This window comes from Pyrus communis, chromosome 15, assembly GCF_963583255.1.
Source record: "Pyrus communis chromosome 15, drPyrComm1.1, whole genome shotgun sequence".
Classification (NCBI taxonomy): domain Eukaryota; kingdom Viridiplantae; phylum Streptophyta; class Magnoliopsida; order Rosales; family Rosaceae; genus Pyrus; species Pyrus communis.
The window spans coordinates 17,518,537-17,589,865 of NC_084817.1; the positions used below are offsets into that span (position 1 = coordinate 17,518,537).

The following is a 71,329-nucleotide window of genomic DNA, read 5'->3' on the forward strand; positions in this document are numbered from 1 at the left end:
TAAACATGCACATAGCATTTCGAACTTAGGACCTCGTTAATTTTAAACAATAAAAATCATTGCTTCTAATTAATTTAGCCAAATTTTATAAATTTATACTGTTATGAAAAGAAATTTGTAAAAATTGGAATGAAGCACACATGATATTTTGAACCTAAGACCTCCTCATTAATTTTAAACAACAAAACCACCAATTCTACTTAAATTTTTTTGGCACTAAACCAAATTTTATAAATTTATACTCTTATAAAAACATATATAAATATACCATCTTAATAATTTTGGTACCCCTAATTCTTTTGGATCCCAAACGATCGCCCTACCTACACTAGGTCTGGGCCGAACCTGTCTATAAAGCAACAAGTGATTCAGGAGCCACATATATCTAGCAAATAAACAAACAAAGAATTCATTGACGTACATACATTAAAAAAATTGTAATTCGCTAGTAGTGCGCATGATTAGAAAAAAGTCTTCCTCTCATGCAACAGCTGGTACAGAGAAACTAGTTATTATAAAGTTTTAGACTCCCTATTTTTAAACCAACAAACTTTGCTAAAGTACTCTTAAAAATAATATTACTCTTCAAACAAAATGATTAAACATCCTCCTTCTTTTTTAGTGTTAATTAATATAAAATATCGTTTATATTGAAAAAATAATAACTCAGATATTAGCAATCATGTTTGTACATGAGATAATAATTCCAAATGAGGTCGAAGGGAAATGCATCGAGCAGGGCACACTTACTAGTGAACATTTTTTAACCTTCCCGACAGAACATTTCGAGTGCTTTCCACCACAAATTTTGAAGAATGAAACAATTCGCTTTTGTTAGGCCGAAATTCATGAGTATGAACTATGAAGCATGTGCCCGCCCTAGTTCATCAGAAATGTTAAAGAGATTTCTTAAAGTAGAGAGTTTTTTTAATGTTTTTGAAACACGGAATGGTACATTACATGTCACACTATATAAGTGGTAAGATATTTTTGTTAAAAAATTAACAACTTAAAAAATAAAACTTCTATCACTTATATAATAACACGTAGTGTACTACTTGTGTTCCGAACACAATAAAAAAACTCTCCATTGATTCTCTGTCGCCTTATAGTTTAACGTCAATTCTCGTGCCAACACTATAAAATATTGTGCTACAAATATGATATGAAAGAGAGTTCATAAAGAGTTTCACTTTTAGTCTCCTCAACATTTTTCTTGATTAAGAACTCTTTTGGCTTCAACATTATGCTAATTAATAGTTTTGTCATATAGTTTACGCTAATTAAATTGCCAACGTCTACAAATAATTAACATGTTATTTTTACTTGTACATTGCGATATGATGTCAACAACTTATAGCTATGGATAGATCGATGGCTTACAAACTCCTCACATCTCTACCGCTAATGATGATTGTATTCATGTTTTATATTGTACCGTTTGGTACGTGGAATGGATCGGAATGTCCTCGTTCCATGTTTGGTGCGCCAAAGACAATGAGATGCACTGTCCCACAGAAGAAGTTTTGGTTGAATTTTCGTTCTACCTCCTCTTCCTGGAACGACTCGTTCCACCCTTGTGAAACACAAAATTATAAAATTTTAAGACAAAAACGGCCCTTATCTTTTTCAATATTTACACCATCCAAATCATAAAATAAACCCTAAAATTCTATCTTCTTCTTTTCATTTTCTCTGCCGCAGCTGCCTTTCTTTTCCCGTAGCCTTCCTCCTCATCCTCATCCCCTCCATCAGTTCAATCCACTTCGGTCACTGGTGCACCACCTTCACCTCCTTCTTAGCCGCCACTGACTTTTCCAGCCTCTCCGACCCGACCGAAACAGATACAGAATCAACCAAATTAGCATCAATTCCACTGTGATTGGTAACTCCCAAGCCTAATTCCGGGTCAATTGGGATTTTTTCGATTCGTGCCAAGCTCTGATTTTCTGGAGGGTCTGATCCTTCGCGGAGCGTTCTTTCTCTATGGCGTCAATTTGGTTGAAGACAAAGCTCAAGCTGGCGGAAGGGGATGAGGGTTTCGGGTCCGGGGAAGAGGTTGGGGTTGGGGAGGTGGAGAATGGTTGGGTCCGTCGATTTGGCCAAAGACTCGCAAAACGGCCTCATAACACTTTCAGCAAGAACTTACACTATAATGCAAAGATTCAAAACCAAATCCTTCAAGGTTTAAGTTATATGCTGCCTTTATCATAATCAAACTGAACTAGACTCCACAAAGCCTTGTGAAACACAAAAAACAATTGACAACAACATCTAAGAACGTTTAAAAAAACAAAAAAGTCTTGTCTCGTCTTACGCGTAAATATTGTACCAAACAACAAACGAAACATGATAAGTTAATCATTTAATCTTTTGGTTCCATTCCGTCATGCGCTTACCAAACGTAGAACGGAACAACCGTCCCGTTCCGTCATGCGTGTACCAAGCATAACCCAAAACTTTTGTTCCATTCCATCTCGTTTGCGTACCAAACGATACCTATATTATCATTGTGGTTGTAGGATTTCTTTTATCTTTGTTAAACAAAAATACACGTTGTTGGTCTCTGGATGCGGATGAGCAACTTATATAGAACTAATTCATCGTCACGAAGCGTTTTAATTCAACAATGCAATATCATGTGAAGGGAAACTTACATGTGACATTGTATTATTCAATCAAGAAGTCATGGTGATGGTGAAGCCATTCTATGTAATCATTCTTTGGTATTATGGTATAGCTCATTGGGTGCAATGGAAAACAACAAGTCTTTCTCGTCTCTCTCGTCTTCCTCTTTACTTGCATGTCACAACCAACGTAGTATAGTGACCCAATTATTTTATTTATGAGCATTCACTGCTGCACTCAAAGTTTGTGTTCGATTCTCTCTAGCTAATATTACTTGTATAGAAAAGAAAAAGAAAATTTAGAGAGATACTTCAATTTTTCCAGAGTTAGGTGTGTGGATGGTATCCTAGCGACTGACAATTCAACGTGGTATCTAAGATTAGATCCAAGCTTGTACAAACACTTCCTTTTAATCAATTGATTAAAACTATCACAATTAGTCAGTCTAACATCCAATTACGACTTAATTCTATTTAATTTGGACAATCAAACTTTCTAGGTCTGACTAAAAAAGGAAGTTTCTTTGAGGTTAGTCTACTTGTTTATTCCATTCAAAGGTCACACCTATAAGCATGGCAACCCAAACTCATCTTTTCCATTATTTTACACTTGACGAAAGATGAGTGGATGGCCCAATATCAACGTCTGTTAGGCTAAAAGTTTGACATTTATGAAAATTAAATTTAAGTCCAAAGAAATTGGGAAATGCATTAATAAACATGTCCATTAACTTATAGATTAGGTGTCACGCCCCAAATTGGGGGTTAGTGAAAAAAATAAACTTGGATTCGGTGCGCAAATAAAATGGAAAAAAAAAAAAAAATTGTTGTTGGCACTTCAAACTTTTCATAATTAAAAAGAAAAATACACTTGTGAGGAATATAAATTGAGATTTTTGGAGTGCTAATAACTGTTCTAAAAAAAATAAAAATACTCAAACAACAGTGAAAAATAAAATCCTTCTTGTATATATAATAAAAAAAAAACATTACAAAAAATGAAATAAAACTCTTAAATCTCTCGTCTAACACAAAATCAGCTCGTCTAGTCTTTGTCTTGTCAAATAACTCATCTGTAGAATGAAGGGTGAGCAACAACCATCGTCGCCTAATGAGTGGAATATGTAATATGCTAGTTGATAGAGTACTTATACAAAATCATATAGCACATAATTCCATATTGCATTATCCCTTAAGTGTTCATTATATACTTCATCAAATATGACTCACCACCTGACCCATAATGACCTTTCTGCCCTAATATTCCCTTGTTTTCATTTATCCCTTAGAATAGTGCAACACTAAAGCTATCATGCTTGACATAAAAATAGATAGAGAATAGTAAATAGAGAAAACCCCATGATAATTCTTTTCATTTATCAAAAAATAAGAAGTTTTGAACAAAATTCATAAACCACACACCTCAATCGATAGCAAACAAGCCCACTAACAATCTCCACACATCAAACCATCTAATCCTAAACTTCCTTCCTTCCTTCCTTCCTTCCTTCCTTCCTTCCTTTTCCTCACATCAAACCTAACAATCTCCACACATCAAACCATCTAATCCTAAACTTCCTTCCTTCCTTCCTTCCTTCCTTCCTTCCTTCCTTCCTTCCTTCCTTCCTTTTACTCACATCAAACCCTCTAACTCCTTTTCCTCACATCAAACCCTCTAACCTCCTTTTCCTCACATCAAACCCTCTAACTCCTTTTCCTCACATCAAACCCTCTAACCTCGGCAAGATAGCTTCTATAAAAATTGTCATAGATAGCTAAAAACATGACCATGCCACGTTAGGATAATAGCTAATAGCTTATTAGGCACTTCTAGCAAACTCTACCAGAATATAGGAATCAGGTAAACTTCCCCCATCCAAGTATATATGTGGTAATAAGTTACCAATGGATGTATGAAAATGATATCACAAAATGACGAAGCTTTTGTGACGACACCTAAAGCTAAATAGATAAAGGTGTTGAACATGTAAATTTATCCAAAAAGTCTATTTGCTAAACCACTGCTAGGTATTAATGTTGAATTCATATCCCTTCCGAATCTCACAGTCTGAAACCGATAGATCTAGAAATTTAAACAGTTCAAGAAAGGGGCAGAGATATTCGGACCCTTAATTTTTGTGAGGCGGGCTAGTACTATGAGCTAAAACAAAACACTTTCCAGTTTTCTTTTCTTGAGTAACTTCGACGTTATGAGAGAGACTTATTTATTCATGAAAATGAAACATGACAAGGATCTGGGCTTAATTATATCCACTATCCAAAAGAGCGTCCTAAATAATATCAAACAACTCATCAAACCGTTCTAAATACATTCCACAAATTTTTTTTTTTAGAAAAACTAATGAAAAAAGTTTGAAAACTTTGAGTTTTAACAATAAGGACAAAATAAAAGGTAAAATAAATAGTACCATGATTGACTTTTTAATGTAAAAATGTGATTTTTCGTTAAAGTGAACAGAATCGGACGCTTTTCGTTAAAGTTCTTTTTTTTTTCTTTTTTTTTTTTGTAACAAATAATATTATCTAAATAAAGAGAGGGGTGAGATACCACTAGACCTAAGATCTCTCACTTAAATAACTAAAGTTTAGTATCATGTGGCAGAAAAAATCGGAAAATGCAACACGACTGCTTCTCAGGAGGTCAGTCATCCCATCCTAATACTACTCATTTGACTAAAGAAAATAATTGTTCATATTTAAAGTTGTCAACTCGGGTGTCCGAAGATTAATTCTGGGTGTACAAGCGATTACTCCTTTTGCAACTTCACTCTAACTTCACCAATTCCAGGCCCAACCCAAATTATTACCGGGCTTAAGCCCTTGAGGGGTTTCCTTAACCCATCTTCTCCTCCAACCCAGTATTCTGGAAAACTCTCGACGCACAGCCGCTGAGAAGTGTAGGGTTTTCGCCATTTCTACCGGGTAAACATTTCACCTCTCCTCTCTCTTTCACATTATTCTGTGTCCTTCTTCCGTTTTGATTCTTCTATCTTTCTTATCGAATTATTAAATCGCTAATTTTCCGTTAAAATTGTCAATGATTGTTGTTTTTCATCGCGTGTGAGTACGCTTGTTCGGATCTCGAAAATTGTATTTCTGGATCAGATTTTATATATTTTTGTTGGAAATTCTTGTAGATCCGTGGTTGTTTATTTTTTGTTATGAACTAAATCTGATTAGATTATCTTCTGTTCTTAAGAATTTGACTAATTAATTCGGAAATCTGTTTGTTGAATTTTTGTTTTTTAATTTTTTTTTTGGTAATTCGAACGAGTTTTGTTTGGTTAAGGTGGTAAGGGGCAAGAGCTTGTTCTTTGTTAGAATCATGAGCATGAACGGAGGGATGCGGACTTGCGCAAAGTTGTTGAGGGCTTCCGAAGCTTCGCTATCGAAATCAGGTTATTTTGATGCCATTTGTTGCTTATTTTGTTTTATGCCACTGCATATTATGTAATATTCAGGTGTATGCACAATGTGATAGACCGATAATATATTTAGATGAATTACACCGAGTCCTGGAGGTAATTTTTGAGTGGCTAATAAGGTTAAAATTGAACGGTTTAAGCTCGGTGGCTTCAAACTTGATGCAAATTAGGAAATGTGTCTGGATTGCTATGTTATTTACCATTTTCTCCTGTCGGGGCTTATGAAAAATGTTGCAATAGCCTGATAGGTGTAAATCATGGCATTCAGGTTTTCTCCATCACAGATGGATTGTTACGGATAAAAACATAAGTTGTAATCTCTTTGATCCTCTCCAGATCCGTTGGTAATAATGATAAAACTAGCACATATCCACTTTTCACCCATGTTGCTTCTAGTTGTAGAGCTTTCCCCTCCTTCATGCTTCTCTTTGTGTATGTTTCCTTCATTGCCTTTTAGAGAACCGGGTGAGCTTCCTCTGATGGCGCTCGTGTTCCCATGCAGGCATAGAGAAACCTCAAAAGTAATTCCTCTCTCTTCTTGATTGCAAGAAGGTAATCCCATTTTCTCTTCTTACTTGAAAGAGAGGTCTTATACATATCTCTATACCACATTGGTTAGGAGTTTCTGAAAATTACTTTTGGCTGTTCCAAATGGGTTCTTTCTTGAGAAATTGTGTGCAAGGGCTCAATTTCACCCAGCCAATAGTGATTATGGGGCAGCCTCAAGGTTTTACATGTTCTCTCATGTTTAAATTCAGGGAACTGCCCAAATATTTATTTTTGCCACCAAGGGCTACTGTACCAACCCCTTCCATTTTGCTGGAGTATAGTTTCTTAAGCACTGGCTCACTTTTTGGCATGACACATGTGAACCAAAGCTTTTTGCAGTTTTTACTTTTAAATGGGAGGGGCAATAGGAGAAACTTTTAAATTGGAGCGGGATACTTGATATGTCGTCAATATGTTATCCAGATTATTGATATCATGTTGATATGGGATGTCAGTATGGATGTCAAGATGGTGTTGATATGGGCCCAATATGGTGTCGATCCTCTTAAGAAGAAGCTCCTAGTTCTATTTTTATGTCTGCACCGAGAGACCTATTGGTAAAAACAATGGTGCCACCTTGTGTTGGGTGGTTTGAAGTGTAAAGGCATATGAATCTTTACATGCTTTACATTCTAAAATGCGAGCTTCTAAACAAAACTTAAAATAACCACCCCTTTGAGACCGCCATTGTCATAGCTGTTTTCTGGTGTTTTCGTGCATCTGCCTTTGGAAATAAGTATTGAGTAATTTTACACAGTGCCACTGAAGCATCGTCCTGTATCTCATTCAGCAATCCATCCATAGTGGAGAAAGACGGGATGTCTTCTAAGTTTATAACTTAGCTGAGGTGTTGATTCGTTTGAGTTTGAGTGCTGGATCTTTTTTATTGTATGTACTAAGTAGATATAGTGGCTTTTGTGCTTTTTTCCAGGGACTAGAGGGTTCCACTCAACTGGAGTGAAAAGAATGGGTGGACACGGCCACAATGAACCAGCCTACATGCATGCCAAACACATGTATAACTTGGACCAGATGAAAAACCAGAAGTTGCAGGTGAGCCTTGGAGTGCTCACCGCTTTCAGCATTGGTGTGGGTGTTCCGATTTGGGCTGTCAATTTCCAACAGAAGAAAACATCCTCTGGTTGAGATGGACTTATGCAGCAATAAGAGACGCAGAACACTGCCGTCGGTACATTCTCTTGGATCCATTTGTCATTTACTTCTCTTGTTGCGGTGCATTTGTTTGATAAATTTTATGTTAACCCATCATCATGGCACATATGAATCATATTTGAGCGTTAACAGTTTCCATTTTCCCTTTTGGTTCAGTTCTTTCACAGCTTTGAGGGATGAGCAGTTAAGTAGACAATAAAATGAAATCCTGAATTTTGGATGCCAAATGATATGACCCGCCATTTGTGTATTTTTCATGTCCTTTCTAATAATCTTTTTACGTGCGTTTTATCTATGTTTTGTAAAAAATAAAATGAAAGTAATTGTTACGAAAACTCAAAAATACTCATTATGCACTACGCAATTGAGAAGGACCTCACATTGATCATTTTTTAGTGTTAATAACTTCCTTAAATGGTGCATTTAATTTTAATTCATTGCGTTTTGAGTTCAAACTGATACGAAGTTGAGATTCTTTTGAAATGCAGAAACGATATGAAGACATTTCAGTTTTGGGGCAACGGCAATCCGGAGAATGAGTTTTCAACTCTCTCTCTCTCTCTCTCTCTCTCATGGTCTTCGTACTTTTTGTAAGTTGGAGTATGCATTCATGCATTAGATAGAAATTTTTGTTTTTGTAATAAAAGTTTGAGTGGACCGAACTTATTAATCAAACGTGTTCCATTCGATTGGGTGTATCAGTGTTGAACAAGTTCCGTATGGTCACAGACTCACAAATTGACTCTAACAATGGTCTGTGGCTCCTCTCCCTTTGCTGTTGTTTTGTTGTTAGGAGCGAAAATAGGTTGCTCATTAGCCTCTATTACTTTGAGAGTTGTTATTACCGCTCTAAAATAATTATACACACTACCTCTTTCCGTACTTCTGACGGTAGGTGGTAGTGCAAATGACTATTTTGAAGTGCCACTAATAACTCTTTCCGACTATTACTTATTTATTTACCTGTATTTTCAAATTACATGGTACTCAAATATTTTTCTTTTAGTAATTATCCATAAAAGTGATTTCATGGAGTTGAAGTATAGCCCACGGGTAAGTTTTTATAGATAATTATTTCTCTTATACAAGTGGACACGGAACATGAGGTGCAAGGGTGAACGAGGTACAAACTCTTTTCATGCAGAAGAAAAAGAAAAGTACGAGAAAATTAGACCAAATAAAACTATTCAAACCATTGTGTCTTCGATTCAAATAATCGGCCTTCCCATTAAAAAATACCGTTTGTGACAAAAATTATGGCTATCAATTACGACAGAACATATATGTTTTGTATTTCAAACTTTGCTGTCACGATAATAATTTTATTAGACACAATAAGTAAAATAAAATTAATTAAATTGATATTTTCGTTTCCATTTCCTCATTTTCGTGGAAATTCTGGTTACGCAATCGTTGTTCCTTGAGTTGATGGTTCTCAAATTTTGACCCGTTGATGGTCAGATACGATTAGAATTATTTCTCCTTCTCTTTCCATCTCCTTGTATCCTCTTTTCTTAAATTCTCTTATTTTGTCTTTCTCTTGTTTAAAAAAATTAATATAAGATGTTGACATGATTTAACCGTGATCGTTCAAATAAGAAAAGAGAAATAAAAAAAGAGGTAAAAAAATCTTACTCCGGCCAGATGAGGGGTGCTAATCTTTGCGATTAGTTACCGTGAGAGAGAGTGTGTGAGTTGTACACAATGCATTATCCTTGTTGGCACCAATTGGTTGGTAGCGAGAAATTAATAATAATAAGAAATAATAATTTACAAAAATAATAAATTAAAGGCGGTGAGTTTGCCCTACTCGTACTTTCTCGCACCCGCACGCCGCATATAAATTCCCTCTGCTTTCTCCATTCCTCTCACGCATCAGACGCCAAGGCATCGCCCCCTACCCTTCCTTTCTCTCTCTAGGGTTCTTTCATCTCTCTCTCTCTCTCTCTCTCTCTCTCTCTCTCTCTTCGTTTCCCACCCAAGGTATAATCTCTCACGATAATCTCTGTGCTCTTTGATTTTCGATTTTCGATTTCGTGAACTAGTTTATCTGTGATTATTGTTTTTGATTGCGTGAGAGTTTGTGTTGCTCGATCCGAGCTGAAGTTTTTACGTTTCCGGATCGATTTGTGTTTTGTATTTGGAATCGGTACTGTTCTCTGGATTCTAGGGTATATTTTTTGTATTAATTTGTTTAATCTGGATAGGATTTATGATTGATTTATGCCGTGTCGGTTGGATTTGGATTTTTCTTTCACTTTGTGGTATGTTTATCTATCATTGACCCATACCTGAAATTTCAAGCTCACAGGAATCGCTACGATATATATATATATATATATGTATATGTATGTATATATATGTATATGTTTAGTATATTATGTAGGTTCTTATAATATGTTTGATTCTCTTGACAGGGAAAGTCGTATTTTTTGTTTATATATGCTGCCAAAATTGTGCCTATCGATGCACAATTACTTGCCATTTATGTTTTTTGAAGTGCTTAGTTACAAAAAATTAATATGTTTAAATTCGTGTTTGTATTGTAAACCTTGTTCATGTTTTTGGGATCACAAATTTGCTTGATTATTTGGAATTAGAAATTTGCTCGGCCTTTTTGGATTGTGATGATGTTGTACTAGCATTAGGTTGTACATAAACATGTCGTTTTACTTTCAAATCTGGTTAGCTCGTAGCAATATAATCACTGCGCTTATTTTTTCGGGGCTTGGAAGTTAATAATTGCTGGACATGATGGGGGGAATTAAGTTGGCTTTTCCCTGGGATGTGGTGCATTGCTAGGCTCATAGGGACTGTTTTGGAATTGTTCCAAGGAACTTGGCTGGGTGAATGATTCTTTTGTTAGGTCTGGTATTTTTGTTTGTCCTGCTGTTGTTAGGAGAAAAGGATGAGTTGAAGTATGAATAATTTTGTTTTGATCTGTTTTCTTTATTTCATATTTTTATCTTACTCTAAACTAGTTCTAAACAGCTATATTATTTGTTTGTAGGAAATTGGCAGTTCAGTCTGCTGTATCTGCAATTCGCTAAAGTGGAGTGTGTGACGTCTAGAACTTATTTTATGTCTGAACGGGCCACTCTCTTTTTGTCGTCAATTGGATTACTCGGTGAATATAGTCCTACATCTAGAAAAAAGAGCAGAGCTGCTTCCATTGAAGTTGAATGCAAACATCTTGGTTTGTCAGAGGGGAATCACACACATTTCTTGGTTGCCAATTTATGCAACCGTGTGGTAAAGGAGGATTTCTGGTTTCAAGAGGCAACACCCTTCTGATATAATCTATCATATCTCTCACACCATGGCTCTACAAAACATTGGTGCTTCAAACCGTGATGATGCCTTCTACAGGTATAAGATGCCAAGGATGATCACTAAGATTGAAGGCAGAGGAAATGGCATCAAGACTAATGTGGTTAACATGGTCGATATTGCAAAGGCCTTGGCTAGACCTGCTTCCTACACTACAAAGTATTTTGGCTGTGAGCTTGGAGCCCAATCAAAATTTGATGAGAAGACTGGAACTTCCCATGTGAATGGTGCTCATGACACTGCTAAGCTTGCTGGACTTCTTGAGAACTTCATCAAGAAATATGTGCAGTGCTATGGTTGCGGAAACCCAGAAACCGAAATTATTATAACCAAGACGCAGATGCTAAATCTGAAATGTGCTGCATGTGGGTTTGTGTCTGATGTTGATATGAGGGACAAGCTCACAACTTTTATCCTTAAGAATCCTCCAGAGCAGAAGAAGGCGGCTAAAGGAAAGAAAGGCTTGAGGAGGGCCGACAAAGAACAACTTAAGGAAGGGGAGGCCGCTGACGAGGAGCAAAAGAAGCTTAAGAAGGAGGCAGCAAAGAAGAAGGGAACTTCGGGTTCAAGAGCATCAAGCAAGAAGAAAAGCAATGGTTCCGATGAGGATCGCTCCCCGGCTCACAGCCAGGGAGATGAGAACGACCAAGCTGCTGAGGAGGATGGGGACGATGATGTCCAGTGGCAGACGGACACTTCCGTGGAGGCTGCTAAGAAGCGAATCCAGGAGCAGTTGAGTGCTGTTACTGCTGATATGGTGATGCTTTCTACCATTGAAGAGAAAAAGTCACCAAAGCAGTCTCCTGATCGTGAAGTGAAGAAGCCTGAGACAAAGAGCCATCAGAACGGAGCTGATTGTTATACCCACGAAAGACTTGTTAATGAGATCAAACAATCCTTGCAAAAGGGGATGTCTGCAGCTCAGCTTAAATCCTTTTTGGGCACTCTTTCTGGCACACCCCAAGAAGTTATGGATGCCCTACTCGAGGCTCTCTTTGAAGGTGTGGGAAAGGGGTTCTCTAAGGAGGTTTCTAAGAAGAAAAACTACCTGGCTGCAGCAACCCAGAAGGAGGGATCTCAGACAGTTCTATTGCAAGCTATCGAGTCTTTCAGTGGGAAGGCAAACCCTGATGCTGCAAAGGAAGTGGCTCTGGTTCTAAAACTGTTGTACGATGTTGACATTCTGGAGGAGGAATACATTATGAAGTGGTACCAACGGGGCGTAGCTGGGAAGAGCAAGAGCTCCCCGATTTGGAAGAATGCCAAGCCGTTCATCGGGTGGCTCCAGAGCGCCGAGTCTGAAACGGAGGAGGAGTGATGGGTATTTCTCTGTCGTTGATTTACTTGTCGACCTGTTTTTTCTTTGTTTGCTTATGCTTTGAGTGTGTTGAAATAATGGGCTGTTGGGGCCTTTGGTGTCACCCTCTGGGCTCCCCGCTGTTGTTGTCTTTGGTTTTGTCGGTTTCGAGTGCAAGTCATTTGGTGGTGGTGTCTGTTTTACCAACTATTATTGTGTTCAGTGACATTGGTTTTCTTATGCATTTGCCTTAATTATGTCTTGTCTTGTTGGCCTTTTTGGTTATGAATTCATTGTTTTAATCGGTTTCGAACGACGTACACACTGCTGCTGTCAATGATACGACGATATGAGAAGAGATCGTGTTTAGAGAAATGTTGTATTGACACTTACAAAGCACACATGGTAATTCGTGCTTTCATCTGGGCTTTGTTTCGTGTTTAGGATTGGATGAGTATTCTCTTTGGATTCTTTTTGCGATGATCTAGAGGATCAATCAATCGTGTTTGTTCATCGTATTGTACGGTCAGTTTTCGTTAGGTATTATTTACATTTAATTTTAAATTTTAAATAATTTTTTACCATACAATATTCGATGAACAGACACTATTTATGTTCAATCAATCGTGTTTGTTCTTATATTGTGCGGTTAGTTGTCGTTCGATATTACTTAGGCTTAATTTTAAATAAAAAAATTTAAAATGATTTCTAACCGCACGATGATATTACTTATGTTTAATTTTAAATAAAAAATTTAAAATGATTTCTAGCCGCACGATATAACGATGTACGATAAACATATACAATTGTGGGATCTGACTAGTTTCCTAATCCTCCAGGATTAGTTTGGATTTGATAGCGCATTAGATTCAATGGATTCGAATGGAAAAGTGGATGTCACTTCTAATTTATGTCGGTGTTATTTTTTGGTCAAATTTGTGTCGTAGTTGAAAAGAAGAATGATTGGCCCATGTCTCTATGCAATTAATCTTCTACTTTGAAATAGAACATAAATTGGAGTATGTCATTCAATTCTTGATTTAGAAATATATTGAACGCTTCTTGTAGCGCATGCGTGTCACAAATTGGCCCCACCCGTCTGTCGATAATATATACGGGTCCTGAATAATTTTGGAAAGAAAATAAATAGGAGTGTGCATAAAATGAGAATGAGTACGAGAATTATTTTTCAAGATTTTTTTTTTTTTTTTTGGTCGAGTAGGATGCTTTATTTAAAACGATGTAAGATCATATTAGAAAGTTAAACACAACCCAACAACTAATTAGTCCACATTAATAATGTAATTTTGTAGGAACAACTATCAGTCATGACCTCTATAGATGAGTAAGAATCGCCTCAAAACTAAAGAAATTAAGTAGGAATGGCAACGATTTGGCTTGAGACGGAAATGATATATTTATCCTCATAACCACGAAAATTAACCATATTCATAACTACAAATTAACCATCCGGAATTATCCATAATCATACCTATCGAGTAACAAAATCCTTATCTGTTAACGGTTATATCCATCTTCGTCAATACAAAAAATATATTCGTTCAGTTAACACAGTATAATTTAATGGATATTAATTTCATCTTGAACATTTGATGTATAAAATAATTCAATGAAAGAACCTTGTAGAGTATTAAAACTAAAGTATTGAATTTAAAACATTAATGATGTTGACTGATCTTTAATATCTCTCATAAGCCCTATTAAATTCTTAATGATTCTTGAACTTTCCTACAAAATGTAACTCAAACAATACAACTTTTGTATTCTCAAGGTAATGCGTTTGGTGAATAATGAACACACACACACACACACACATATATACATATACATACATACATATATATATATATAATACTATTATATTATATATTGTTTGGGTTGAATTCAGATAGGGGTAAGAATCGGGGACCTCTATAACCATTTTCAAAACCATAATCGAGTAATATTCACGGTTTTTTCCCATTCGGGCGGTTATCCACTATTATCATGTTTAACGATTAGAATTGTCATCCTTAAAATTGAGGTCTATCATAAGACTAATTGAAATTTAAAGAGTATTTCAATCTACTTATAAACACATGTAAAATTTCTTCTACTATTAATGCGAGATTCATTCTTAACAAAAACTTTAAAACAGGATAAAAGAGCAATCATTGATCCAATGTCACCCTTCTCTTACAATCCAACTTTACAAGAGCAAGTACCATCCACGAGCTCTTAACATTCGTCACAAGTTCTTATTGTCAAAGTCATCTTTACACAAATGTTAATATTACCAAACTCTCGAGTCCTTGTTAACAAGAAGACAAAGCTTAATCCATTTCTTCTTCGATCCAGTGGTTCCATAAAGTTACGTAAAAAGTTAAGATTTTTTATTTTTTTTTAACAAACGATATTATCTATATTAAAATTAAGATAGTGACCTTAATCTCATAATGGACTAGCAATAATGTGGTTCAAATTTGCTTTTGGCTAAAGTCGAACTTAAGACCTTTCACTTATAAATAAAGAAAAATATCACTAAATCGTAGTGTTAAACGACTAATAAAAAGTTAAGTGAACGCCAAGTATTCAAAACAAAGTTTAATAAATGTGCTTTCTTCCTTCTTCTTCTTTTTTTTTTTTTTTTTTTTGGAATGTTTTATTTTTCTTGTGTTAGGGTCAAAATTTTTGTCCAAAAGTGCAAGATACCAACAATTACACGAGTTATGTCTACGTCATTGACTGTAGATGACAAAACAAATACAACAAATTGTCAAATTGCCACTCATGTCACGATAATACGTCACACGCGATTCCTAACTCACAAAATTAATAAATAATCACATCAAGCTTAGCAATTAATATATTAGCTAAGACAAAATTCGGGTTTCGTGTTGCTATTTTAATACGATTTTTTTTTTCCTTTAGTACCAAGAAATAAAAAATTGTGTCCACATTATAGTCTAGGTCTTCGTTTCATATGGCATTTTGTCTTTTTATTTTTATGTAGTTTTTTTTGTGCGCGAGATTTTAAGTTTAATTTACTTTAATAATGAATTTGATTTTTAATTATTATAGTTAATTTATTGTATGACTTAGCTTAAATTGTCCTCATCTCACATTAGAATATTGTTGTATATATAAAAATGTTGGGAAATTAGTTTTAATATTATTGTTATTTTTACTATTTTTCTTGTGGGATAAAGATTTGAATTCCTTGTTTGTTAAGTTTTTTTGCCTTTTTCGTTAAGTTAGGATTTGCTTTCATTTTCTCCTACGAATAGGATGGTTTATACCGTAGTTGGAAGTAAGTTAGTTAAAATGTATTCTCTCGGGTTTTGTAGCCTACTTGACAATTAGTAGTGTTTCTTAATTTTCAATTAATAAAATATTATTTGTAGTTTTATACTCCGTTTGTTCTTCGCCTACTCTTTCAACCATATGTGACCTCTAACTCTTCATAAAAAAAAAAATTGATAAAAACTTTGATATCTTTTTTTAGGGAATAAAACTTAAATAACAAAGCCTCATACTAACAGTCTAACAGTCACAACATTAAAATTTTAATATTAAATAACTCCTTCTTCATGAAAATGATATTGAAAAATATAATAAAAACAAAAATAAAGCATGATGATTATTTTGAAAATAAAGCATAATGATTATTTTGAATAAACTTGAAATTTGAATAAAATGTTAAGTAAATAAAACACAATCTCTATCCTCACTTAATTTCAAACATTTTTAATTTACTGTAAATAAAAGTTCCAAATATTAGTATTGAAGAAGTATTTTTATGCTTTATCATTACAAAAAGGTGGAAAACTGGAATTCAAAACCCTAATATCTGATGGCGGCCAATTAGTATTACGGTCCAGTCATCTTCACTTATAAGTAAAAGATTTTAAATTTGATTCTTGTCAAACATGAATTTAAACTACGTTATTGATAGTTCATTATGAAGCTTAACTTACTCTCTCATTCTTTAATGTAGATAACTTCGTTTAAAAACAAAAGAACTTATCTGCTTGCCATTGTCATGCTAAATTATTACAACAGAAAGTTAGTTCATAAAAGTAGAAAACTGAAAACGTTTTAAATGACAAAAGAAGTAATGATTAATTAAAACCGAGGGAGTAATAGATGAATGATGACAGTGAGAGTCCTTGTCTCCACGCAACAACAGCTACGCATTAAAATCCGGTCCGTGCCATCGCTGCCACTTTAACACCAACTCCTCCTCTTATCGTCTATACATATAGGGATGTGATATCACATATCATATTTTATTTCTCACATATTTTTCTAATTTTTATCTGTTGGATTAGATGAAATGAAAAAGATCAATGGACAAAAATTATTAAGAAGTGTGTGAGAAATAAAACAAGGTGTGTATAGATAGCATACTCATACATATAAAGCCAACCCCAATTAACAGTGTTTTTTGAGTCACAATGTTTCAAAATACGTGGACAGAAATGCCCCTTAAACAAAAAACTTTAAAAACAATTCAAAATAATGCATCAAATGCGACATGAGTATTTTCTTCATTTTAACAGTATTTTTTAATAAATTTTTTTTTTAGTTTTATTTATTTATTTATAATTGCTAGCAATAATGTAATTCAATCAATTGTTCATTAAATATTATTTTCTCTATTTTTAAACTCGTTCAAAACATCTTACAAGGCGTGTAATGCTGATTATAAAAAAGATTTTTAGAGAACTCGTGCATGAAGACTAGTTTTTTTTTTTTTTGAAGAGAAACGGTAGCAGAATTTATTAGAAAATTAAAGGGGCATATAATATTGGGTAGTTTTATATAAAATTAATAAAAAGTTACAATGTTATTCAATAGATTAATAATATATTTTTAATTATAAATAGATTAATCATGTAATATGATACTTAAATGCACTTAAAATAAAAAACGCAATTAAAATAAACAAAAAATTACAAAATATGTCCACTACAACTGACACCTCCTTTTTTATATTTTAATATTTTGGAATAAGTCAATATGGATTCAGACACTTCAACGCAATGTATGTTTCCTAGTTCTTTTTTTTACATTTGGATTCAGACGCTGCGTTACAGTGTCCATTTCCTGGATATGTTTTCTTCATCACTCACACACCTCCTACGCTTCACACTTCTCGCAACTCTTGTTTTTTTATATTTGAATTCAGACACTTCAACGCGATGTTCATTTCCTGGTTTTGTTTTTTACATATGGATTTAGACGTTGTGTTGTAGTGTCCATTTTTTGGTTCGTTTTCCATCCCTCACACGCCTCCTACACTTCACACCTCGTGCGACTCTTGTTCTTTACATTTGGATTTAGGCACTACGTTGCAGTGTCCATTTTTTGGTTCATTGGAAGCTAATGTACACGTGCGACCACTCCTTCTATAACCTCGTCGCCACCATCTGCTTTATGATCTCATGGAGGTCGTTGATGGTTCTCAGAGGAATCGTGTCAATCATAATGTCATATACGTTGATTGGCTAGGCCGTTGGCGAGGTATGAGCCACCTAAGACCTTTTGTTGTCTCTAACTATATATTCAATTGCTTGATTAACTAGGAGGGAGCCAGTATGAGAGAACAAAAATTTGAATATGTCTAACCATGCCCCACGCTAAAATCAACACAAATATTTCAACTGAACCTTACTACCTGAAAAGGAGATGTACAATGAGGAATGAAAAATTACAAATATAAAAAATACGTCCGCCTGGATATTGTATTCTGCTAAACAGTTTAAATATACTTACATAAATGTTCATTGAGTCATAAGCAATGGCACTAGAAATCTCAGAAGCAGCAGTTCCCACAGCTCCAAAATTTGCAAATGAAATTGAGATAAATATGATGGAGGTATGATTTAGGGACAAGGATTGTCTGCCCTTTCACTTCCGGTGCCCTCTCGTGCCCTCCTGTTTGTGTGGCCACAATTAAGCCACATCAACATTTTATATTACTATTCATTTTTGTCTTATTATCTCTATAAAAAACAATATAAAATGTTGACGTGACTTAACCACACAAAATAGGAGGGCACCGGAAGTGGGAGGGCAGACAATCCTTGTCCATGATTTAGGTTGCATGAAGAGTGAATAATATGATGGAGGTATGATTGGAGAGAGATGGAAAGAAAAGAGGAGAAGGACGGGAGGGAGTTAAGTGAGAGAATTGATAGCGCGTTGACGTAACCGTAATGAAAAAAGGAGGAATTGAATTGAGAAGGAGTTGGAATGAGAAGAAATCAGAATCGGATTCCTGTTGAAACTGTTTACTTAAATGTTCTGGAATCGAAATAGAATTCCATAAAGCTGTTTACTAATTCAGCAGAATCGGAATATAAACCAGTATGATTACTAAAATGCCCTTGTCCCAAATCAAATATTTATTAATGCTAGCCAAGATAGTGTAAGCCACCATGATTTGCGTATATTGTCTATAACCTGTTCTTTGTGCTCGATGTTACTTGAGTTATGCTTAGACGTGCTCATTTTGTTCTTAGGATTGTGTATGTCATGAACAGTTTGAAATTCCACATGGTGGAATGATACAGTTTTATAAATGTGTTAGACAACATAACAACTATTCAACTTGTGTTTTAGAGAGTGAACTAATGAAAATTTTCCATATCTTTGGTGGTATCAGGGCTGTCTCAGCCACCATGCCACATTTCAGTGTTTCTTGAAGTTACTGATTCACGGAATACTTCTAATGACTGGAGTTTTTTTGTGAGACATCGTTTGTCGGTTGTTAACCAGAGGATAGAGGAGAAGTCTGTCACAAATGAGTCTTAGAACAGGTACTCCAAAGCTGCGAAGGATTGGGGCTAGCGTGAATTTTGTATAATAGTAAATAAATGAAGGAAAAACAGCCCTGATAATTCGTAAATAAATGAAGGATCAATAAGTTGAAAACTTTGTTATTGGTTTTAGGAACAAACAAAAAGTAGTGATGCTGCACCTACATATTCCCCTTCTCGCCTTAGATTCCAGAGAATGTCTACTTTTTCCAGCTACATTCTTATGTAATCACTTGTTGGACTGAAATCAGACCCAATTCACAAATCCAAAAACCAATAACAAAGTTTTCAACTTATTGAAATTCGTAAGCAAGAATCAACTCAGCCTCTTTCTCTCTCTCTCTCTCTCTCTCTCTCTCTCTCTCTCTTTCTCTCTCTCTCTAACAAGTGAAGTGAAGTGAAGGAAGCAATGAAAGATTCAGCAAGATGCGAAAAATCTTTCATTTATTTTCTATCAGAGGTCTTAGTCTTCATCTAGAAACTCATTTAGTCGTGTAGTTCAAAGCAAAAAATTCAACATAGAGATAAAAACGCAGAAGAAGTAGGGATTTACCTGTTCGTAATTGTGATGAGAGCTGTGGCTGAGATGAGAGAAAGGTATGCGGCTGAGAGGAGAGAAAGGAGCTGCGTTTTAAGGAAAATGACAGTCTAGGGTTAAAAGGTTAATCTTGAAAATAATGAAAGTAAGTGAGGGCATAAAGGGAACAAAATTAGCATTCTGATTGCACGGAATCCAAATACCTTCCCTAACTTGAGAATCCAATTCAGCCAAATATTGGAATTGAATTCCATAATTTGTGTGGGACCCACTAAATATTGATTCCTCCAAATTTGGTAAACACCGGAGCATGCCGTAATCGAAATTCAATTCCGTTTCTTGATTTCGATTACCCTTACGTAAACGTGCTATGAGGAAAGGCCAAGATAGAATAGACTAGAAAATGATGAAGAAGGGCGAGGAGATAAGGAAATGAATAAGGTGAAGAGAGAAGGTAAACATATTTGGCATGCTTCATTGACATATTTATAATTATTATAAATATTTCATTGATTATGTCCAAAAAAAAAATTGACCAATGATATATAGCTAATTGATAAAGATTTTATTGACCTTTGGCTAAATAACCTTATAATATATATATATATATATATATATATATCAGAGGCTTTTTGAATCAACAAGAAATAAAACTTAAAAATAAGGTCAACATTTTTTTTGTTCCCTAGTCGTCTAAAGCAAAAACCAAAGAAAATCTTCACTTGCTTATTTAATGGGTGATTAGCCCTAGTTTGGTACTGAGGTGATTCTGAAAAAAGTGGCTATAAAAAAAAAGCTGGGAGCTTTTTTATGTTTGGTAAATATTCAGCTTCAGCTTTTTTTCACAGTTTTGGTTGAAAAAAAGCCAAAAACACAAAGCTGCAAAACCCAGCTTTGAAAAGCCAGCTTTTTTTCACATCTGTTTTACATAAAAGTTTATCAAACACTATAATACTGCTTTTTTTTTTTTTTTTTTCAAAAGCATTTTTACAAAAATGTTTACCAAACACTCTGCTGCTTTATTTCACAGCTACTTATTCTCACAGCACAGTAGAAGCAGTTTTTTTTTCAAAGTATAGCAATACCAAACTAGCCTTTAGTCATATCCCTTGTTAATACACAAAATCAGTTAGACTTCGGAACAACGTAAAGTGTCGAGTTTGTGACATTCGCTTAGTTGCTCCGGTCACTTAGTGATGATAATATGTAAAGAGAGAGATAGGGAAGCAAACACAAGATGTACATGGTTCACCCTAAGTTTGGCTACGTCCACAGGGTAGAGGAGTTCTCATTAATAGTGAAGATTTTACACAATACATAGGTTCAAGCATAATCAGTATTAATGGATTCTAACGACGAGTTAAGCAGAGTAATGACATTCATAATTAATTGTAGGAGAATGGTCTTCCTTTATAGTTGAGGAAAGTCGCTGGCTTCCGTTCGCGGTCGATGTGGGATTTTAGGAGCTTTATTTTGATATTGACACGTGTCGTGTTGTGATTGGTCTCATGATTGGAGAGGAACTTGTGTGCTTTGACAGGGATGCCTCAACACGAACCTTTAAGTGAGTCCCTGAAGGTATGGAGTTGACCGGTGCTAGGTAGTTTCTGGATTGGTGAAGTATGGTACAAACATCCCTTAAAATTGTCAAGTTTTTCTTCCATACTAATTGATGCTCCTAAAAGAAGAATGCATGTAGTTGAATACCTTTATAAACCTGTTGGTTGGTCACCCTTACAAAAGTGAAAGATGATATATTTCACCTTTATATGGTACCAAATAAGTTCTCATTTGTGGGTAACTCGCGTCTACCATATAATATTTTCCTGACAAATAGAAAATTTGTTTACAAATATAATAATTACACAAAGTGAGTATGGAAAATGTTAATAACAAGTATAAAGATTCCAAGCCCGTATTCTACACGACATGTCTTGAGTGGTGGATTACACGATGGTGGTCAGGGGGAGACTGAAATACCTTTATGAGTCTTCTCGGTACCCGAAAGGATGAACTGCCATGGCAAAGTCACCAGCTGGTCCTTTTTTTTTTTTTTTTTTTTTTTTTTTTTTTATAAAGTAAGAAAATTACCACTTGGGGGCATAGGAAAACTAAATTGGACTCCGTGGCACCGATAGAAAGCCCATTGTATCATATGGTGTCTTCCTATCTGATACAAGCAAATGTGAATTACATGTCCAATTACATGTGGCCATAACATTGTGTGTCGACCTTCCTTTCCTACCAATGTCTGAAACTTGACCCAGAGGTAGTATTGAAGTATCAACATGTACTCCATCTATGACACCAATATAATCCTAAAAATAATAAGGTAAACGAAAACCGTCAACCAAAACATTATAATTACCAAATAAGATAGAAGAAGAATAAATAAAGTTTACCATAAAATGAGGCATGCATCTAGTATTTTTCTTAAGGGATACTTTGGACGTGGTCCCTAATCCTTAACATTCTTTCATTAAAACTTAATAATATTCAAAGTTTGATCAAAGTCCCTTGACTTTGTACACCTCGTTATATTACTATTAATATTTATATTTTTATAGTTTTGACATTAATTGTTTGATATTTTATGAGATTTATAATCCTATAAATTTAAAATCACTCATTATAATACTATTAGAAACGGTTACAATAAAAAAATTCAAAAATTTTGATTGAAAAAATGGATAAAAACTATGCAAAAATAAGAAATAATAAATGGCAAAAGAATGTATCCATAGTGTTAAAAATATTGGTACATTTCACATATAACAAAGTGGTACATTAATAAAGAAGAATGGGTACATTATAAATAAATTAGGGTACAGATAAAAGATTAAAAAAATTATGAGTACAAATGAATTTTTAAAAAATATAGGCGCTAAAAGAAATTAATACATGGGTACAAAATAAAACTAAAAAGAAAATACTACAAATTAAAAAAAAAATGTTGCAAATTAAAAGTGGGTACAAACTAAAAATATAACTGACACACCCCGACCGAGATCGGAGTGTGCTGGCCGTCACACGAAGACCCATCATGGGAAGTTGCTCGTGAGTTCCCAAAAACAAAACCGTGAGGGAATGGTAAGCCCAAAGCGGACAATATCGTGCTAAGGTGGTGGAGCGGGCCCGGGAAGTGATCCGTCCCGGGCCGGGATGTGACAATAAATATATGATACAAAGTTTAGGCATAAAACAGAAATATACCATATGTAATTTTTCTATCATTGATTAAATATACAATGTCAAGTGATGGTATATATATGGGTACAAACACAAATAAAACTTTAAAAAATATGGGCACAAAAAGAAACTAATATATGGGTACAAATTAAAAATGAAAAGAAAATTGGTACAAATTAAAAAGTATTTGCAAATTAAAAATAGGTACAAACTAAAAATAAAAATATATGATAAAAAATTTAGCCATAAATATAAATATACTAATTGTAACATTTTTAACACTAAAGGAATATATTTTAAAAATAAAAATATTTTATTATTCAAATAATTAATGATGTTATTAATACCCAAGGACCTTGATCAAAAATTGAAAATGAATAGGATTTTAATCAATGAAGTAACAAAAAGAAGGATGTGAATCTAATTTCTCATTTTCTTAATTTTTTGTGAAGTGCCACTAAACTTGGAATCCATCGATGCCATAATATCTATTGTCATTTGACATACAATATCCAATATAGCACCAAAATATCTACTAACAATGTGACTACAATGTTGAAATCTCACTTGTGGTAATCTATTTTTCACATCATGTCCCAAAATATTATATTTTAGTTGCATTCATTCTCATTGAACCTCTCATTCCATAATTAGTTTGAACCATTTCAAGCAAATTAATCTTAGCAGTTAGTAACAGCAAACTAATAATTTTTTTGTTTTTAGTACAACAACATATTTTACACTAAGGGGAAGGGGAGAGTTTGGTTAAACCACATAATGGACAATCTAATTTGGTATCGAATTCGCCATCTACGAAATTCGAACCTAAGACTGCTAACTTACAAGTAGAAAGGAATACCACCAGACCATACGGAAACAAACTAATAACTTTCAACACACAAAAATAGTGTATGGGAAATTATCCCATTAAACTAGAGTTGTGCAAGGCACCTACTTGGAATGTTTTGAATAGGTAATCCAACATATGGAAATACAATTATCCTTTCTTTTATTTTTCATTTATCCCAAACTTTCCCGAAATACAATTAACAAAAAAAAAAAAAAAAAAAAAAAAAAAGCAGAAAATAGAAGCCGTTCATTCATAACGAAAACAGATGGACAAATTTAAGGCATATTCGGATATTCCTTTATTAACGTATAACACGGAGTCGGGTATTAATCCCTGTAACCTAATTAAGAACAAACTTTACCATTGTTGGGACGGTAAATTCACAAAATTATCTCATTGGCCAATGGTAAAAAACACGTAACAAACACTGAGGAGAGTGAGAGACAACGTGGTAAAAAATATGTAACAAACAGGGGGCGGTTACGTTTTGGTGGGCTGGGCAACACTGTAATATCGCCAGGACCAGCAATTGGCAGTTTTTTTTTCTTCTAATTAATTGTAATTTTTTTATATTAAAAATGTAAAAGGGAAAAATAATAAAATTAACCACCCTAAAACGAGGAGATTCTTCAATTATCAACTTGAAAGTTAAAGGCTTATTTTAGGTATGCTTCGTGGAATTTTATTTTATTCTTACTTTGTTTATTGTAAATAAAAAATCATTACTTTATTCATTAAAACTTAAAATTCGTTTCATTTTAACTTGTGAACTTGCTTTTCTCATTGAAACTTATAAATCTCCTCCTAAAATATACGTGAAATCTAACATCCAATAAGACTATGTCACATGTGCAATAAATTGGATTATAAATCTCCATTATGCATTAATATTTAACAATAAGAAAATATTAAGTTTAAAAGAAATTGAAGAAATGTAAAAAAAAAATATATATGAAATACTCATGTAAGAAATTAACAGATCTAAGTCAATGTGGAGCAAATTTTGAGTTCATATAGATGACTTTCAAGTTTCAGGGGCAAAATAAAATCACAATCGAGTTCCAAAGGGTAAAGTGAAGTAAACTTTGAGTTTTATAGAGTAAAATAATTTTTGAATTATAAAGAACAAGGTAAAATTAAAAATTTAGTTACAAGAGTTAGCTAAAAATAAGCTAATGTTAAATTATTATTTTATCTTTTAAATTAAATTATTGTCTTTTAACATTTTAGTTAAAAATAATAACCTTTTCTATAAGTTCAAAATTTTAATATCGCCATCATTATTGCACTGCGCTTGGGTTTTGGTGGCGTGCCCGTTCTCCGACCCAAGCTTCCCCACCCCCCCACCCCCCCCCCCCCCCCCCCCCCCCCTCTCTGTCCTCGATCACTCTCTCTCTCTCTCTCTCTCTCTCTCTCTCCCCCCGTCCTGTCACACACTCTGAGGCAACGACCACCAAATCAGACACACTCCCTCTCTCTCTCATCCGTAGCTCCAAAAATCCAATATGCCTCCGCCCCATCAGCCTCACTCGAACTCTCACCGCCGTTCGATCGACCCCAAAATCTGGAGGGCCTGCGCCGGAAACTCCGTCCAAATCCCCTCCCTCCACTCTAGGGTTTACTACTTCCCCCAGGGACACCTTGAGCAATCCTCCTCCTCCAACTCCTCCTCCTCCGCCGCCCTCCTATCCCCTCTCCTCCTCACCAAGCCTCTCATTCTCTGCCGGATCTCCGCCCTCCACTTCCTCGCCGTCCCCACCACCGACGAGGTCTTCGCCAAGCTACTTCTCGTACCTATTCCCCAGGAGTTCCCCAACCTCGAGCAGCCGAACGGCGAGGAGTTCGACGCCGATGATGGCGGGGACTCGGAACGACAGGACGACAAAGTCGTTTCGTTCTCGAAGATACTGACGCCTTCGGATGCTAACAATGGGGGTGGATTCTCTGTTCCAAGGTTCTGTGCCGACTCTATATTCCCTCCGCTTAACTACCAGGCCGACCCGCCGGTCCAGATGCTTTCCGTCACCGACCTCCACGGTGTCGTTTGGGAATTCCGGCACATATACAGGGGGACTCCGAGACGGCACTTGCTTACCACCGGCTGGAGCAAGTTCGTCAACCACAAGATGCTCGTCGCTGGCGACTCTGTCGTTTTCATGAGGAACGGGAGAGGCGAGATGTTCATCGGCGTCCGCCACGCCGTTAGGTCCACTGCCAGCTCCGACTGCGCTAGGTTGAGCTCTCATATAGGAGGCGGAGTGACGTACTCGACGAGGCCGAATACAGAGGATCAGGACTGTTCTGGAAGGAAGGTAATGTCAGCGGAGGCGGTGGCCGAAGTGGCGGAAATGGCGGCGGAGGGGAGGCCGTTTGAGGTGGTGTATTATCCAAAAGCGGGGTGGTCGGACTTTGTGGTGAAGGCTGAGGTGGTGGAGAAGGCCTTGAAGGTGTTTTGGACAGCTGGGATGAGAGTGAAGTTGGCCATGGAGACGGAGGACTCGTCCCGGATGACTTGGTTTCAGGGCACTTTGTCAACGACCTCGGTGCCGGAAAATGGGCCTTGGCAGGGCTCACCCTGGCGCATGCTTCAGGTATTGGTTCTTGAGGTTTTAGTCTTACTTGATTTAAGTTTATTTCAGCTGTTATTATCTTCTAATTGATGCAAAATTAAGAAACTCATATATTTTACTGGAGCCAATTCGTTTCCGAAAACCGCATAAACCCTGGGATTTTCATAAAAGAGGGACCTGAGTGACTCGCCCTAATCAAAAAGCGGGAGAGGGGCGAAGAAACTCGATTGGTTACTAGGGACGAGCAAGGGCCAGGCTCCTCTTTGAATTAGGGAACTGGGAACATATCGTGGTAGTTTATATTTGTTGAAATGCATCAGGAAGCAGATATGCACATAATTTTGAAGAACCATTCAATATTTGATTTGGTTTTGACCTGATCGGATGGCCCTTACGCTAAGCAGACAGTTTTTGTTTTGTTTTAGTTTATCCCCGAAGATGCAACCATGGCGACATTCTAACATGGCTATGTTTGGCTGATATTTCTGTTGAATTATAGTCCTGTTCAATTACTGGCATTTATTGATGAGAATTTTTGCTTCTTTTAAATGGTGTATAACAGGATAGGCCAATTTATGTTGCGTTTTAGTTTTTGGAGTAGAAGTTGACAAGAAAGAGCAGTTGATAGTTCCGTAGAGGTGGACGTGTAATTAATTAATTTGTATTGTATGACACCGACTTGCCGGTAGAGTTATTTTGTTTTTGGTTCAAATATTTGATATCAATTAAGTTAAAATTCCTTAACTTATACATCTCTTACGGCAGAGAAAAAATGGAAAAATTAAAATAAGCTTTTGGTTGTCGCCAAACTTACTGTAAGAAAAGAAACACAACGTCAGAGTAATCTGAGTCGAGTTGTGGGATTTTCTTTCGAAAAGTTTGCCTGGTTTGAATCCCTACTTAGCGAGGGTTGTACCTGCCTATGGCTAGTTATCATAAGTTGTGTGATCTTTTCTTGTCCTTTTAAGTTTGCGGTTTAGCAAGGCACAATTTCTCTGTGTCACACCAAAATTGAGCAACCTGTTAGATCAGGCACGGAGGGACAGGGAGAGAGGGGTGTTATTATGAATATTAGTTTTAGATGCGGAAGTACATGCACAAATATTGTAATTTTCTACAATTGGTTACATTCTGAATAATTGTTCTTTTCTCTCTATTACTGACTGATGCTAAATTACATACTTCTTGATAAGCAATTCAAGTAATTAATTAGCTTTACATTATAGGTTACATGGGATGAACCTGAAGTTCTGCAGAACGCTAAGAGGGTGAGCCCGTGGGAAGTCGAATTTGTTGGATCAGCACCTTCAATTCATACTACCTTTTCCCCCACAAAGAGATTCAGAGCTCCTCTGAGTCATGGGCTGTTGACCAATGCAGAGGGAGAATTCTTTTTTCCTATGACGGGAGCAGCTAATTCAGCAATGGTGCCTTTTAGTGCATCCTTGTTGAACTATAACAATTTTCCTGCGGGCATGCAGGGAGCCAGGCAAGATACATTCTGTGTATCTAATCTATCCCACTTGTTAAGTGAAAACACTCCTCAGATGTGCACTTTCAATTCCATTGGCAAAAATGAGGGGCCAAAGTTGAAGAGGGTGTGTACTGAGTTGAACATTGGTAGTTCACAATCTGATGAATTGTCACCAGATAGCCAGAGTAGTGTGCAATCCTTTGGCATGGAACTTGATGGAAACCGGTCGCAGACAAAGGTTGGCAGAAGTTCGTTTCAGCTGTTTGGTAAGATCATTTATATGAACCAGCCTGGTGAAGGTTGTTTTGATGATGTTGGTTGCACCGAGGACAGTGGCAACAAAGGGTACAATGAAACTGAAGAAGGGCACAACCAACTGGATCTTTCTTTTACCAAACTTCTTGATAGGATTGATGTTCAATGTCAGAGAGCATCAGCTGTTGAAGCTTGTACTTTGTGAACTGCTGGTGGCTGCGGTGCCATATGTTGCTGTACAGGTAATCTCTTCTCACCGAATTCAATTGAGTTGTCAAGTATACAACATGTACCTTACGATCAATTTTGGATTGGACATGCTTAAGTCGTACGGTTGAGGGTTTTGCATCTTCATTCCTCTTCATTCCTTTGTTAGACTTGCACAAATCCTGTTTTGCCACTCCCTTCAACAACCTCATGTACCTGAGATATTCTTTATGTAGCTTTAAAGCTATTTACATCATTACACCATGCCGAACAATGTTCTTTCCATAGTTCAATTGCATTTCCCTGGGTTTAGGACAATGACATCGTTTTCATCAATTTCATCAACCATTTTATTAATTCAGAGATTTGCTGGTTTGTTAGATTTTCTTGAATCCAGTATACAGGATTGGAATTATGGTAAAATGTTTTGTTTTGAACTGCCTACATCTCTTTTTGCAACTGGAGGTACAATGTAGGATCTTTCCTGGCCTTGTCTTTTGTCCTATACATAGCTAGTAATGATATATTTCTTGTACTTTAAAGGATGATGAATCACATACAGGGAAGAAAAGAGGGACTGCTTTTTCGATCTCGGGTTATCACAACGATATGTAGACCCTGTAAATTAAGTATTATGTGCATCATGTGTATCCCTTGGCATTTGAATCTTCAGCCGCATTGAACTGTCAGTTAAGCTTCTCTGAAGAAACAAAATATTATCCGACTGAACTGGTTCGAGCATCTTGTTTTTGGTTCGTGCAACCTGAATTTCTTTACCGGTGAGCTTTGCCTAACACTCGTCGTTCTGTATCTATTTGCAGGCGCTCAAGGCCGGCAGGAAGCTGACTACTAGTCTTGAGTGTTGCAGTAGTGAAGTGTTTATTGTTGGTGTTTGTTTAGTTTGTTGTGTTGGACGGTTGAACGATCAGTGGACTTGGTTTCCTATGCTCCATCCAGACCAAGTTATTTGACGATGTTAATGCTAGAACGTGACATTATTATTGCTGTAGGAATTGGTGGCGCTCTTTGTTTCTTTGATGGGTTAATTTGATTGTTATTATTATTACTAGCATAAATTTGAGATGTTAAACTGACGTGCGTGATGCTTTCTTAAAAAAAAATAACAGCAGAATTTGTGTCTTGTAATTACTAAATTGCTCATAGGTTTTATTTCTGGCCAGTTTTAATTAGAGGGGTAGGAGGATAATTTCATTGAGTTTTGGTCGACAACTAGTTTAGATTATGTAATTCTTATGGTTTCTCATTGAATCCTATTCCGGATTTTGTGTTAAGAAGCGGTGACGAAAGGTTTACAGCATGAATACACCGTCATTATAGCATTCAGTGTCATTAAAGTTGGTCTCCTTAAACGTTGCCATGAATTCTTGATTTTTTAAATCAAATTTATGTCGTCTCTTGTAAAAAAATAAAAAATAAAAATGAAGACGTGTTGCAACTTACAATTGGGTGTCTAAAGATCTTTTTCGGATGTTGATAGAATCCCCTAGAAAGGTCATGGGTTCTTGAGCCCAAATGACAAAACAGTGATGGGTCCTGAAGCCCATATATCGTCCGGTTCTCTGCAAACCAAAAGAAACCAAAATTACAATTTCATCCCTGCCATTTACCACACACCATCGTCCTCGTTGTCTGGAGCCTGAACCAGGAGCGGCAGCTGCCTAAACAACAAGAAACATCGGCGCGGCGGCTTAAAGGCCTCGAGGGAAAGGTCGCCGCATCTCTATCTCACCGACCGTCTGTCTTAATTTTAATTTTGCTTAGTTTTTAATGGCGAATTCGTTGTTTCTCCCAAATCACACTTTGATAGCTCCGCCTCCTCGTCGCCTCTCCGCCTCCGTCTCCTCGAAACCCAACAAACCCCAACCCCCTCTTCTTCCTTGTCCTCCTCCTCCTCTAGGGTTTATCAACTTCTCTCTCACCTCCAACTCGTCCTCCTCCATTATTAATCCCAGCAGCGGCGGCACCAGCAGCAGCAGGAGGCGAGCCGCCTCTTCCTTCAAGTCTCGTCTCGCTCCTCAGGACTCGGTTCCCCCAGTAAGTACGCCCTCTTCATCCTCTCATTTCTAATTGGACTTTCTCAATCATTTTTTTTTAAATAAAAAGGGGGAAATTTGCTAAATTGTTTTCTGTTACTTGAGATTAATGGTCATGGATGCAGAGGATTTTCGTTCAAGTTTAAGTCGAGTATTTAGTTTGCTGCCATTTTATACCTGAGCATTATTGCATCGTCGTTGCTGGATGTTTTGGTCAAAATTGAAGCAGCGATTCTAGTTACTTTGTTTCCAGTCAAACTAAACAACCAAGCATTTCGCTTTCGTAGATTCTGATACACTTATTTTAATGAGCTTTACGCTCAGGCCGAATGCCGAATGCCGAATGCCTACTCTGAGATTCATGTTTCGAAATCTTCCTTGTTATGCTCTTTTGTCTTGCTTTGATCCTTTCTGTAGATGGTTATCTTCTTTGTTTTTTGTTTATAATTTATATTTTCGCTTATTTTTCTTTATATTTTTATGTCTAGACGAATTCCAGAAAGGAAAGTAGTAAGAGCAATGCAGGACCTTCTGGAAGCGGAGGAGATGAAGAGCAGTTGCCCTCCTTGAAAACCCTCCTTAAAGTTTACAAGGAAGCTATTTTTAACGGGGATGGAAAAACTGTATCCGAAGTTGAGGCTATTATACGAGTGATAGAAAATGAGAAGAAAGAGTTAGTCGAGAAAGTATCTTCTGCATCAGCAGAGATAACGTCTGGGAAGGAGAAATTGATCCGCTTGCAAGCAGATTTTGATAATTGTAGAAAAAGATTTGAGAAGGAGAGGCTGACCGTAAGGACGGACGCCCAAGGGGAAGTGATTGAGAGTCTTTTGCCCATGGTTGACAATTTTGAGAGAGCCAGGCAATACCTTAAACCCGAGACTGAAAAGGAAAAAAAGATTGATGCAAGTTACCAAGGTATATACAAGCAATTCGTTGAGATTATGAGGAGCTTGCATGTGGCTGTCGTTCCAACCGTGGGAAAGCCTTTCGATCCTTCGGTAAGTGAAGGCCTTTAAGATTTACTTCCTTCAACTTGTGCTCCAAAAATTAAATTATGCCTTTTTTGGTCAACTTAAATTCTTGTGCCTGTTTGCTTGTTGGCTTTTCATGCTTATTTTTTCTGCTCAACCAAATAAAGTGATCTTAGAATGCAACCTTGACTATGTGTACCTTTTGAAGGATTTAGTATGATATATTTTCTTGGGTGCAAATGATGAAAAAAAGTAACTCCGTTTTTGGAAGGGTTTTTGAGGTAGGATGCCGATAAGGGAATGATACGGAAAGGAATGGACGAAATTGTTTCCCCCTTTGCAAATTTTGTAATATTCTTTATGGTTATTAGACCCTTGCATTTCCTCTACCCTATCCCTTCTACCAATTGAAGAAGTTATCTTGCATTCTACCTTTTCCTACCCTCTTCCTTCCAAACATACTGTCCGTAGATTATTGTTTGTTTTACTGAGGTGTGAGACATTCTAGGAATAGAATTACAGTGTATATGGGTCAGTATAAATCAGGGACCTATGCATTCGAATCTTTTTACTCGGAAAAGATTGGGATAACCTTAATATGCACTAAGTCCCCAGTACATGCTCAAAGCATTTTGCGGTTTCCAGTCACCGTACCTCCACTATTGCCCAAGGGCTTATCTACAATCAAACTTCTAGTACCTTCAGTGAAAATTGGTCGTCTGTGTGTCTACTATATACATCTCCCTGCTCTGCCAAGCAGCATTTTCTTGAATTCTTTTAAAGCTATTTGTTATTGACGTTAAGGTTAAGATGTGGAAGATAGAAGAAATTCCTGGATACCAGTCAAGGGGTATGTAGAGTGATTATTTTCCCACTTCGCATACCATTCTTATGTGTTTTGCTTCTTATTGATTTAGGCTTCGATGGGTCGAAATTTTCTTTGGTATGTATAGTAGATATTTTTTTGGCTCTTGAACCTCGGCGATGACTGATGAAAATCTTTTTCTTCCTACCACTAGTTGATCTGCACCTCCATAAACTTTCCCATGCCTTACAAGTTTTCAACTTTCTATTACAGTTGCATGAAGCTATTGCACGCGAAGAATCTCAAGAGTTAAAGGAAGGGATTATAATCCAAGAAATCCGCCGCGGGTTTTTACTCGGAGGTCGGCTTCTGAGACCAGCTACGGTTAAAGTCTCATCAGGGCCCGGCAGTAAGAAATCCCCAGTCGCCACTGAGAAAACAACTGCAGGAGTGGAGAAATGATAAGCTTTCTCACGGTAGCTGAATTCGAAGATAAGATACATCTGCTTTCATCAGCCAATCCGGCACTTCCAAGGTATATTAGTTAAAATTAAATTGTCACATTCGCATTGTGTATGTGGTACATAATTTTCTTGAGGGGATATATAAATTTGTTAAACTTCGTTATTTGTTGGAAGAGATCCCAAGTGTGAATCGCCGGTCATGAATCTAATAAAAAGGTCCCAATGCTGACTGGTATTACACTGACGGGGCCATTTGGAATTGTTTGGTAGAAAGAAGGCTCATTAACATAACAAACGCCCAAGTTTTCTCATAAAACCCGTCCTAACCTTTTTAATTTCAATATTACAAGTACTGAAATATCTATTAGCATTATAAGTTAGCGGTATTTATCTTTACTTGTAAGTGAAATATCTCATGTTCGGCTAAATCTCCCATTTAAACGAAATATGATTAAATAAAAAAAACGTCTTTGAGTATGAGGTCGAGTTTGGGGTTCTTATTCGTGTGGAGTCATAAGTTTTCAACTCAACGACTATAGTCCAAGAGATTCGAATTGGGGATCTCCTTCAACAAAATGGAGTCTAAATGCCATGAGACAAATCCGTCATTGATAAAAACAAATTCAATGATTATCGTCCATGAGATCTAAATTCAAAATCTCCTTCAATAAATGGAGTCCAAATGTCACGAGACTAATGTGTGACTGATAATACCTGAAGGCCTCCTTTGATACAGAGGATTAAATGAAGAAATGAAAAAAATTAATGAACTCATTATGAAATATCATTCATTCCAATCTCCCGAAAAAGTATAACTAGAAGGAAGAAGTTTTCTTCATGTCTAATCCCCTTATGTTCTTCTACAATAGCAACAACAAAGTCTTATCCCATTAGGTTGGGTCGGCTATATGAATCCTAGAACGACACTGCGTTTGGTCTTGTGCCATGTCTTCTGTTAAACCAAGTAGTCCAAGTCTGTTCTTAGGATCTCTTTCTAAGTTTTCCTAAGTCTTCTGCTACCCCTTCGACCTGAGCCCCTGTCTCATAATCATATCTTCTAACCGGCATGTCTGTAGGTCTCCCTTCTATTCTTCTAAATATGAAAATCATTCTCCTCTACCTCCAATTCAATCCCAGAGAGACGAAACTAACTATTGCATGGTACGCATGGACAAAGCTTATGACTTGGCAAACAAGTTCTCTAAGGGATATTCTTTGCTTCAATGAATGGAGATACCAACTGGCCAAGTGGAAAGGACTCAAACTTCTTGCACATTTATTCCGTTCACTTTTAAATACCAATTAATGATATGAATGACAGTATGTATACATATACAATGTCCAAACGTCCTCCTCCCTCCTATCTAAGGCTGCACAACAAGTGGTTTTGAGACTTCAAATTTGAATAGTGGGTAGCATGAAAGTCTGGTTACGTATATTTCTGCCTTCGCTTTTCTTTTCGGGGCAATGAAGCCCGTGTTCCTTGCTCGTTCTCAAATAACGGTAGCTGACAACAATAGAGTGCTAAACAAGTGTTGAAGGCTAGCACTGAAAGATGGGTTGGAACGTACTTTGAGTCCAAGCGAAGGAGCCCTGGCGGATTTGATCCACGACATTACTAGTTCTTGGCCATACTCTTCGGAGCTTCTGATCAGCTGAATGCAAATAGTACTGGGCTGTAAGACATAATGTATATAGTCCCCGGAAGCACAACCTGCAACAGGTGTGCAACTTATGTTCGGTGAGTAATATAATTCTTGTAATATGTGTTGTGTGTTCATGTGCACCATGATTAGTTAATGAAGTTTCGATGTGATTTTGAGAAGCAAAATTGTTTAGTTAGTTCACTTAGAACATGGTTTCATAAACATTGATCAGAGCATCAGCCTGTAAAGGGATAAGGTCACCCCTTGATCTTATAAAACACAATTAATATTAACAATGTCATCGGCTTCGTTTATTTAATATGCTAAAATACACCCAAAACATAAGCAGAATAAACGAATAAACATTAACAAGGCAAACTACCTTCTCTGTGTTCTTGCTTCTTGCGGGATACGAACACCTGGAAGAATGTCACGCCGAGAGTCTCCTCGAGTGGAAATCTGCACTGATCTTACAAATATCTTCTTAAGAGCAAACTTGGAAGGTCACATATCCGCAACAACTTAGGAATAGAAAGAGCCAAAACCTCTTTAACAAGGAAGATAACTCTGTTGCTTTTGCAGCTTCCAACTGGTAAGCTCTACGGCATGACCAATGCAGGAACCAACTTTCTAAACTTATATTTTCTGGATGCTTGTGATACATGCTGCACAAGCATTCTCCCTCGATCAAACAACATCGAAGTTCAATCCAAATTTTCTTGTTTCCCCAAATGTTTTTCGTAAGCTCTTTTGACTCCAGCACAGATGTCACCATAGGAAGTAGCTTCCAAAACTTACAACTTGGTTCTACTTTGTGACTATACATTCGGGCATCTATGTATCCCGTCCTTCATGTGGTGATAGGAGCATAAAGATCCCCCTCTCATCAATCTTATGCAACTTTGTTCGATCTCTGGCAGTCAATAAATATTAAATTCTTAGACACGTCGATTGAAGGATTAGCATCTGAAAACTTTTTCATCTGTTCATTTTTGTTCTCCAAAACATGATTACGGAGAAATCAAAACTGGCACTACCGAAATAATTAGCCATCCATGTGCCTGAAGGAGAAACTCAAAAAAGCACAAAGTTCGTTCTTCAATGATTTTGTGACATTTTCATCCTTCTTCTGCTACGCTATCATGATCACAAGCTCAACGAGTAAAGTAAAGGTTATACCTCAGGCTCAACCCCGAGTAACTGCATCTTCCGAAATAAGGCAATGGCCTTATTGGCCGTTCCGTTAGTTAAATTAGCAGAAAGCATGGAGTTCCATACAGAAACATCCCCTTTAACTTCAAAGTCAAAGACTGATTTAGCATCCTTGATACTACCGCACTTAGCATACATGCCTACTAAGGCACTCGCAAGGCTAAAATTAGACTGATCGAGATGACTCTTTATGATATGTCCATGTAATTCTCTTCCAAACCTGAGAGCTTCCAAATCACCACAAGTGAGAAGAAGTGTCATAAGCGTAACAGAGCTTGGTCCAAGACCTTCTTCCAGCATTTCACCGAAAAGTTCAAGAGCTCGGTCCAGCTGCTTGTTGTTGACATGGCCTGCAATCAAAGCGTTCCAACAGATTGTGTTTTTATCATCAGTTCTCCTAAATACTTTTGCTGCTGAGGCAATATCATGACATTTTGAATACATGTCGATCAATGCACTTGAGATATAGATATTAGGCTCGACGCTAGTCTTCAACGTGTATCCATGGATTTCCTTCCCCTGGCATAGTAGATTAAGATCAGCACATGCTGCAAGAGCACCGGCAATGGTAATGGAGTTTGGTTGAACTGACTTATGGAGCACATCATTACCAAAGTAACCACTCGATGGGGATTGCATGGTCTGGAACACTTTCAAAGCTTCAAAACTAAGCCCAAATTGTTGAAATCCGGAAATTAAAACGTTGAACGAAATAATATTTGGCTTCAAATCCATTCGGACCATCTCATAAAGCAACTCATATGCCTCATTGATTTGCCCATTTCTTGCGTGGCCAGCCAATATTGTGTTATAAGATACCACATCAGGTTTTATGCCATGACTATGCATTACTCTAAGAAGTTCTATTCCCTTATTTGCTTCTCCTGCATTTACATATGCTGCAACCATCTCATTCCACATAGAAATGCTTTTGCTCTCGGCTTTGGAAAAAATCCTCTCTGCGTAATCATTCATCCCACATTTTGAATACATATCAATTAACGAACCTTCCACGTAAACGTTCTCACACAGCTGACGCTTCAGAGCAAATCCATGAACAGCCCTGCCTAAGTTTAAATCTTTCAGGCCTGCACAAGATGGTAATATGCTTGCAATTGTAACAGAGTTTGGATCCTCAGGGAAACATAACATATTATTGAATGCATCCAAGGCATCCACAAAAAAGCTATTCTGAACACAACCGGAAATGATTCCGTTCCAAGTACTAACCCTAGGCTTCAACCCTTCTTCCTGCATCGCTTCCAAATACTGAAGAGCTAAATCAGTCTCTCCATTCCACGCAAACCCTGATACAAGCGCATTCCAAGAGATCAAATCCGGTTGGACACCATTCACCTGCATGGACTTGAAAACCTCCATTGCCTCTTCAAAAAGACCTTCATTCATGAAAGCAGAAACAAGGGTAGTCCATGAAACTACATCTGTTTCCCTCATTGCATCAAACACAGTCATTGCAAATCCAAAGTCCCCACAATTGGCATAAAAATCAATAAGCGCATTCCCCACGAAAACATCGGAATCAAAAGCATTCCTTATCACAAGCCCATGAATCATTTTACCAGTCCTCAACATCCGCACCTGAGCACACGCTTTCAGAACCGTAGGCACAACGTATTTATCCGGCATCATGCCCTCATCAATCATCAACTCAAACACCAAAAACAAATCTTCCCACTGCTCTGACCGACAATATGCGCTTATCAACGCCCCATAAGTGGGTACAGTTCTCTGGGGAATATCGTTGAACATCTTACGTGCATGGTCCAAAAACCCATCACTCTTCGAGCAAAGCATAGCAAGCTTGTTTCTTACCCAACCATTAGCCTCAAAAGCTTCCAACTTCAGAGCTCGGGCATGAATTTGTCTACAGTCAGACAAAGGGTTGCTCTTCAGTAATGAAAGGAAACGACCAGTTTCAGAACTGGGTTGGGCAGCTATTGGATTGTTGCTGATTTTGGCGGAAAGGGAGATATGGGTTTGTTGGTTTGCTGGGTTTGATAGTGTGGCGGTGGTGGAAACGCCGGTTGTGGCCGTGGAAGCTTGAAATTTGAACTTGGGTTTGTGGGAATTGCTGGGTTTTTGTGAGAGGGAGGATTGGGCGAGTAGGGGATTACTGGGGAGCAAACAAGTCCAAAGAGTTACCATTTCCAAAACGAAAGAAATGGATAATGAAAGGACAACTCCGCCAAGTAAGAAGAAGAGCAAAGGGATGAGGAGGACGAGGACTCAGCAACCGAGCTCTAGGGCGGCGCGCGAAGAGACAGAAAGAAGAGGCGGAGAAATGGAAAATATTCAGAGGTATCTGTCGAAATGTCCCCAAACTTGTCGCCCACTGCTAATTTAGCATCCGTTTTACCATCAGATGCTAATTCAAAAAAGGCAAAAAATATTTGGACCAAAATGACGATACTGCCCTCTGAACTAACGGATACATGGATGAAATGTGTGAGATTCAACGGAAGATGGAAATTTGACTATAAATAAAAGTTTAGTAAAGTAATTGGCTGAAATTAAATTCAAAGAGTAAATTGGCAGTACTAGGCTACAAGTTTACGAGAGATTTCGGCAAATAGGCTAATTATGTAATGGGCTTGTTTTTCTCTTCTACTTTTTAGTAAAAAATTTAATATCAATTTTACGCTCTTGTAAATCGACATCTAAGACCAAAACTTATTCTGTATGGTAACATGGTTTTGCAGAAGACCGCTATTTTTGGGGCTGTAGCTCGTTGTCTGTATCGCTCTTCCTACTAACCAAGGCTTTCTCCTCCGAATTTCCGAAGAGAAAAGGTTGGTTGGCGGTGGAAAGGGGTTGCCGTCGAGTTGGGTTGGGTGGGCATAGATCATCGGAGCCATTCCAGTATCTTTTGCAGCCTCCCATGTCTAAATTTTTTCAATTTTTTAGATCGAATTCCTTGAACCATCTCTAAAGGATATGCCAAAAAGTGTCAAATACGTTTTATCTGATGTGGACTCGACGCCTCCCATCCAGGCGTTTGTTTTGACAGCAACGTCAAATCCTTTCCATTTGCATTATTTAATAAATGCCTTTCAGAATCCACCAATCACATGATGTACCCAGACCAATTTACACAATTTTTTCTTTACAAATTTTACAACAGTAGGACCCAAAATATATAATTAAAAAATAATTTTACTCATCCTTTGGAAAAATGAAAACTTAGCATCTAACTTCAAAGTGCCATTTCTCAATTGAAATTAGACGACCCAAATTCAACATCTCTATTGGAAATACTCTTATGCGAGCAAAACTTAATTTTGCATATTGGTGATAAGTACACAGTATTGAACAATATCATCAACATATAGACAACATATCCCAAATATATTGATAATTATAACAACTCATATTAACCATCTATTAGTATTATAGACAAAATTGCGAGCTAGCATACAAAATTGTGAGCGTATAAACGATATACTCATGTTATCTACACTATGCATCAAATATCCGTGATATCTACACCGTATCAATAAGGTATCTACGTAGGGTTTTTTAGACATTTCACCCTTTCAATAATATGCCATTTGTGCAGTTCATGTCAATATTAGCGTTTTTAATCTTTCTATAACATCTAACTCCCCAAATATATTTGCCATCCTTTTTTTGACTTCATGAAACTATTGGATTTGGACACCACTAAAATTGAAAGGAAATATTGATAATTCTTGATAATTTAGGTGTGAGACCACTAAAATTACATTCAACCAAACTATATCATCTTAAGGTTAACTGCTCACTTGGAAACCTACTCAGAAATTACATTGCAATTAACAAACTTGTTGCATCACAGAATGAAGAAATCAAATAAATCTATATACAAGCAACATAATCTCGTGGCGTTCAAGGACCTGAATTTCCAATGCCAATTTGTTTTGTTGCATCAAACAAGCAAAATTTGGTGTCCGCGGTCCCTCACCCTTCAAACACACATGAAACTACCAAGTCTACTATGATCGGATCCCGTGATTAGATTTCTTGAGTCAGATATCACTATTTATCGCAAGAAGCATTTCAACGACATTGTATTTAAAGTACGACGAAATAGGATTTTTAACACGTCATTGTACAATCCCTTGTACATACATTTATCAAAGATAATTAATATATGAAGCTGCCTAACAGATGTTTCCTAAAGAACCATCTTTTCTATATTTGGAAAGAATCCCAAATGTTCTTGATTTGTAGGCAAAACAAAAAAACATATGACTAGTTTGCAAAAACATATGATTAGTTAGCAACAACCAAGGTTCTAAAAAACGTTAGGCGTTAGTCGGGTGGCAGGCAATGGCCTAAGTGGGCACCTAGGCAGCTAGGTGGGGCCTAGGTGGATTTATGTAAATTTATTATATATCTTGTAAATAAGTGCCTATTTACACTTAGTACATCCATCCAACAAAAAAACCTATACTTGTATGGATAATAGAAGAATGATAAAATGCAAAAATAGAAGTAGAAGAATACACGAAGTACATCCATCCAACAAGTTCAATATTTAAAAAACAGTAAGTATATAATCATAATGAAGAGTATTCTTGAATGATATACTAAATTCTTCTTGTTCATGATCCTTGCATTGGATTGGACATAGACTAAACTATTTAACATTGTTATATCTAGTTTATTTTATTTTATTTTATTTTTTGTATGTATCCCTTCAAATGTTCTCCAATTCATTTCACAATTAGATGAACTTGTAGTCAATCCATCATTTGCTAATTAGGTACACCATTTCCATAAGTATACCACCATGAAACTAAAAAATAAAAAAGCACACAACTAATTAAAAAAAATCAAATCCGCCTAGGACTTCCTAAGACCGCCTAGGTGCCGCCTAACCGGCCACCTAGGACCGCCTAGGTGGCCGCCTAGCTCCAGATCAATTTTTGAAAACGATTTGCCTTAAATCGGGGCGGGTCGTCACCGCCTAGGCCGATTTTTAGAATACTAGCAACAACATATGACTGTTAGCAAGTTAAACTGCTGCAAAACACAGATTATATTCAAATCCTTGAATTAAATATGAAATTACTAGCAGAAGAAACTCAATGGACCCAAATACTCAATTCTAGACTTGCAGAAGTAGAAATTAAAAAAAAAAAAAAAAAAAAAAAATATATATATATATATATATATATATATATATATAAAGAGCTTGAAAATGAAAATAAGAACTTACTATTTAGAAGTTGAATTGTGGGCTTCAATGGTGTTGTGAATTTTAGAAATACGACAAGTTTGGGGTTTGGGATGGACTGGCTTCTTTTTTATCCCGAAAATCTCTTGAACCAAAGGAACATGTGTAACAACCCATCCTGAATAATTTTACGGATTTTAGAATGGAGGGGTATTTTGGTAATTTCATTGGGATTGGGATAGATATTTTAAATTGTTGCTTTTGGGGTCTTAATTTGTGTGCTTGGTGGGGCCCACTAGTTTTAGTTTGTCTCCCCCCAACCCAACCTCTTTTCCTTTCTTTATGTTCCATTTTTGTCTCTCTCCCTCTCAGACCTCTTTCCTTCAATTCTCTCGTCCTCTCTTCTTTATAACGCAGAGAAAGTCACCAAACCTTGACGAATCAATGCTCCAACCACCACCACTTCCACCCTCTAGACATCACGAGCTAGAACTCGAGCTCTGTTACGTAGGAAAACCGAGCCTAGAGACTCCAACTCGAAGCTCTGACGAAAACAAACTTCCCCGACGTAACTTCAACGGATTTTGTAATTTTTCCGACTTGGGTAAGCCTCAAAACACTCCAAATGTTTTTCTTTTCATCCTTGTAGTACATTTTTGACCGTGTTGGTGTACGTTGGACGTCGAAACTACAATGAAACCACCTTGGAAGGTTTTTCCCAAATTCTGGCAAGAACCCGTGAGTTTTAAACTGTTTTCCAGCCAACTCCGGCCATCACTCGCCATGAAATTGGTACGAATCTCTTCCTTGTTCCTTAGGCTTCATTTTGGTATTTTGCATGATAGGTTTTACTTAGGTTTTAGGGTTGATCGAAACTAGGATAGCTCCGATTTTCCTTTTCATCGAAATAAGTGAACCCAGCTTGGAATGGGTCAAACCCGACCCGCAGAACCCAGCCCAATCTCTTAGTCCGCCCCAAACTTTGGGGCTATGTAACCAAGCCCAATTCGCTTAGCCCAGGTCCAACCCACCTAAACCTAACCCAAGCCCAAATTAGAATTGGCCCAAAACCCCTCAACCCAACCTAGAACCAATCCCAGAATGCTGACCACGCGTGGGTGCAAGTCTTGGCTGGCGCGTGAAGCACATGTGCCTCCACCAGAGCTAATATGCTTCGCTGCCATCCACAGTGACATCGACGACTTTTCCGGCCAACTTTCCAGCAACCCAAATAGGCGCATGCGGTGGCGCGTGGTGGTACTCAAGGTCCCCCGTTATGTTTTTCAACGTCCTGAATCCGTTTATGACATCCATTTCCTGAAATTCAATCATTATGATAAAGTTTTATTAATTGGACCCTTTATGTGCTTAGGTGCAATTATTTGTGAATGGACCTCTTCTAAAATGTATGATTTTACTATGAGAAATGCATGCATGAAAAGTATGAATTTATGGATACATTTTATGAAATGTTTATGAGTAAATTGGTTTCACGCTTTATGAACATGCTTTATTGACTTTACGTTCCTTGTGGTATATATGATTGATGACTATATACATACTTGTGAACGTGGTTTTACAATATGACGTTTTAGCTACTAAGCTCTGTTTGAGATAGTATTTATATATTAGAAATATTATGTTAATGTTTTTATGTACTTACTTAGTGGTTATCCATACAAACTGCCTACGGGCGAATGATACTTATATATTGGCTTCAGTTGGGTGCTATAGGAGCCTACGCGAGATTGATATCTATATATTGGCTTCGGTCAAGTGTTGTAGGAGCCTACAGGCGATTGATATTTATATATGGCTTCGGTCGGGTGTTGTAGAAGCCAACGGGCTAATGAAGGCCTTCGGGCGAATGAAGTGTTCTATATGCCTTCGGGCGATATTGATACCACTATTTAGCACCACTATATATGATATGTGTTTTATGAAAGGTTCTATGGCATGCTAGGGTTTTCGGAAAACCTATTACATATTACGCTATTGAGTTTTCATAAACTTTGGGGGATAGTACATTGTTGAATAACTATTTTAGTATTACTTATATATCAACTTGGTCCACTCATGTTTTGTTTTGCGCCCCCTCAGGACTTAGAATCGAGGCATACAATCCTGGCGTCAAGGTACTCCCGCATCGCCATCTTTGAGTCCTCTCGGTGTAGGACCCATCTCTTTGTTCATTCAATTTTATATTATTCCTATTTTATGTCTCATATTAGTTGTATGCTCTAAATACGATCCACAATTGCATATTCATTATAATTAAATTTACAAGTTTTATTTATGTCAATTATTTATTTTTAGTTCTCATGCATCTTAATATGGCTTCGTCACCTTTGGGTGTCGGCCATCACATGCCTACCCTGGTGTTTGGTGAATATCAGGATCGAGCATGTCAACGTGAACCAGAACTAGTTTCCACGCCAACCACCAACCTGAAAAATTCGATCGTATACAAGAATTGTCAATAACCCAGATTCTCAATTCACATTCAATTACCACCAAAATTTCAAAAAAAAAAATTAATTAATTAAAAAGTGGGGAATTTAGAGGAACGGTAACTACCAATGGAGATCAACGAGACGACGACTGTGATGGCGAAGATAAGACGCAATAGGAGGAGGCTGAGGTAGTCCCAAGAGGAAAGCAACATCTTGAAGGAAGACGATGACTCCTTCGACGAGCTCAACAAGTTTCTGATGGGTTTTAGTTCCGGTTTTGTGTACTGGGTTTTGACTTTAAGTTAAACAATAGGCATGCTTCATATGCCACTTTGTGGCACCACGATCTTGAGAATTGGTACCCAGATTTCGCCTAAAGAATGAGAACCTCCTCAAAATGAATTTTAAATATTTTTAATTTTCTCCAATATCTTAACACAACTATTTCACCAAATAATATTGCTTGGAACAAAGTTGAATAGTTAGAGATCGTTCAAACTAACCTTGATGGCGGGCATCGGAGTCGTCCAATTACCGTCAGAAAGCTTGAATCTGAACAAAGCTCCTAGGTTATAAGGAGATGCTGTTGATGTGAAATTCAACATGCAAAGGGTAAAGGAGAGGAGTTTCAATTTGAAAGATAGCAAAGTGGCTGCTTGGTGAGGAGAAGTCGCAGAAGATTTTCAACTGGAAAAGAAGACGATTAGGCAGGAATGAATTAGGAGGAAAGACATATGTGCGAGGTATTTTTGTCTGTGTCAAACATGCAATAATGCAAACGAGCAGGGTTAAAATAGGAAGCACACTATGCTTATAAACATGGTTTCAAATTGTTTTGGGTTTCGCCTAATTGAATTATTAATCCCATGGTGTTGGGATAATTGGAAGATAGTCCTTGTAGTAAAAAAATTAGTGTTTATGCCTTCTGGTGAACTCTGTAAGGATTTGGGCCCAAAATTGAAACTGAACTCTCTGTTGATTGTTAGCACGTGAGGCATGTATCTATCTTCCAACTACCCAATCACCGTGGGGACTATTAATCCAATTAAGCCTTTGGGTTTTAGTATAGATTAAATATAATTTGGGTTTAGGCTGATGAGATTACGATTGCAAGCCCAATTTAATCTAACAAGATCTTTACTGGGTTGGGTTGGTTAGCTTTCTTATAGTTTTTGGTCCACTTTGATTTGTAGAAAGGCCCAACCCAATTTTCATAAGTAGAAATTTGACTTCAATTCGTATTACGTCTAATAATGTTAGAGCATCTCTTTATTGGAGACTCTAAATTTCACTCTTTAAATTTTATTTTGTTAAACTATGTGGCAATTTATAAGTAAAATTTATTAACTGAAACAAACTCTCAAATTTAATTATTTTATTTTTTCTTAATTTATTAATTATTTTTATAATCTTTTGTTTGTTAATACTGGGCACTTTTGGGCTCACGAAGAGGTGCCAAACTGGAGAAGAGGCCCTAAGAGGCCCAAGAGACTTAGAAGCCCAAGGTTGAGAAGATGGGAAAGAATGCGAATGAGAACATTAAACACCGAACAATGTGAGCACCAACCAACTTGAGCATGTAGGCAGACTAACAACTTTGTGACACAGGTTTTTAGGGAAATGTCAATTGATGACTTGGAGTCGACAACGAAGACCCATGATGGGACACAAAGTGACTCGAAGCAGTGCTCAGGCAAACTATGTTGAGTAACAAAGGTTGATTGAGAAAATGGATTACTTTATTCTAGGCCGACGTGTATTCGCCTAGAAATCAGTCACGTCATTGTTGAATATCGAGTTGGCAAGTGAAAAAGGTGTCAGTAAGCTAGCCCATGTAGAGTGACACATTAAATGCTCACTTGGAAGTACACAAGGAGCAGGGGGTTCATTGGAGGCCTATATAAAGGGTGAGAAACCCCAATATTGGGGCGAGACAATTTGAGAGAGCGAAATTGATGTACTAGTTGAGCACTATTTTCAGTGTTATAAATTATAATCAATAGAATTCGAGCAACATAGTGGACATAGCCCAGGTTTTGTGGGATGATCCACTTACATCTTTGTCTATTTCATCTTCAGTCCATATCCAAAAGCCCAATAAGAGTTATATATATTTGATTGTTAGGTTTAAAGTTGGGTAGTGTCCACCTAAATTTGTCTGGGTTTGACCTGGAAATTTTTTAGCGTTAACATTGACTTCTTCTAATGTAGCTACTATTTAATTTTTTTTTTAATAGAAAAGAATTAAGTTGAAGAGTGAGAGTGAGGTCTCTAAATTTGTAGAGAGAGGAGGAGGTCCTAAATTTGAAGATCCGTCTTGTATAGTAGTCTCTTGAAGCATGTTTTGATGATGTGGCTCTACATATTTAGGTAGTTTGGTATTTGTTGTGCAATGAAAATAATCACTTTGGGAAGTGACGTATGAGAAATCAGCTGGAAAAAAAAAAAAAAAAAAACACTTTGGCGTGTGGTAAACTAAATTTTAAAATTGATGTGAGTACAATAAGCAGTTTTTTAGTGTTAATAAATTTTGTATAAAAAATATTGTGAGATGTGTATAATGGCTAAGAAGTTCATTATTTTGAAATAATTTTTCAAAAGAAGTATTTGGTAGCTACAAAAGCACTTAACGACCCCTTTTTATAGAGGATTTCAATACCATTTATACAATTATTATTTTATGGTAGAATGAGGCATACCAATGTTGAAATTATTGTTTTGCTTAGATTTCATGTGCAGAGGTCTTAATAATGTGGGTAACATTTCATGGATGATCAATTCAAGTGACGAGACATCACTGCAAGTGCAAAAGTACCGAATACATACAAAATGTATCAATTTTTAACAGGTATTATGATATTAACCATCCCAACAGTCACAGAATGGATTATGAAGTTTTATGTATTGGTAGAGCAAATGCGCAGTTTACCTGTTGAGTTTCATGATGGTTTTTAGCATCACATCTAGTTTAAGCATGTCATGATAAACTTTTATAAGTAAAAGATTGAAGAAAGGAAATATGTCTTCTCATAGTTGTAGGGGTGGGCATATTGAGGCTCAACTCAAACCGAACCACGCAATGCCCACCCCTAATTAGTAGTGAAATTTTGGTCAGTGGTAGTGTTGGACGAGAAAAACAGAAGTTACAGGGATGGAAAGTTGGAAACACCAACCTGGCAGCTTAGGCCTTTAAGAAAATAGGGCAAGTCATTTGATCAATTGCTGACCTGCATTTGCTGTACATATCTGATTATTGTAAGTGATGGCTTTAGAAGGAGCAAAGGTGTAGCTAATTTGTTCCCAATAGTGAATGATGGTTGGAGGTCTTATCGTTTCAGTAGTTCAATAAGCATCTTCCATTTGCACATATCCAAGTGTGCGACTGTTCCTCTATAACCCCTTTCCCGTTCACAATCTTATTGATACAGGGAGGAATTACGAAAGGGTATGTGAGATGTGCCACATACTCTTAAGAAAACTGCTATATTTGGTGATAATGGTGCTTTTTCTCCTGGAGGAGTGAGAATCGGTGAGTTGTCTTTGGCATTTGAATTTTATCTTCAGTATTCTGAAATTGCATTCGATGGTTTCTTCTTCTTTCTGCCTTCCTCGCAATGTATTGTTAAAAGTATTCTAATTCTTTTTAAATTTCATGGTGGCATGATTCCGTAACGCAGCTTTGCTATTTTGAAACAATTGCAGACTTTCTTCTCAGGGCTGCTCAGATCACTGTTTCCATACAGAGGGAATATGGAAAATTCCAGAAAGATTTTATCGAAGGTCTCAAGAACAACAAAGATATTTACGAGCTCAGAAAGCGGGTCGAAACATTTGCATCCCAGTTTGAAATGCCAGGATATGATTGATATATTAACGTGTGGCTTACCATCTTGATTTCTTGGTAAACCCTACAATTCTTATTTCTTTGCCTCCAATTGATCTCTTGTAAATTAGAGAAATATGTTTGCCAAGTTTTCACAACTAGTCGCTGCCACATTGACATTCCTGCCCTCACTATGTCTTGGTTGTTTTGTATATAATTACAGGAAGTAAAATTATTACGAAGTTTTAACGAAAAGTTGACGGTAATATTCACTTTAACGAAAAATCACATTTTTATATTAAAAAGTCAAATCTGATACTATTCACTTTATATTTTATTTCGTTCTTATCGTTAAAACTTAAAGTTTTCAAATATTTTTTATTAGTTTTTCTAAATTATTAACCTTTTACTTCTTTTGATGAAGGTGTAATTAACTAAATTTATTGGGTTGGTCTATGAACTGGTTTGGTACTGAGTACTTTTATAAAAATGAATATAAAAAAAAGTTGAGTTTAAAAATGTGTTTGGTAAACACTTTAAAACAGTTTACTTTTATAGTTTTGGATAAAAAAAAGTTAAAAACATAAAGCAGCAAAAATAAGCTTATTCTCATAGAACAATAGAAGTAGTCTTTTTTGGGTAAAGTACAAAAAACTACCTCAACTATTGGGGTCACGACAGTTTCATACCTCATCTTTTAAAATTGACAATGTCATACCGTATCTTACGAATTTGTGACAATGTCATACCTCCGTCAATTTTTTTGTTAGTTTTTCTGTTAAATGCTGACGTGGCAAGAGACGGGGACCACTTTCTATTAAAAAATTAATAAAATATTATTAAAAACTAAAAAAAATATTTAATATTTTTTAAATATTAAAATAATAAATAAAAGTAAAATAAAAATAAAAAATGGGTAAAGTACAAAAAATTACCTCCACTATTGGGGTCACGATAGTTTCATACCTCGTCTTTTAAAATTGACAATGTCATACCGCATCTTACGATTTTGTGACAATGTCATACCTCTGTCAATTTTTCTGTTAAGTGCTAACGTGGCTTGATTCGGGACCTACTTTCTATTAAAAAATTATTAAAAACTAAAAAATAATTATTTAATATTTTTTAAATATTAAAATAATAATAAAAAGCAGAAGAAAAAAAAAACCCTCATTTCGTCCCTCCCCTCCCCCCTCCTCCTTCCTCTCTCATCTCCCCATCTTCATCTTCTTCGCCCACTTGCAAATCCCAACAAAACAAAAAAAAAAAAAAAAAAAAAAAATCCAATTTGTCTTCCCCCCACACCCACACTCAATTTCCCCACACCCACACCCACACTCTTCTCCCTCCAGCAACCCAGAAAAAGAAAAAAAAAAAAAAAAAAAAAAAAAACCTAGATCCCGTCGGCGGGAAGATGGGTGAGCAGAGAAGGTGGATGATGGATGCGGAAGAGGATGTGGAGAATAGATGAAAGTGGTGGATTAGGGGTTTGATGGGTTTTCAAATGTTTTTTTTTCCCCTTCTTTTCTTCTTCTTCTTCTTCTTCTTCTTCCGCAGGGGAGTTGATGGTTTAAAAAAAAAAAATAAAAAAAATAATTTCCTTCCGCCTTTTTTTCCTCTTCTTCTTCTTCTTCCTCCTTCTCCTTCTCCTTCTCCTTCTCCTTCTTCCGCAGGGGGTGTTGATGGGTTTTCAAATTTTTTTTTAATTTTTTCTTCCTCTTCTTCTTCTTCCTCCTTCTTCTTCTCCCTTCTTCTTCTTCCGGCCGATAGGGGGGAATTTTTTTTTTTTTTTTCCTTCCTCCTTTTTTCCTCTTCTTCTTCTTCCTCCTCCTCCTCCTCCTCCTTCTCCTTCTTGTTCTTCCACAGGGGGGTTGTTGGGTTTTCAAATTTTTTTTATTTTTTTTAGTTTTTTGGGTTTGCAGGTGGGGGGAAGAAAATGAAGATGGGGAGAAGAGAGAGGAGGGGGGAGGGGAGGGACGAACTGATGGTTTTTTTTTTTTCCTCTGCTTTTTATTATTATTTTAATATTTAAAAAATATTAAAAAATTGTTTTTTAGTTTTTAATAATTTTTTAATAGAAAGTATGTCCCGAATCAAGCCACGTGAGCACTTAACAAAAAAACTAACAGAAAAATTGACGGAGGTATGACATTGTCACAAATTTGTAAGATGCGGTATGACATTGTCAATTTTAAAAGATGAGGTATGAAACTGTCGTGACCCTAATAGTTGAGGTAGTTTTTTGTACTTTACCCTTTTTTTTTTAATTTTACTTTTATTTATTATTTTAATATTTAAAAAATATTAAATAATTTTTTTAGTTTTTAATAATTTTTTAATAGAAAGTGGTCCCCGTCTCTTGCCACGTCAGCATTTAACAGAAAAACTAATAGAAAAATTGACAGATGTATGACATTGTCAGAAATTTGTAAGATGCGCTATGCCATTGTCAATTTTAAAAGATGAGGTATGAAACTGTTGTGACCCCAATAATTGAGGTAGTTTTTTGTATTTTACCTTTTTTTTTTTTTAGTTCAAAGCAGAACATTACCAAACCTCTCTCTCTCTAGCCTGTGATGTTGATCTGGATTCTAGATAAAGCCGGAATCATGAAAACTGCAATGAACAGAGTTATACCTGTTTCTTTTGGCCATCTGTCATCAGATACACTTCATCTGGGTGGTTGTCAATTCCACTTTTGGACCTGGCCTTTTCTTCTGTGTTAACTATTTAGAAGAGGAGAATGGCTTGCATTGAATGAATTCAGTCACCATCACGTGATTTTTGATTTAAAATGTGTTGTATTATTAGACTGAGATACTGTGAGTTTATTTTATATGCTACGTACGTTGCTCTCAGTGGTGTTCATGACTGATGCTACAATGTCACACTTTGTAATGATACAGGGCTCTATTGTGGCGGTGTACTCTTACCATCCAAGTTCCTCTCTTAACAAATGAAGCTTTAGCTATTGCAGCAGTTGATGGATGCAACAAAAAGCTCTAGTGCATTTACTCTATAGTGCAGCAGGGCCAGAGACTCTACATTTGTCGGAATTTATTCAACATTCTGCAGATTTTTATATGATACCTCCACTGTGAAAGAAGCTGAAAAATCTCTCACGCTGCACTTTTTTCTTCCTTTTTTTTTTTCCCTTCTTTTATTTAGAAAAAGAAGGAATCATAATAATTGATGGTGTGGTTTTTTGTTTGGTGGTGGTTATGAATGTAAGCCGCTGTTTGCTGCTTTAAGGATGATAATGTCTTGTTGGGTCAGAGAAACTCTGAGGTGCTTGCTTCTGCGTCTGCCAAAAGTGCTTCTTTATGTTGTTTTCGGCATTGGTGTTCTGCTTTTTTCTCTCTTCTAATATTACTATTTTTTCTATTTATTAAAATAAGAGAAATATTAAGGAGACACACTTAAAAGTGAGGTTTTTCATGAATTTTATATCATCTTATATTTTTTGCACAATAAAAATAGGGACTAAGGTGGTCCCAGGACCTCTCGGATTCAAAAAATATGCATGTGAAGGTCTTTTGAGGACCCTCCAAATTTTAGTACACGTCCTTTTTGTTTCTTCTAAATGCTTGATGTTAGTTATATCTCAAAATGTTGGGCCAATACTTGAAAAGTTCTTTATATCACTCATTATATTGCTTAGGCATATATCAATATATATATTGACATGTGTATAACAAGACCTCAAAGTGAATAAACTGATTTTTTTTCTTACGCATTTCGCGTGTTGTTCCTATCTAAAACATTTGTATTTAACATTTAGATTCCAAAGTTCAAATCTTGAATCCACAACTGGTACAAAATTCATAAATAGTTCCACTGAGAACAGTTCCTTTAACATTTCTCTTAAATTAATATGTTTTGTTGTCTTATAGTTCTTGGATTTGAGGAATATTATATTAGTTTTGCTTATGTTGGACGCTGCTATGGATCCCTTGGAGGGAGGCAAGGCATGAATTTCCGGCAGGGATAATAACTAAAAAGCATGGGATACGGTTGACAAGCAAAGCAAGTGACCCTAAATTTTCTCCCCCCTCCTTACTTTAATAATATTTTCTTCTAAAAACCCAAATCCAAAATCCCCAAAGAAGGGGGAAGAAAGAACAAAATTATCTGCGTGACAGCAAGAGAAAACAAGTTATACATGACCGGTTTTGATGATTATACATCTACCTCTGAATTTGGTAGTCTGACTATTTAAACAACCTTACGATTTAATTTCTTGCCATCAATCTTTACTGTTCATTTTTCGAGTTACTTAGTCATCCGGACTACTAAAGAAAAATTACTATGTCTCTCGTAAGATGACTAATGGATTCCTTATGTGACTAATTGATAACTAGAAAATTTTTATGGTGTTTAGAAGATATGTGATAAGATTTTCTCCAAAACCTAAAGAAGGGAGAAGAAAAGCCGATTTTATATAACGAAGTCTCTATCGCTCTCATTACGTGATTGACCGAAACACATGTGAGGGAGGAAGAGATAGGGTTTGGTAATGATCAAGACCATTGCTTTGAAAGGGAAGGGAAAAATCAGACAAAAGCTTCCTTCTAAGATGAAAAGAAGTTGGCTTTTTTTGACATAAAAGCAAATCCAGGAATCTTCATTCATGAGTGGTGCTTCTTCTTCCCTACATAGAAGAGACTGCTACAGTCTCAACCCTCACCCTTTTCATCATTCTTTCACAACTAGAATCATGACTCATTTACTATAACAACTCAACTCAACTCACTCTCTCTCTCTCTCTCTCTCTCTCTCTCTCTCTCTCCTACAAGAGATTCACCATGAAAAACCCCAATTAGAGGCAAGAGGAAAACCTTTTCAAAATAAGAATAATCATAACCAACACTTTGGTAGCGTAGAGTTGGTCGTAATCAAATTGTACTTGATGGTAACTATAGTCGTATCCAAACTAAGCAAAGCAGTTGTTAGTGCAGATGTGTGAATTTTTGTTTCCATAATTTGGATTAGATTATTGCTTAAATAAAATAAAAAATTATCCAAATTCAAGATAATTAAATATTAGTTCATTAATAAATTAAATATTTTGAAGAAGATAATAAATTAATGGAGGATTTTGATTGTGCCACCAAGTCTTAAAGATAGAGTAACAAGAAGCTTCCATTCCATTTTTTCCCTATCTTTGTTCACCCAACCCTTTTTTAACTTTTACTTTTTCTTCTACTTTTGTGTTTTTTTTAAAAAATCAACTTGGAAGATCTTGCACCCACAATTGCATTATTATTATTATTATTATTATTTTAACTGTTTTATGGTTTAAAAATAAAAAATGAAAATTCTTCATGTATTCAACCATGATAACCAATAACTACCTGTGAATGAGTTTACGCTACGTCAAATCTAAATTACAAGAACGAAAATTCAAACTTGATGGTAGGCGGAGAACTAGTAACTACTAGAACAAAGTTGGAGAATGCGCGAGAGAAAAGAATGGTAATAAAAAAAGAAAAAATAGAAAATACAAACAGAAGTAAGAAGATGGGTTAAAAAGGTACAAATAAAACCCAATAACTAATTACTTCTCTCTCTACCCTGTAATACTTTTTTACTTCTTTATTTTTTACCTATGACTGCAAAAGTCCAAAAGCTTCTTCCTCCCCTCAACAATTTCATCAAAGAAATCATCAAGTTGGCTCGCAATATTCTCCGCACCAGATCTCAGCACCCCAAAACTCGCTTTCAAGTTGTCCACTCCCTCCCTAATCCCGCCGCCGTCAACCTCCCACTCCACCACCCCCTGCTGGCCCCCCCTCTCCAGCTTCCCCCTCAGCTCCTCCATCGCCGCCTTCGACCTCCTGAACTCCCACATCAGAACCCCCGGCCTCTCTCTGATCTGCCCGATCTCCGCCGCCACCCTCTGCTGCAGCCTCGCCGTCGATATCATGAACGATGATCCGAAGATCATGCACCCCTCGTTGTACCCTCCCCTGCAGAAGCTCGACTCCTCCTCCGGCAAGCAGAACACCAGTCCGTACAGCAAGATCATGAGTAGCAGCGAGCTCACGTTCCTCATTGCGTACAGGACTCCCCTGAACCCATTGAACCCGTTGAGCTTCGATTCGATGGAGACCCCTTCGTCGAATTTGAGCGACAGCGGCTGGATTCTCGTTTCCATCAGCCCCCTGTTCTCCTCTTCCAATCCGAAAGCCTCTCGCCGACACCCAGAAATCGCGCGCACCACCTGTTCGACGAAATACCACAACGAATCAGTCAAACGTATAAAGCAAGTTAAAGATTGTGAATTTGTGATCAAATTGAAAAACCCACCTGGCGAGAGAGCTGGGGAGTGAGATGGCGGTGGGAGTCGAAGGTGGAGGTGATGTTGAGGCCGGAAGTGTAGTAATTCTCCATAGCGGAGACGGCGGACTTGAGGACATGGCAGGCTTCCCAAAGCTTGGAGCTTTCGTCCATGTACTCGTCGAGCCACTTGTCCCCGACGGGCAAATGGAGCTTCTGGACGAGAAGGGCCAGCTGGGAGTGGAAAGATCGAAGAAGGGAAAGAGCCCTTTGGAGGAATTGGATTGACATGAAGTTGTTCGAAAGATAGACCCTTTCGAGATCGTCGATCCCTCGAGTCAGAAACGAATAGAAGCCATTGACAGAGTTGGTGGACGAAGGATCCATTTTTAATCTTACTCTCCTTTTCAATTTCTTTTCAAATATCTTTTGTTTTGCTTGTGTAGAAAGCTTGATATTTTGTGTGGGATTAAAAAAAAAGAGGGTGCTATTTAAATGGATGAGAGAGAGAGAGAGGAGAGAGAGAGGAATGGAATTATGAGGAGGGAATATCTTTAGGAGGAGGAGAAGCAGCTCAGGTTTCTAAGGTTGAAAACGATTGTTGGGAGCAATGATGGGTGTTTCCTATAGAGGGGAAAGGATGAATGGTAATATGCCATTTTCATTGTTTTAATGGGATGGGATGAAACGATGTGTGAAAAATAATTGGAAAGACATAAGATTTATGAAACAAAACAAAATAGAAGCCTCAAAAAATACCCAAAAAGGAAACAGACTCTCTGTGTGTGCTTCTTCTGAATTCAAGAGAGAGAGAGAGAGAGAGAGAGAGAGAGAGAGAGAGGTTTTGGGTCATTAGCTAATTAGCAGAGGAGAGGTATACTTATACAAGAAACAGAGCATGAAATTTTCATGAGCCAGCTCCCTTCCAATTTCTTACTTTTCTCTCTTCCAATTTTATACATGTAGGGTGGGGGGTAGAGAGAGAGAGAGAGGTACAAATGCAAGTGGGTATGATTACAAAATTTTAGTCGGAATTGTATGATATATATATTTTTTAATGTTTTGGATTTGAGGTTATTGGTTTGTAAAGTGTTTGACTGGATTGACTGAGTTTCTACTTGTTCTTGTTCCTCTTCTAATTCTCTTTTGGTTTCAATATTATTCTTTTGATTTGAGTGCTCTTTGGCTTCTTCTTTCCTCATTTCCTTCCTCGAGCTACTGACTTGGCTCCTTATTTCCCCCTCTACTCTATTGAAATTTGTGGGTTTTGTATTTCCTAGATTTATTTTTCTTGTTTTGTTTATTTTTTTCAATAAATGGAATGATGAGGTTCCTTGTATGTGTAATTTGTCTTGTAATTTGTAAACATTCTTACCAATACCAACCATGCAATAATCCCTCTTTTTAGGCCACATTTGCCTTTTAATATCTTGTCTTCAAAGTCTCTCCTTCTCTTAGTCACTTCGGGCCTATTTGGTGGGCTAATTGGGATAAATCTTAGATCTGATTATTAAGATAAATTTGAGTCCAGTCTTTTGTTTATCGTGCCAAATGTGAGATAGACATGATTATATATGATGAGTTATGAATCGACAATAGAGTGTGTTATTTAACCTATAATTAAACATGGGTTACAAGTCTTGTCTTACATGACCATGTCAATCCAATCTCAAATTTAAGGCTCAATCTCATCTAGCTCACCAAATGACTCCTAATGACTAATGATTTATGGTTATTTAGATTTGAATATAATATCGAGAATTGAAATTGAAAAATAAAAAATGCATCTATTTATTCTTCAATCTTGATATCAAACTAACAGTAAGTGAGTATGTATCACTTGATCATTGGGCGGCTGAGAGAACATTTCTTTTATTAAATAGTTTATATTGTTAATTAATTTTTCCTTTGGGGGTCCAAAATGGATGATGCCTCTTCATGAATTATGCCTGCAACTTGAATTGAATATCAATACATGACCCAATAATTTAATCCTAGCCGTTTAATGGTACTCCTTAGGACCCATCTAACGGCGGAGAAAGTAAATAAAAGTGCGAAATGATCAACTCCATGGGTCCCAAAATTTTGCTGCGGTCCACTCAATGAGGTTATGAATGATTAAGTTGGTTTTAAGACAATAATCTAAGGCTATAAACATGTTTAAAGGTAAGAGAGGTTTATGTGTATGTTTGTTTATTGCTTGACAAGCATTATCAATTATTTAATTATCTTTGGTTTAATAAATTATCAATTGTTTATTTATTTATTTTATTTATTTATTTATGGGGGTCTTAGTTTCTTGATGTGAGGTGGAAGGGGGGACCAGGAAATCTAATTTATGTTGGGGTATGTGACATTTTAGTGTTGATTTTATTTTAGTCTCGTTGGGTGCTCGTGGTTTTTTGGAAAATATGACATGATCTTAAGAGGATGTTGGTCTTTTGAGATTTCATTGGAAAGTGAGTAGGAAGAAGAAGAAAAAGAAGCTTATTTAGGAGTTAGGACCAGTTTTTTAAGTGGTGGTGGTCATATCTTACCCATCCAATTTTCTTACCCTAACTTTTTTATACAATAAGTGCGGAATTAAACTACGCTGCATGATGGATGAGTCATAATTTGCCATTGGTATATTCTAACATTTGATATTTAGTTGAGATTGTTCATTAGAATTGTAATCAAAGTTGTATCGGAGATTGTCCCTTTGAATCGTAACCAAAGATGTCTCAGTTTTTTTTTAAAATTATTTTTTAAAATAATCTTAGTAAAAAAAGATGATGGTTTGACATCCTAATTTTGTTCAGAGCAATACACATTAGTCCCCAATATTTTGTTTTGGAAAAATACTATAGATACTGAAAAACCAACAAGCATTTACAATTTTAGCACCAATTGGCATGACATTGTTTTAATTGTTTTCATTTGGTTTGAAATTGTTTCAAGCGTTGATAACGATTTTATTATAATTTTAAGAATGGATACAAGCATTGCAGAAGACATTCTAAATGAAATTCAAGAGTGTTCCTCAATTCAAAATTGATTTGGTTAATGAATCACAGTATGAACTTTGAGTTTGGCTAACAAACTCAACCAGTTAAAACTTTAATTATCCTAGCACACATGTAAGATCTCATTCAGTACTTTACTTCGGGATAAGGAGCCCCAGCCTGTGACCGACCACCAAAAATTTGATTGTCCAAATTTATTTTACTCTCAGAATCTCTCAGTTTGATGGTTAAAATATTCAATGAAAAGTTGATCCTTTTTTATTTTTTACTTCTTTTCTTGGTGAACTGTAATAATTGAGCTGTCCACCTACTGAATCTCATCCCATATACAGAGATATTTTTCATGTGCATAGAATGGTATATCATTTGTCATTTTATATAATGACATGTAGTGTATCATTCTGTATTCTTGGTACATTAAAAAATCTCTCTATGTAGGCTTGTATTGGCAACTGAACCAGTTGTTCTACTAGGGAGTGCATAAAGAAAGAAGATAACTAGCCCTCTTTCTTTTGCAAAAAAATTCAGACTCATATTTTGAATCCAACAAGAACACCAAGGAAGAAGAGCAATTTTCGTTGGACAGTTATTGTGATGTCTCATGTCAAAAATATAGTGGTATGGAGCAACATAGTGACGGTATACCACTGGCATTGGCACGAGACAATAACCCTAATTCTTTGGTTTGGAATTTTGTTCAATGTTGGATGTAAGGAGTTCCCATTTTTGCCAAGCAAACAAAAGGACTTCCAAGAATCCAAATTTTGCCAAGTGAAATTGGGTAGCTGTGGATTTAGGATCCGGTGGGTGGGTGAAGGGTTGTTTGATTTTTAATGGTGAAAGATAAACTCTCGCTTGGAAAGTACAACAAAAATTGTAAGTTGTAAATTGTCCTGGTTAAGATCTTTTACTACAACCAACTTTATTTCGGGTTGGTTGGTACCATACTGCACTAATTCTGAAACTACCGAGTACTTATCAACTTCATACATTCAAGAACCCACTTAATGATTCGTGTTGAGGCAACCAGGAGGCCAATCACAACGCCAACGCGTGTCAACATTAAAATAAAACTCCTAAAGTCCCCCATCGACTGTGAACGGAAGCCGCATACTCCCCTCAACTATAAAAAGAGATCATTCTCCTACAATTAATCTCTAATGCCATTATTGTACTTAAACTCGTCATTAGAACTCACTGATGATGATTATGCTTGAACGTTTGTATTGTGTAAACTTTTCATTATTAATGAGAACTTCTCCACCCCCATGGATGTAGCCCAACATAGATTGAACCATGTATATCTTATGTTTGCTTTTTTATCTCTCTCTTTACATATATCCTTACTAGGTGATCGGAGCAATCTTGCAAATGTCACAAATTGATGCTTTACGTTGTTCCAAAGTCCTATTAATTTTGTGCATCAATAGGATTCAAACGAACTAGATCAATATATATATATATATATATATATATATATATATTTTTTTTTTTTTTTTAACAGTAAATGAAAGAGGTTTGACACCTCATGTAGGTCCATCATTTGAGGTGAAAGTAAAGCAATTGATGGCTAGATTTGTCCAACATCCCTTTCATCCCCATCATGATAATTACCAATAAAAGTCTCTGTTGAAGAATGTTTCATTTTCTTCTTAAATGAGCTTTAGATGGACACAACTTGATGATGGTCCACAGCCTCCTCTCTCAACCATGAACGATACAAAGGAATGAGTCTAATGATTGTTTTATTTTAATTCAAATTAGGCCACAATAGAAACCCTAAACAGGGAAAGAAAAATAGTTGGCATCAGAAAAGTTGTATCGAAAGAGTTTTGACAATGTTTTGTTGTCGAACTTTGCATTGAAATTATTGATTACGTAAATTTTGGTTGAAGAACAAAGTATTCAAGCAAATCTATACTTTACTATCTCCAAGTGTCCTCTAATGATCCAATCTCCACTTTTTGGAACCCACCATCAACATTTAGCATAGCGATTTGGACATCCATCCTCCTATTGATTATTATGGACTTAGCTAGCTAAGAATTTTCCTTCAATGTCATATACCAATAATTATTTATTCAGCCTCTTGAACAATTTATATCTTAAGGGTGACGATTTTCACAATCTTGTTTTACCAAATTGAAACCTAAATCTTCACTGAAGTTTCGAAGATGTTCGAGAAATGATAATCTTTGCATCCCTTGATGGAGAATGCACATATCCCTTCATAATATTATCCTTCGAGAAAAAAAACTTTGTGAGTGCGCATGCGTGACGAAACAGTGTACAAGATGTCAATCGAAGAAGAGTTTTTTTCTTCATTGAAAATGAAAGTTATTTAGAAAAATTCTGTGTTCTTCGAAATCATTAGGTTTAAAAGGAAAGATTGACATTGTTATCATTGAAGAACTATCGTGGTGCATTTCAGTAGGAATTGACGTTGAAGTTTTGAAGATTTTGCTTGATGATGTTAGACTTAAACGTTCATGCAAGTAAAACACCAATGTACCAACCTTGCAAAGACATCACCCAAGCACAGCAAGCACTAAAAACTTCAGCAAGTACTCTCGAACACCTTGATCTGTAAGGAGGGCCTTCTGCACACTCACCACGACCATATTACTCGAACCTATTGGGAGTTCTCTAAGTATATGTTTCGGTGGTGTATGCAGGGACCTTTCCTTGGTATTTATACTACTACAACCCTAGTGCGCATTCCCATAACCATACACTAGGATCCCTTATTGTACAAGGACATAATCTACCAAATCTCAATCCAAATAGGATAGTATCAAGAGCCCTTATTCTCCAATTATAATTGGATTATATACCTTACTTGGAGTCCATGTTATAGCTTATAACTAAAACTTAATTGCACTTACATTCCATAACAATCTTTATTAAGTATATTGACCTATTAGCCATTGGATTAGAGTCTAACATCCAACATTCTCCCATTAGGTCAATTAGTTAATTCAAGAAAGAACCTTAATGAATCTGTAAGCATGATTCTTTATTGGCCAATGGATTTAGTTAAGCTATTAAGCTTCTTGCATACTTCTGTCAAGCAAAGATTACTCATTCAGAACTATCGGAGACTATGTACTTAGATAAGTGTTCATGAGCTCTTATAATCAATGAATAAGGTCACTTACATGAAGTAATCAATCACAGACTTGGTACAGAAGTGAGTTACAAAACCATGAGTCAAAAACATCGACTCCATCACTTCCAAGTCCACTTAATCAGTTTTATATCTGATTGTTTAATGCTTTTGATGAAGCTTTCAAGCTACAAGAATAGCTCACACATAATTTTGTGAAAAAAACTCAGTTCACATGCCAAGCAATCTCACGACACAACCAACTACAACTAATAACCTTTTGCTGCTACATTGTTTCATCGAAAAACACATCAGTTGTTTATAACCTTTCAGCAACCTATTTCCAACAGAAAACATGAACTAAAACTATATTGAAACAATGTATGAATTACTGAAACAACATCTTTTTATTAAGCCTTCAATTTAACCAAGTGCATCTACTAGCTAAACATAAAACCAAACTCAATACTAATTGTCACAATAATAACTACCATGCATAATTAAACTACATATTATCATTACTCCCACTAGTTCAACAAATATAGGGTTGCAATCACTCTCATATTGAGTGCATGTTTATGAAAAGTTGCATTTGGTATTACCTTAGTGAGTGGATTATCAAGCATTGCATGAGTGTTAATGTAATCAACCATGATCTCTCCAGACTTTACTTTCTTCCTTGTCAACGCATACTTGGGTTCAAGTGCTTAGTTTCAGGGGACCTTTTATTATTCTTAGAATAAAAGACAGCAGCTTTATTATCACACCAAATTAGAACATGCTTTGCTATTAAATCCATAATCTCGAGACTATTGGTGAAATTTCTCAGCCATATAGCTTGTGATGTAGCTTCATAGCAAGCTACAAACTCAGCTTGCATGGTAGAAGTGGCAATAGTATCTTGTTTCACACACACTGCCCCATTTGCCAATGTGAATATATAACCTGAAGTTGACTTAAGTTAATCAAGGCAGCCTGCAAAATCTAAGTCACTATAGCTTACTAGTTTGAGTCTTGAATCCTTTTTCTATGCTAGCTGATACTCTTTCGTTCTCTGCAAGTATCTTAAAACTTTCTTGGCAGCTATCCAGTGTGCATTACCATGGTTAGACTGAAACCTTCCCAATATGCTAATGGCATAAGCAATATCAGGTCTGGTACATACTTGTGCTTACATGAGACTTCCAACAAGAGAAGCATAAGGTTTGCTAGCCATTTCTTTCCTTTCAAACTCAGTCTTAGGGCACTGATCCTTACTGAGCTTTTCTCTTTTTGTCATGGGAACATCAAAGCCATTCGAGTCTTCCATATTGAACATTTTCAATGTATGCTCTTTGTGATAAACCTAGTAGACCTTTACTTTGATCCCTTATGATCTAAATACCAAGAACAAAAGCTGCCTCTCCCATATCTTTCATCTCAGAGTGTTTGGACAGAAATTTCTTGGTGTCACTCGACAATGATGCATTATTGCATGCTAATAATATGTCATCTACGTAAAGAATGAGAAAAATAAAGCAGTTTACATTCCTTTTCATGCAAACACACTTATCACTAGGGTTTTCTTTGAAACCATGTGATGAAACAACCTCATCAAACTTCAAATACCACTGTCTCGAGGCCTGTTTCAATCCATAAATGGACTTGTTAAGTTTACAGACCAAATTCTATTTTCATTCTCGAATGAAACCCTCTGGTTGCTTCATGTAGATCTCTTCTTCAGGATTTCCATTCAAGAATGCAGTCTTAACATCCATTTGATAAAGAAGTAGATCAAAGTGAGCCACTAGTACCATGCTCACTCTAAAAGAGCCTTTTGTAGAGACTGGAGACAATGTTTCATTATAATCAACTCCTTCTTGCTAAGTATAACCTTTTGCTACAAGTCTAGTTTTGTATCTTTCGATATCACCCTTTGAGCATTTCTTGGCCTTGTAAACCCACTTGCAACCTATTGGTTTACATCTTTGTGGAAGCTCAACCAATTCCCACACTTTGTTCTTATTCATGGAATCCAATTCTAATTGCATATCTTTTTGCCAATGTGCATTATTGAGACTTTCAATTGTTGTCTTGAAGTTTAATGGATCTTCTTCTTGACTACTAAACTCAGCTTCTTGCAGATACACAAGGAAATCATCTGAGATTGCAGGCTTTCTTGCACGAGTGGATCTTCTAGTTTCCATTTGCACATGTTCAATATGCTCCTCTTGAATGGTTGGTGTGTTCTTCAACTGGACAGGTTCTTCTGCAATCAGTTCTTCTTGTTGAGTAACTTGTGTTGGTTTTGCAACTTGCGCATTTTGCATTGGAATTAGTACAACTTCATTTGTCACAGCATTAACTAGGGTTTCTTTTTGCATTGCTGTGATCTCTTCATTCCAGTCAAGATTCTTTTCCCATTGATCATCATTAACTTCTTCAATCAACTTGGCTCTCCTAGTTTCAATGAGTCTCGAAGTATGATTGGGGCAATAAAACCTGTAACCCTTAGTTCTTTCTGGATACCCTACAAAAAAAACATGTGATTGTTATAAGGTCCAGCTTCTTCTCCATTGGATTGTATGCTCTTGCTTCTACGGTGTATCCCCAAATTCTCAAGTGATTCAGCACTAGTTTTCTGTTGGTCCATAACTTGAGGGGTGTCTTGGGGACTAACTTGCTAGAGGCCCTATTTGGCAAGTAATTTGCAGTTTTGATTACTTCTCCCCAAAGAAAAGTAGGTAGGTTCAATTACTTATTAATATCAAACTTAAACTTAGATTTAACAAGCCTATTAACTGAGACTAAATTCATTCTCATGGAAGGTATATAAGCAACATCAACCAAATCTAGCAAAAAAAAAAAAAAAAAAGAAAGGAGAAAGAAAGAAAGAAATAAAGAAAATAATTCAAGCCTAACTACTCCAATGAACTCCATTGCCCACGAACACTGACACCTCATCCTTGTTTGGCACCCTCTTACCAATGTACCCCTACAATGAGTTTGTTACATGAATTGTAGCATCAGTATCAAGCGACCAGGTATCATAAGACATCTCAACCAATTTCGATTCAAAACAAACTGAAATTTTATGCATCATACCTTTGTTTTTCTTACTTTCTTTGTTTTCCTTCCAACGTTTATAACTAGTGCACTCATTTTTTTGATGTCCCACCTTTTTGTAGAAGAAACATTTTATTCTAACACCCTTATGAACTTTCAGGTGGTTATTGCCCTTATTGACCCTTTTCGCAACCATTTTATCGTTTTTCTGTGGAGGATTGTCTTTCTCATTGGGAGAATTTGCAGGATTAACATTTTGCACTGCATTGACTTGTTTCTTCCCCTTATCTTATCGAATATTTTGCTCTTCATGCACACAGATGGCAATTAGCTCGTTCAAGTCCCATTTTTCTTTCTGAGCTATGTAAGTACTCTTCAACTGAGAGTACTTAGGGGGTAAGGAATTCAGGGTGAGATGAACTAGAAAAGGATCATCTAACTTAATGTTAAGTGGATTAAGATTTGCAGCTGCATTAACCATTGAGAGAATGTGCTATCTCACAACACCACCAAGGTACTTAGTGGTTATAAGGGTATTCATTAGTGATCCAGTTTCAACCTTCTTAGATTCCTTGAACTTTGTTTCTATGGAGTCAAGGTATGCCTTAGCATTGTCTGACTTAGTGATTGTCCCTCGAACCAAATTAGTCATTGATCTTTTGATTACCATCAACACCATTCTGTTAGCCTTAACCCATCTTTCATATTCATTCTTCTTTTTTGCAGTTACATCATCAGCAGGCTTGGCTGGTTCATTCTCTCTCAGAGCTAAATCGAAATCCATGAGCCCTAGTGCCATTTCAATATATTACCTCCACTTCTTATAATTGGTTCCATTGAGTGTTTGAATTGAATCCAGGGAGCTAATTACTAAAAGATTTTCAAACAAAATAAGTATTCAAGACTTTATATTCTGCATAACTAAAACAACTCAACCTTTGTTTGGTTTTTCAAGTTTAATCAGTAGCAGTGCAAAACATATAAGTTGCATAAGTAATGGTACAACATGAAAGCCATCCACCTTCATTTGGCAGTTAACTTTTGCAGCTTATACATCTTGTATGTTTTCATTGAGCTATCAGTAACCGAACCAATGTAGATTAGTCACACCTTTATTTGGGGATATACCCTCATTGTTATGGCTACTGATACAAGTTGATCAATTAAACCTTGAATTTTTAGCAGTTCTGTAATGATTTAAACAAGTTTGTTTATGTTTCATTCATTCAATTACATCTCAAAAAACATTGATCATTTTATAACTTTCAACATGCTTTGAACCTTAAAACTTTCGATCATTAGACATGCTTAACAATCAAGACTTCTGAAGCAAACAATTTCTGAGTTTTAATAGGCCAAAATTAGTTCTTACATCAGTTATGCATGGTAGACAGTTTTAGGGTTTTTGTGAATACAAGCATAATACAAGAAGCGGTCATGGCACTTGTTTGCAGTCTTATATGCATATATTACTTAATTTTATATTAAGTCGAGATTTGTATACATGTGCAGGGATAATATCTCTCAAACTTTGTACATATACGTATGCATGCAAGCATTAAATATAGCAACGGGAAAGAAAGCAAAATCAAAACTTGAAGAAATTTTAGTTCATTCGTATTGCATGCATGATTTCATGTATGTTAGTTCTCTTATGGATTTTAACTACATAAACGTTGGCTTTTATACCAACTGTTAGACTTAAACGTTCATGCAAGTAAAACACAATGTACTAACCTTGCAAAGACATCACCCTAGCACAACAAGCACTGAAAACTGCAACAAGTACTCTCGAACACCTTGATCTGTAAGGAGGGCCTTCTGCACACTCACCATGACCGTATTACTCAAACCTATGGGGAGGTCTCTAAGTATATGTTTCAGTGGTGTATGCAGGGACCTTCCTTCGGTATTTATACTACTACTACAACCCTAGTGCACATTCCCATAATCATACACTAGGATCCCTTATTGTACAAGGATATAATCTACTAAATCTCAATCCCAACAGGATAGTATCAAGAGCCCTTATTCTCCAATTATAACCGGATTATATACCTTACTTGGAGTCCAAGTTATAGCGTATAACTAAACCCTAATCACACTTACATTCCACAACAATCCTTATTAAGTATATTGACCTATTAGCCGTTGGATTTGAGTCTAACAACCAACAGATGAACCCTAGCTAGAGCTATTAGGTGCACAATTAGTTTGCTTCCATTTTTAGGATGGTAGGATCCATTTTTCTTTCTTCTAAAAAGATACATTGTCATTTTAAAGCATCTTAATTAGATGTGTAGAGTCGACAATCAAATCCTACGAATAATTTACAATTAAGAAAGTATGAAGATATACATAACACATGCTATCAAAATTGACATTGCGAGTAATGAGCTCGGTGATTAGGAATTTTCTTTTCAATTTTGCATCTTCAATCTATAGAGTCTCAGGTTTAAACCCTCTTCCTCCCCTTAATAAATGTAGCTTAAAAAAATAGTTTTAACTATGGAATCTATAAGTATGAAAACATTTTTATTTTATTTTTTTTGTTTCCATCGACTTACGCCAAAATATAAAATTATTTTCAACTATTGAATTACGATATTTACTGATAAGGGTATAGTTTAGGGTATATGAGTCATATGACACAGTAGGTTATGTAATTTCCATCCAAACCCTAACCTCATTTACCATTTCATTTTGTCAAACCTTAACCTCCATTTACCATTTTATTTGCGCTTTTGTCCCCCTAAGAAATTTTTCATTGCACCCATAACATGGGTGGTACAACATGTGTTATTACATAAGTGAATGAAAGCTTTGTTTTTCAAATTATTAATTTTTTAACACAACTATTCTGTAACTTGTATAATAACACGCGGTGTATTATTTCGTGTTTTGAGCACGTCGAAAAATCTCTCCTTCTTGTGGTGCATAGTTATAACCAACTGAGATTAAACTTGAAGCTTAAACAGTTCAAGCAAAAAAAAGGTTGGGAAGGGCATTAAGTACGATCTTTGAGCAGCAAAGATGCTCCACTTGTCGCAGACACGGGCAAATCACTGCCTCATTTGGTAAAAAGGGGCAAAGTTAATTAGCTAAAGCTAGGTTAAAGCATCAGCTGTGTTTGCGTGACACACATGGCAGTGAGTGCCCAAATAGAACCGAATGACTCCAGATTCTTTTCCGTGATTGTTTTATACTGTATATTATGTAATTAATTAATTACAATTAGTGTAAGTTTCCTATCTCAATAGGGACTGTTAACCGGAATATACATATTGTACTATTTTCTATACATCAATACAAGAAGTCACGTTTTTTATATGGTGTGGTTGACAATAATCATAAGCTGCTTGATTGTGGGAGGTCTTGAGTTCGATGCTTCGAGTTGGTGAGTCTGCTTGATTGTGGCCACAGGTAAGGTGAAATTTTTCTGAGCCTCTTCGGATCTGGAAATGATGAATAATCTCACTTATAACCAGTTGTCCTTCATTTTAAAGAAAGAAAGAAAAATCATACATGGTTAAAGGAATCCTTGTTTATTAATCGATTATTTTAAGTGAAGTTAATCGGATCGCTTATCATTGTTGTTATTGTTTCAAGCATATTTGTACCCAATGCAATGCATTATTGTTCTTGAAGATCTTGGAGTAGCTACATTATCTATCCATATATTTTAATATTGAGCACCAAATCTTTCTTTTCAATCGACTTAGGTGCTAGGATTCAGAAAATTCTCAATCATGTGGATGAAATCAACCGAAAAAATCATGTTGATGGAATCTTACGATATATATGGGTTTCTTTTTTGTTGAGAATTCAAGTCGATCTTGAACCAGCGACATTGGTTGGTTTCCTTATTTTCTTTACTTTAATAAAAGCTTTTTTTTTGTTGCATTAGAGAAAACGAAATATAAATCTATTCTAATCTTAATTTTTTTTAATTTTTAATTTTATTTTATGAACGAGAGCGCTAGTGAGTTAAATTGTTAATTGTTTGGAGGAAGGGAGATCGGTGGAAATCAAACTCACACCATAATACATAAACATAATTGTTTTCCGTCGCTGCAATAATGTTATTTTCATCTCTAATGGCCTTTTTTTCCCTTGGCGCATCGATGGAGCACAAATAGCCCCCATAGAAAATTAACCTTTACACGTTAATACTCCAACACAACTCACTTCTTCCCTTTACACATTGCACCTCTTTATGCTTGAGTGCAAGCCTATGTGAGAGATGGAGAGAGAGTCAACTAGTTATAATTTTTATGGAAATAAACTAGTAGGATTCTTCAAAATGATAATAGATATTGAAAAAAGGGGCAAAGAGCCTAAAATAAAATCCAAACCCTTCTTCTTCTCACTTTGGATTTATAGAATATAGACTAAACCCATAAAAACCCATCAACGACTAGAGGTTTACAAGTTTTTTTTTCTTTTTATTTTTTTTTATTTTTTTTAACAAACGACATTATTTCCACTAATACCTACTCCAATTATTGGAGTAAAACTCAAATTTTAGATTCTAAACTTATCTCAACTTGCTCTAACCCTTGGGGCAAATATAAGTCAAAACTCATTTCTGGGACAAATTTATCCCAGAAATTCCCCCTGTGTTAGTGGAGCTGGGCCCCCATATATGTATATATTTTTTAGTTTTATATTTATAAATTCATTGAATCTAACAGTTAAAATCTAATTTGATCAAATCCAACGGTAAAAAAAAAAAAAAAAATCTAATGGTCCAAATTTAAATCAAACGGCTAAAGTAATTAAAAAATTTTATTTTATGTGTTTCATATTCTTTCGTAGTGTTTCACGAGTTTCATGGTGTCGGTTTAGTAATTTTTCAATATTTATCAAAATCTAAATATTTTTAGGTTAAAATGTTCATAAAATTAAATTAGGATAGTCTACATATTTATGTTTTTTTTTAAGTTAATTTAAGAAAAAATTATCCTAAATTCATTATTTAATAATCTTGGGCCAAAATTTTAACTCAATAGGGTTGGAAGAGAAAAACTGTTTCTAGATTAAAAATCTTAGGTTTTAGCCCAAAGGTTAAAGAAGTGGGAGACTAGGTTAAGTCTTACATTGAGCTAACAATAATGTAGTTCAAATTCGTTTTTCGCGAAAATCAAACATAAGACCTCTATCATTTATAAGTGAAAAAAAAATCATTAGTCTGTAGTACTAAGTGACATGTTTACAAGGCTATTAGCTAGCCATAAATTTTTCTTTACTTTTTGGCATCAAACTAGGCAGAACCCACTTCAGGATTCCTTCGCACTATAGGGTTCCTTTCAAACACCTGTCTCTCTCTTTCCATACCCTAAAAGGAGGAGGAGCCTTTATATTATTTTGCAGCCAAGGTGAAAGTTTGAAAACCATCAACTTTCCTAAAGCAATATTTTATATAGTGCTTTATATAGGCTTTACATATATAACTAGAGTGACCTAAAGGAGAGTCTCTGCCTTGAAAACCCTAGTTTCCGTACTATATATGCACTATTTTCGTATCACGATGTGCATGAGTGGGAGCTGCATGCGACGTGGTGCCAAATCAATGGTCGAAACCTCTCGATGGTATATTAGCATTACACTTGTAGAGACGCCAAGCACATAAGATTTTGACAGATCTGGCCATTCAATGAGTGCCTTAGCTAGCCAACTCATCGTACTATTGCAATATTGAGTCCCCATGACAATTTTTGCATTTGAAAGTAATTGATCATGGGAAGTGGGGATAAATTACTAACCACCCCTTCAATCATGTTTCTTATGAGGACGAGACTCGGTTTTAATAGTGATTGTTAGCTTAATATACATCGTCGTTTTATACTCTGGCAATTTAAGTTTTGTGGACCTTCTTCTTGTTTAACCTGATATAGTTGGGTACTACTACTATTTTCGCAGGCAGAATGAAGTTGGACGTGTGTTATAACTCAATATCCATTATTTGCCTCATATGTCTTTGTTGCCCCCTCTGGTGGTCCAATCATACACTCACGCTGTGAAAGACATGATCAACAATGTGAACCAATGAGCCACACTGGAGGAGAACATTTTTAAGATCTCCCTGGAATCTTATTAAGTTGAATTCAGTTCTCTGTGTCCTCAGACTATCTGTGCATATCTAGACTTTGTTTAGATGACAAATGCTGGCGATGCTTTATGTTTCTAAATTCAGAATGAACCAAACATGAGGTTGGAACAATGCAATATTAAGTAAGCTTCTCAGTATTTGTAATCGATGTTACTTTTCTTTCAAATGTCATGTGTTATTTGTGCAATATAGGCACCTAAAAACATGTTTCCTTAAGCCATCTCCAATCGAAGGGTTCAGAGGGCCAGAGGGCGGAAAATAGCTCGAAAATTATCTCCAATCAAGGGTTAGGCTAGAGGGCCCCACGGAATTGGAGAGGGTTAGAGGGCTGGAGGGTTGGCTGCATGCAGATAGCCAGCCAGCCCGGGGCTGGCCAGAAAATAGAGCAATCCTGTTGGTTATAACTGACAGGATTGCTTAAAAAAAAATTGAATACAACGGCTAGTCAGCTAGCCGTTGTATTCAAATTTAATTTTTTTTTATTTTTTGGTTTTTTGGGCCAATTTTTTTTTTCCTATAAATACCTAAACAATTCATTAAACTTAAGTTCTATTTTTTTTGGGTTTTTGAGCCAGTTATCGTTGTAGTTTTTAAATTTAAATAATAAATTATGTTTGGCCCTATGGCTCTTTGGCCCTCGGTTGGAGACAGTTTTTTGTGATAGGGCTAAAACGAGCCCTATGACCCTTTGGCCCTAGGTTAGAGACGGAGGCAAATATGACCCTATACTGTTCATTAAAATATTAATTTCTTGAAAAGCCAGAGAGCTAAAACGAGACATTTGGTCAGCCCTCAGTTGGAAATGGCCTTAATCAAAGTATCTTTCAAATTTTACTTTTCAAACGAATTTCTCTCTTTAAAATCATTATTGGCAAAGATTAGCTGGCAATCGATCACACAAATAGAGAGAGAGAGAGAGAGAGAGAGAGAGAGAGAGAGAGAGAGAGAGAGAGAGAGGAGTAGTAACTTTGTAGCCTTTGTGTGCTTTAAGGCTGCCCACAGGCATTACACCACTGCATGCTTTGTTTAAATTCTTTTTTATGGGCTACTTACGGATGAATTTAGATGGAGCTTTTGGAGATAGATACGTATAAATGGAATGGTCCAATATCCGCTATTATTTTGGATGATTTTGTAATGTATTCTAAAGTCACTTGGTAGAACTTTAACTTTGAGCCGAAATTTGGGGTTGGGCTACAATGGTACCTATACAGCCTTTATACAAGATTTAATTGTTGTAAAGATTTATTAAATTTTTTATATGCAAAATTTAACTTTAATTTTACGATCACTCAATGTTACGTAACATAAAAGAAAAATGACGTAATATGATACGAAAACTTTAAAGTTTTCATCCCAAATAGTTAATACAAAAGCTGCAATAATATTTAGTATTATGGAGTATAATCTAGTGATATTTCTTTTCACTAGTAAGTGAGAGGTCTTAGGTTCGATTTTCATTAAAGACGAATTTGAATCACATTATTAGTAGCATATTGTGAGACTTAGCCTATTTTCCCATAATATCGTTTCTAAAAAAAACCGCAATAATATTTCTATTGCTAGCTTTGGCAATATATTCTCCTACTTGCCACTACCCTAGGAGGATACTCACATGTCTCTTTGTGAGGATCCTGGGGATCCTCCAATCACATCCGTTCATTGTATATTGTGAGGTCAGAAATCATTATAAATTTTTTTATTTAAAATTAAATATAAAAAGTATCTGAAAAAAATTAACCACACGATATACGATGAACGGATGTGATTGGAGAATTTCCGGATTCTCACATAAAAGATCCTAGTATCCTACGAGAATCCTCTCTCTCCACTACCTAATCCAACGGTGTCCAATCCGGTTAAATGCAACACAAAAAGGATAAAGGGGTTCTAACCCAATAAGCATATTGCATTTGGGAAAGGTCTAGCCCTGCCCAACAACCCTAGACCCCAAAAGTACGGGGAAATTAGTAAACACGTGTTTATTTTTTATTGTATAATTGAATAAAACAAAAAAGAATAAGAGATAAAAATAAACAAGATGTGCAAATGGAGAAAAATGGTGTGTAGAAATGGGATGTAGCTATAATATCTTGTGAATTTAAGTTCAAGATAAATGAAGTAGATGAAGATTATGAAGGTATATAGTATGTTTCTCTAAATTTCACTCATTTATTTTACACATCATTAAATACAACGCAGTATTGTAGAATCTCCGGCAGAAATCATTTGCCTTGAATGGTGTGAACTTTCAACTTTGTGGTGGCTAAACCTAAAAAGGTAAAACCATTAAATCATTGCGGCTTGCTGGCACTGTGAAAGGGCTGTGAATCTAACTGTAAGGGGCGGCAACTGCATAGACTTATTAGAGCCGCTAAAGGAGTCGCATCTCTGCCCAAAAAAATAATTAAAAAGAATTGTGGGTCGGGATTTGGTTTTGGTTCCCGGCGGCAGCCGCAGCCACCTTGGCTCTGGAGAAGGAGGAGGACACTTGTTAGTTATTGGGTTAACAAATGAGATGAGCTTTGTACTGTGGAATTAAATGCACGAGAAAACAACTTATATGGCATGTGTATATGTCTTAATTTTTTTGGCACGTGATGTTACTGTGTCAATTTATTTGCGTTATATAAGTTTTTCTCTTCCTTCATGTACTTCTTTGGTATTAACAACAACCAAAAAAGTACAGCAAGCAGATAGTTGCATTCAATTGGATGTGAGAGAGGGAATATTTTTTGGATGAAATGAAATAAATGGGGGCTTAGTTTAGCAGATTGATGGTTTCATATAAAACATTTGAATTTCCAGTCCAGTTGAACAATTTATACATCTTAGTAAAAGTG

General features: G+C 36.2%; 7 protein-coding genes across 9 annotated transcripts; 4 read left to right on the plus strand and 3 right to left on the minus strand.

Moving 5' to 3' along the window:
* The first annotated feature begins 5,489 nt into the window (after positions 1-5,489).
* Positions 5,490-8,481, plus strand: LOC137717576 (uncharacterized). 3 transcript variants are annotated; one of them, XM_068456985.1, is made up of 4 exons: positions 5,490-5,570; positions 5,938-6,046; positions 7,554-7,811; positions 8,284-8,481. In XM_068456985.1, exons 2-3 carry the CDS (start codon positions 5,974-5,976, stop codon positions 7,766-7,768), a joined length of 288 nt encoding a protein of 95 aa, XP_068313086.1. In that variant the 5' UTR covers positions 5,490-5,570; positions 5,938-5,973; the 3' UTR covers positions 7,769-7,811; positions 8,284-8,481. The 3 variants fall into 3 exon arrangements, with proteins under 3 accessions (XP_068313086.1, XP_068313087.1, XP_068313088.1); XM_068456986.1 differs by having other exon boundaries at positions 7,554-7,807; XM_068456987.1 differs by lacking the exon at positions 8,284-8,481 and adding an exon at positions 7,952-8,247.
* Positions 8,482-9,743: 1,262 nt separating this feature from the next.
* LOC137717483 (probable eukaryotic translation initiation factor 5-1) lies at positions 9,744-12,679 on the plus strand. Its single transcript, XM_068456865.1, has 2 exons — positions 9,744-9,778; positions 10,806-12,679. The coding sequence occupies exon 2, from the start codon at positions 11,115-11,117 to the stop codon at positions 12,441-12,443; it is 1,329 nt and encodes a 442-aa protein (XP_068312966.1). The 5' UTR covers positions 9,744-9,778; positions 10,806-11,114; the 3' UTR covers positions 12,444-12,679.
* A 12,565-nt stretch (positions 12,680-25,244) lies between these two features.
* LOC137718111 (auxin response factor 17-like) lies at positions 25,245-29,604 on the plus strand. The gene is made up of 3 exons (XM_068457617.1): positions 25,245-26,414; positions 27,620-28,364; positions 29,151-29,604. Exons 1-2 carry the CDS (start codon positions 25,329-25,331, stop codon positions 28,325-28,327), a joined length of 1,794 nt encoding a protein of 597 aa, XP_068313718.1. The 5' UTR covers positions 25,245-25,328; the 3' UTR covers positions 28,328-28,364; positions 29,151-29,604.
* A 373-nt stretch (positions 29,605-29,977) lies between these two features.
* On the plus strand, positions 29,978-32,785 carry LOC137718375 (uncharacterized). Its single transcript, XM_068457912.1, has 3 exons — positions 29,978-30,384; positions 30,872-31,384; positions 32,436-32,785. The coding sequence occupies exons 1-3, from the start codon at positions 30,118-30,120 to the stop codon at positions 32,622-32,624; spliced, it is 969 nt and encodes a 322-aa protein (XP_068314013.1). The 5' UTR covers positions 29,978-30,117; the 3' UTR covers positions 32,625-32,785.
* A 1,003-nt stretch (positions 32,786-33,788) lies between these two features.
* LOC137718486 (pentatricopeptide repeat-containing protein At1g19720-like) lies at positions 33,789-37,789 on the minus strand. The gene is made up of 2 exons (XM_068458049.1): positions 34,655-37,789; positions 33,789-34,340 (listed from the first exon to the last, which is right to left on the minus strand). The coding sequence occupies exon 1, from the start codon at positions 37,648-37,650 to the stop codon at positions 35,446-35,448; it is 2,205 nt and encodes a 734-aa protein (XP_068314150.1). The 5' UTR covers positions 37,651-37,789; the 3' UTR covers positions 33,789-34,340; positions 34,655-35,445.
* Positions 37,790-52,363: 14,574 nt separating this feature from the next.
* LOC137718707 (uncharacterized) lies at positions 52,364-54,043 on the minus strand. Its single transcript, XM_068458253.1, has 2 exons — positions 53,249-54,043; positions 52,364-53,162 (listed from the first exon to the last, which is right to left on the minus strand). Exons 1-2 carry the CDS (start codon positions 53,603-53,605, stop codon positions 52,542-52,544), a joined length of 978 nt encoding a protein of 325 aa, XP_068314354.1. The 5' UTR covers positions 53,606-54,043; the 3' UTR covers positions 52,364-52,541.
* A 7,148-nt stretch (positions 54,044-61,191) lies between these two features.
* On the minus strand, positions 61,192-63,173 carry LOC137717120 (uncharacterized). Its single transcript, XM_068456424.1, has 3 exons — positions 62,934-63,173; positions 62,234-62,303; positions 61,192-61,838 (listed from the first exon to the last, which is right to left on the minus strand). The coding sequence occupies exons 1-3, from the start codon at positions 63,171-63,173 to the stop codon at positions 61,192-61,194; spliced, it is 957 nt and encodes a 318-aa protein (XP_068312525.1).
* Positions 63,174-71,329: the final 8,156 nt, after the last annotated feature.

Coding starts and splice junctions, on each gene's coding strand:
- LOC137718375 (XM_068457912.1), top strand. CDS start 30,118: ATGGCGAATTCGTTGTTTCTCCCAAATCACACTTTGATAGCTCCGCCT. Junction 30,385..30,871: donor CTCAGGACTCGGTTCCCCCA/GTAAGTACGCCC, acceptor TTTTATGTCTAG/ACGAATTCCAGAAAGGAAAG. Junction 31,385..32,435: donor GAAAGCCTTTCGATCCTTCG/GTAAGTGAAGGC, acceptor TTTCTATTACAG/TTGCATGAAGCTATTGCACG.
- LOC137718111 (XM_068457617.1), top strand. CDS start 25,329: ATGCCTCCGCCCCATCAGCCTCACTCGAACTCTCACCGCCGTTCGATC. Junction 26,415..27,619: donor CACCCTGGCGCATGCTTCAG/GTATTGGTTCTT, acceptor TTTACATTATAG/GTTACATGGGATGAACCTGA.
- LOC137718707 (XM_068458253.1), bottom strand. CDS start 53,605: ATGGATCCTTCGTCCACCAACTCTGTCAATGGCTTCTATTCGTTTCTG. Junction 53,163..53,248: donor CTCCCCAGCTCTCTCGCCAG/GTGGGTTTTTCA, acceptor TTCGTCGAACAG/GTGGTGCGCGCGATTTCTGG.
- LOC137717483 (XM_068456865.1), top strand. CDS start 11,115: ATGGCTCTACAAAACATTGGTGCTTCAAACCGTGATGATGCCTTCTAC.
- LOC137717120 (XM_068456424.1), bottom strand. CDS start 63,173: ATGGCACTAGGGCTCATGGATTTCGATTTAGCTCTGAGAGAGAATGAA. Junction 62,304..62,933: donor AGTTCAAGGAATCTAAGAAG/GTTGAAACTGGA, acceptor AACTCATTGTAG/GGGTACATTGGTAAGAGGGT. Junction 61,839..62,233: donor GGGCAATGGAGTTCATTGGA/GTAGTTAGGCTT, acceptor TTTTTTTTGTAG/GGTATCCAGAAAGAACTAAG.
- LOC137717576 (XM_068456985.1), top strand. CDS start 5,974: ATGAGCATGAACGGAGGGATGCGGACTTGCGCAAAGTTGTTGAGGGCT. Junction 6,047..7,553: donor AGCTTCGCTATCGAAATCAG/GTTATTTTGATG, acceptor GCTTTTTTCCAG/GGACTAGAGGGTTCCACTCA.
- LOC137718486 (XM_068458049.1), bottom strand. CDS start 37,650: ATGGTAACTCTTTGGACTTGTTTGCTCCCCAGTAATCCCCTACTCGCC.